This window comes from Pan troglodytes, chromosome 7, assembly GCF_028858775.2.
Source record: "Pan troglodytes isolate AG18354 chromosome 7, NHGRI_mPanTro3-v2.0_pri, whole genome shotgun sequence".
Classification (NCBI taxonomy): domain Eukaryota; kingdom Metazoa; phylum Chordata; class Mammalia; order Primates; family Hominidae; genus Pan; species Pan troglodytes.
In genome coordinates, this window is record NC_072405.2 from 103,353,398 (window position 1) to 103,425,486 (window position 72,089).

At 37.1% G+C, this 72,089-nt stretch overlaps 1 long non-coding RNA gene across 1 annotated transcript; it reads right to left on the reverse strand.

Moving 5' to 3' along the window:
* Window positions 1-1,908: 1,908 nt before the first annotated feature.
* On the reverse strand, window positions 1,909-35,391 carry LINC02906 (long intergenic non-protein coding RNA 2906). The gene is made up of 3 exons (XR_010159382.1): window positions 35,272-35,391; window positions 2,618-2,688; window positions 1,909-2,368 (listed from the first exon to the last, which is right to left on the reverse strand). It is a non-coding gene; the product is annotated as a long intergenic non-protein coding RNA 2906 (long non-coding RNA).
* Window positions 35,392-72,089: the final 36,698 nt, after the last annotated feature.

The following is a 72,089-nucleotide window of genomic DNA, read 5'->3' on the forward strand; positions in this document are numbered from 1 at the left end:
CATCATTTACAAATCAGTGAGTGAGCCCTCACCACACAATAAATCTGCAGGAGCCTTGATCTTAGGCTTTTTAGCCTCCAGAACTGTGAGCAAGGAATTTCTATTGTTTTTAATTACCCAGCCTAAGGCATTTTGTTACAGAGGCTCAAATAGTCTAAGAGAGTCTGTCTATATTCGTATACACATATGTATAATATACAGGCACATTCATAATGACCTTAAGAATCATAAAGATCAATCTTACATACATGCTGTCACCATAGGTCTCAGATCCTTCAATGTAGTCTCGATTCCAGGTATTCTCTCTGATTTTAAGACTGTGCCAGAAAATGTGTCCATATTTGGAGTTTTAATATGTATGTATTACTTTGTTTTAGAAAATATTATTGATTTTTAAATTATTGTTACTAAAGTAATAGGCATTCCAAGAGAGCAAGCTTCAGTTCATGGTCATTAGTTGTGCAGTAGGATTATGTGGAACAAGATGGAAATTATATATAGCATTGGTAACATGTGTTCCTAGAAATTCATTAACACATGGATTTTTGAAATATGAAAACAGCAATCTGCTTGAAGGTTTTCATAGTAGTCAAAGATCAGTATGGACATTTGCAAGCCTTCCCGAAGATGACTGGACAAAATAATGGGAGTGAACATTATTATTTTCTTTTACTGGAAGATTTCTTTTGTCTGATTAGTAATATGGATACTGTGAGCTTCTGAAAGAAAAAAATCTTTCCAAACAGATGGAATTCATTTAAATAAGAAAAGTAAGAGGAGTGCAGACAGAAGCGCAATGGCTCTTGCTATTATCATATGAAAGTACTGTCTAGATCATATGACTAACAGCCAAGCAAGCCAGCCATGATGTCCCATGTTATAATAGTCCACCGCTGAATATTTCACATGGGCCATGTGTGGAGTTTTTAAATCTTTCTGACTTTTATGAAATACTGCATTACTATTATTGTTGTTATTATAGTTATCACCTTACTTCATATTATGTTGCTTTTGACAAACTTTAAATTATCATACAGATGTTAATATCCACAGTTCAACAAAGCAGATGCACCACATACTTGTAAAATAAGCTCCATGTGTTTAAGGTTGCAATGAACCTCTTTTCTTTAACCAGCACCATCACTCAGTAACAGAGCTAGCCATCTCCATGTAAGTATGTGTGTACGTGTGTATGCATCTAAAATAGTAATGGATTAGGACTCTTTCCTTGCAAAAGAAGAGAAATCAAGTTTGTTTAACTTTAGAAAGAAAGGGACATTGCTAATTAAGACACAAAGATATCCTATGTCTGAATCTGAGATCTTCTCTGAAAATCTGCTTACTCATTCTCTCTCTTTTAACTGTCTTTCTTTGCCTTCCAGCAACATGTGGATTTATGATGACATCCTATAGCTTCTGGGTTTAGGCTTTGTCATTCAACAAACCAACTTAGACTGGACTACTCTTTTCATCCTAATTTGAAAATGCCTGGAAAAAGAGTTTGATTGTATGAGCTTAGGTCAAACAAAGTCATTGGACTTCTAATCCAATAACTTTGGTCAAGGGGGTAGGATCCAGAACAAATATGGCTCCTGAGGTTGCCAGGCATGTAAATAAGAGAAGCATTGAGGAGTCAAAAGGCATCTTTATAAGCTAGGCAGACTATTCCAAATGTTACAGTCATAAATAACTAATAATGTATGGCAATTTATATTTTACAAAGATGTCATATGTATTTTCAAATTTTATCTCATTTGATCCTCACAACACCCTTCAGTAGACGTAGATATCATTATTCTTATATTTCAGATGAGGAAACAGAAAGTACAAAGACTTAGTGACACAGCTGGACTACGAAGGAGCTACTACTAAACCTCAGGTTTTCTGATTCGAAATTCAGCACTCTTCTTCCTATTCTATGGGAACAGTAGTTTCCGATTTTGTCAGAGTATGAATAAAACTTGAAAACAGGTTTCTGATCTTTATTTTTTTTCCTAAAACAGGACCTCTATTTTCTTTCCTGAGAAGGTTCCCCTCCCTACACTCTGACCAAATGTAACTGGGGTTCCTCCAGTGATTGTCCCACATGTGGTCACAGGCAATTTACCAACCAGATTTACCATGAAGGGTCTGCTTTATTCAACTTTTCCTGCCATTGCTTTCTTCATTAATTCCACTGCCACTGATGGGCTCTGAAGACACTCATTGTTGCCTCCATAGGCAGAGCCCATCCTCGGGTGGCAGATATTCTTTCCAAAGGAGCTGTGTCTGCTGTTCCCCGAACTGCCTTCTTTGAAGTTGCAGAGCCATGCTGAGATTCCTGTGAATGAGGTAATGGCCTTCCATGCCTCTCATCACACCGTTTCACCTGTGCCATAATGCAACTCTGCTTGAGCCACGTCTCACCAGGTATGTCAAATGTAAATTTCCTCTTTTAATTCTGACCTCTCTCTTAATAGCATCTCCAATAAAGTAAAAGAGAACATATAGACAGGAAACATGATCCTGGACATCCCTGGCACCTCTCCGTCTCTCCCATGTACTACTTTTCTTTCATTCATTCATCACCCTTTCATGTATTCATTCACCCAGAAAATGATTCTTGTTTAGTGCTTACCATATGCCGTGTGTCGAGAGACACAGTGGTCAACTGGAGAGTCAAGGTTTCTCCCCTCATTGGGCTCTCTTCTAGTTAAGAGACGGGAGGGAAAACAAACACATGAACAAATAAAGAGAATAATTTCTGATAGGAAGAAAATATATCAGGGTATTGGGGATGTTAATATCTAGTGAGGTAAAGGGGAAACTTGGATGGGCCTCTTTTGAAGAATTGACAATCTATAAATCCGATTTACGTGAAACATATCATTTTTGCAAAGAGAAGCAAGTGGAAAACTTCAGGCCAAGGAAAGAATGAGTATAAAGGCTTTGAAGAGGAAATAGCCTGGTGTCTTTGAGGAAAAAGAAGACTAGAGTCTTAGGAGAGTAGCAAGAGGTAAGGTCAGAAAGGTAGAAAGAAGCTAGGTCATGGGGAGTTTTGTAGTCTACAGGAAGAAAGTTAAATCTTATTCTAAGTGCAATGAAAAAACACCAAAAGTTTTTCAGCAGATAGCATAACAGTTTTCAATGATCATTCTGGCTATTGTAGGGAAAATAAAACATTGGCATTAAGAAAACCCTATTCCTTCCTTCCTTGTACCATAAATAAATGAGTACATTCTCATGAATATAAAAGTATTGCAAATACTTGCTTGGGAAGAAGAGGGAGGATTTGCTGTCTAAATTGAAGTACTGGATAAGATATGATTCTTCCACATGTATACATCAGCACAACTTTTTGAATCCACGATACATGTCAAATTGTACATTTAGCACTGGATAACCTAAGCAGCATACAAGGCCTCTCCTCCAGGAGCTTTCAGTCCAAAAGAAGGTGCAGACAAGAAAAGAAACAATTTCAATTCAGTGTTATATTCGTTATATCTTGCTGTGTTTCAAACCACCCCAAACTTAGTGGCTAAAAATAACATGCTTTTATCATCTCACAATTTCTGTGGGAAGAGAATTTGGGAGTAACTTAGCTAAGTGGTCTGGCTCAGGGTCTCTCATAAGATTGCAAGCAAGATGTTGGCCAGGGTTACTGTCATCTGAAAGTTTGACTGGAGCTTAAGAATCTGTTTCCAAGATGGCGCCCTCACACAGATCTTGGCTGGAAGCCTTGGATCCTTGCCATGAAAACTCTTCATGAAGGTGTTTGAATTTCTTCATGACAGGGCAGCTAGCTTTCCCCAGAGAGAGCAATCCAAGAGAGTGCAAGAATGAACACACAAGGTCTTTTTATGACCTAATCTTGAAAATGACACACAGTGACTTCTACTACACTCTATTCTTCAGAAGCAAGTCACTCAGTAGAACCCAAACTCAGGACAGGGGAATTAGGTTTCACCTAATGTGAAGGAAGGGGTGGCAAAGGGTTATGGGGCATCCCTTAAAATCACTATCCACAAATGTGATAAAGTAATGTTATGCAGGCAAATAGTGGCATCCTTAAATTAGACTTGGAGAATTCGAAAAGCCTTCCCACAGGAAAGTTAAGACTGGGAGTAGTAAGTGAAGAAGAGTTCAAAGAGCACCTTAGGCAGAAAGAAGAGTTAGGAAAATGTCTCTCCAAATAAGAAAGCATGATGCATCAGGGAAATGGCAGTGCGGCATCTCACTGAATCTCTGAAGTTATCAGCTGTAGCAGGGCCCTTCATTTTATACACCAACAAGAAACAAAAATCGCTGCCACTTAAATGTGACAAATTATTGATTGTAAAACACATCTTAACTTTAGAAGTGTGAAGATATGAAATGAAATCAAAGTGCAACTTGGAATCAATGAAATTGGTAGTTTGCTATTGAAAGGGCTTAGAATAAGGTAGGAGAGTGTGAAGTTTGAAGCTGGAAAGGTAACATGGGCCAGATGATGAGTGTATCAGGTCAGTCATGTGTTCATATAAAGAAATACCTGCAACTAGGTAATTTATTAAGAAAAGAGGTTTAATTGGCTCGTGGTCTGCAGGCTGTACAGGAAGCATGGTGCCAGCATCTGCTCAGCTTCTGGAGAGGTCTCGGGGAGCTTTTACTCATGGTGGAAGGTGAAGTAGGAACAAGCACATTACATGGTCAGAGTAGGAGCAAGAGCAGAGAGGAGGTGCCACACACTTTTAAATGACCAGATCTCATGAGAACTCAGTATCACAAGGACAGCACCAAGGGCATGGTGTTAAACCATTCATGAGAAATCCACTGCCATGATCCAATCACCTCCTACCAGACCCCACCTCCAACACTGGGGATTACAATTTGACATGAAAGTTAGAGGGGACACATATGCAAACTACATCAATGCGGGATCCTAGAAGCCTCTAAGTTTAGTCTTTAGCCTATTGTCATTGGGAAGTCTTGGAGGTTTTAAAACAATGATGAGTACTCAGATTTGTATTTTAGAAAGATCACTGTGGCTGCAGTGCATAAAATAACTTGAAGGAAGGCAAGGATACCAGTTAGGTGTTGGTTGTATTAAAGATCCAGAACAGATAAGATGGTGACTTGAACAAAAATTAGTGACAGTAGATGGATTGCAGAGATATTAAAGAAAAAAAATCAACCAGAGCTAGTGATTAATTGGATGTGGGGGTGGGAGAAAAGAGAGTGGGCTCTATAATATTAAAACACCGCACCTCCATAAATTTTACACGATGACAATATGTAGAGTTTTAATACCATTCTGATTGTTATTAATTACCATTATTGGCATCATTATTCTTATCACTTCATATTTTATTATCTTGCTGGGACTAGATGAATTCATGTTATTTAGAGAGACAGCATGATATAGTGAAAAGTGCAGGGTCTGGGGAGACAAAAGAAAGGTTGTTATGCAATGCCGCCTTGATCCTGTAGTAGCAAGTGAATTTGGGCAAGATGTATGACTTCTCCAAGACTGTTTTCTCACCTTTTAAATGAAGATCGCAATTTCTCCTCTGCTGGTGAAACAGGGGAAGTTTATGCTAAGTGTCTGACTTAGTGCTTCATTGCTTGACATACAGTGGGTGCCCAATTAATGGTCGCTATTATTATTACATTCATATAGCACTTAATTTGACAAGCCAAATGACCATTTAGTTGGTTATTTTTCAGAGTAATTTTTTGAAATAATGGAGAAGATAATGAAAATGGATGACGCTATTAAAGCAGGTGAGTGATAGAGGGATTCATATTGTAGCTTCTACCCTAGTCTACCATGGGTATTACAGAGAAATAATCATATATGTTTAAGTTCAACAGTCTATGTGCAGGGTATTCTGCCTATGCATAGCAGATCATTTTGCAAAGGATGTAAGACTCTAATTTTCCCACAATTAGGCAGGTTGTTAATGGGTATTTTATAAATTTTTAAAGACAAGTTTCATTGTCAAGGACAAGTTTCATTGTCAAGGAAGTTTAAGAAATGCTGGGATTTGTTAAACTAGTTCCTTTTCTGCAGAATTTACCAAAGCTTTAAATATTCTGAAGTGTGCTATAAATCTCCAAGAAGGGAGATAAGATGCAGCATCTTCCAAACTTATTTGATGATGGAACTCTTTTGAGACTAGTTTTCCACAGAACACGCATTTGGGAAATTTTGCAGCAGACTGTATTTTCTTGAATATCTGCATCTTGTATGCATCCTGTCTCTACCCTACTTTAGAAATAGCCACCATATCTGAGCAACACAGTAAAAAGATCTTTTTTCATGACTCAGGAAAAGAGAATCTTAAAAGCACCCAAATCCTGTTTTTAAAAATTACTTGACATTGATTGTCAGAAGAAAAAAAAGAAACAATAAAATTCATGGAAAGTATTGAAAAGTTAAACATTCCCATTTCATTTTTATGAGTATATAAAATAAGATAAATAATGCCTATGGGTAACAAGATTGTATATCAATTTAAGGTACAAAAAAGCTTTTTCACATATGTATTTAGACCAAATGGAAGCTATGAAGATGCCAAAACAATAAATACTCATCTTTAAAAGTGTGCATCTATATATCTTTCTTAATTATTTATTTGGAATGTATCAGATAGATAAGGATATAGTCTTATATATATCTGCTAATTACAGTAGTGTACATAGAATTCTGGAATATCACAGAAATCAGAGTAAACTAAGCAATAGTACCCAGAAAAAAAGAAAAGGAAAGCAATCAATAGTTGCCTATTAAATATTATTTTCAAGTAATACTGGTTTCAGCATCAGATTTAATATCTGTAGTTCACAAAGGATTAAAGAGGCCAGTCTAGTTAAACACTCTAACTCATGCCCCATCCCAGAATACCTCTGAATGTAGCCTCACTTTCCTTGGCCAACCTCACTGACAAGGCTGAATGGCCTTATGCTTGATCCTGGGCACTTTAAGGTATGGTTTTCTACGTTGGTCTGTGCCTTTATTAGCCTCTTGGTTATCTTAGTTTTGATTTGGGGATTTCAATGTCTGACCAGCATATTTTCAATTGATTCCTTTACATGCTTTATGGAATTAATTTTTCTTCCCAGGAACAGAATTATAATGAACCCTTCATTGCTCCAAAATCATGTTGTTGGTGTACAACAGGCTATCTACATATTTCTAGAAAGATAATGGCTCCATGTAGCCCACTTACTTGTTTTTGTTGTTTTTCTTTTTTACTCTTGTAGCAAGTCTTTGTGTCAATTTTCAGAAGTATATGTACTGTACATCAGATTCTGTCCAACAAACTCTCCCTGTGCAGTGATCCCTCGTATCATTGCTACAAATTGTCAGTGCCCCAGTGAAATGAAGATATTGATTTCTCCATAACTCCCTTCACCACCTCCATAGGAGGCTCTTTCTGTGGATTCAGAAAACGCATTAAAACCCCATGCTGTCATGAGGTAGATTAATGCCCTTGTGTCACAGCTCTCCTTGGAAACTGCATCAAACACCAAGCATTAGAACTGAATTAGGAGCCACGGAGACTTTTGAGCGTCTCAAGATTGCCACTCTCTTCTGTCCCACGTGAACAATAGATCCATTTGCAAATAGAGTCATGAAAATGAAAATGCCTGGGGACAGGAATGCACAGATGCCCTTGGGTCAGGTCCTCACACACTAAGCAGAGTGGACTGTCGTGTGGATAGTGAATTAGGCAGCATAATCAAACTGGGTAAGAAAGGCAGAGAACTGGAGATGTCAGATACCTGAAAATGCTTTTGAAATGTAACACAATAAATGATGTATACGAAAAGAACTGACTTACCTGAGTGACTTCTTGTCGCATCAGAGGTTCCTTTGTCCTGAAACTTTATCTAATACCTGCTTCCTGATGTCAGCTTTCTGGGATAACAGCTTTTGCTACTTCCTGGCTAAAACTTCATTACTTGCTTGTTATTCCTTGGAACTGATCTTCACTCAGGGCTGCCTGATAAACCTCTCAGTTGAGCTTATTACCTGCCTTTGTATTTTTATTAGTAATTTATCGTGTCCCTAATTTTAGACCAGAATCCTTTAAGCAGACTTGGCATTTCTGCCACCATATAAACCATTTCTCTCTGCTTTCCTTATAATAAAAAGAGCTTCACCTTCTAGACTGAGAGAGAGTGTCCATTCTTTCCTTTAAGAACCGGTGCAGTGGCTAATGGCTATAATCCCGACACATTGGGTGGTCAATGTGGGAGGACTGCTTGAGCCCAGGAGTTCAAGGTCAGCCTGGGAAACATAGGGAGACCCTGTCTCTACAAAATAATAATAGTAATAATAATAATAAATTAGCTGGGTGTGGTGGTATGCTCCTGTGGTCCCAGCTACTTGGTAGGAAGATCACTTAAACTGGGGAGGTTGAGACTGTAGTTATAGCACAACTATACTCCAGCCTAGGTGACAGATGAGACCCTATCTCAAAAGCAAACAAACAAAGAATAAAAATAACATATTTTTAAGGACTATATTTGAGTAGCACAGACCATAGATGATGATAATGACTATGAAAATCCCAATTACCTATTCATTAAAATAAAAACGTTAAAATAATTTAAATTATGTGGACATCAAGTACTTTAAAGCAATTGATTATTTTGTTCTTATTTATTCTGGTATTTTATTAAAGTAATATAGGCATGTGGTGAAACATCAAATAAGGCAAAAAGATTTGGAATGAAAAGCAAGTTTCTCCCTTTTACTATTGCCCCACCTCATCCTGGCCCATTCCCTCATCCATGTCCCCAAGCCAATCACATATGATTTTGGGGAGCTTTAGTTCCTTTGGTGTTATTGCCAACCCCTTTAAATGATGAATTCCATCTGCAGTTTCCTTATTATTGACCTCAGGATTCAACTATTGGCCATGTGTTATGATAACCAGGGGAAGCCTACTTAAGCCACACAGATCCATTACTTCTTTATTTTTAATCCAAAAAATTACAGCTCTATTCCCAGTTCCTTTGAGGTTACCTCTGATTCCATCAATGTTTTCCAATTTTGAATCGCACAATTGTTATTTTAAATCTTCAAATGTGACAGAGGATATTTTTTCTTATTTGTATATATTTGTCTTAGAATGAAATTTTATTTTTGGCAATTGCAACACTTCAGGACAACTTTTGAAGCATACCTATAATTGCATTACAACATGGAATGTGAATAAATAAAATTGAAGCTTGATTAAAATGAGGGCTGGAATGCAAAAGTTAAATAAAGAGCTTAAATGGTGAAAAAAACAAATTGGATTTCTAAACTTACTTTCACTTTGATCATCGAAGGTGTTATATATTATATTTTGATAGCTCAGAGAGTGACTCAAGTGGTAAATTTATAGAGTATCATTCCATTTAAATGAACAGCAGGATGTATTTGCAGAAACAGATTAATGTTTCTTGGAAATTTATTAACACCTGCTTGTTTTTCTACACTCCCGTTGCTATGCGGTTTTTCTATCTATCATATGTAAATTCCATTCTTATTTTTTTAAAATAAAAGGTAATTAAACTGAAAGATCTGTTTCACACATTACAGCTAGTGAGGAGCGCAGTAAAACGTAGCCTGTGCCCCATTGTTAAGAAGGATGATGAGGCATTTTGGAAAGCCTGAGTGTAGAACCCAAGAAGGCAGCAGAAAACGATTGTTTCTTCTTTCTCACTCACTATTAAGTAGGTACATTGGCTACATCTACCCAAATTGAAAAGGAGAAGAATTCTCCCATGGAGTTTGCTGCCTCCACAGCGGCTGATAAGGAAGGTTTTGGAGATATTCAAAAATCAGTATGATGAGGTGGGAATGAATGAGAAGGGGTTTCTCTCCCAAGCACCTAAATGACCCAGCATTCCCCTGGGAGTACGGAACAGACCCTGCTGGACCTGGGTACCCATCTCTCTGCCACCTTGTTTACTATCATGTTCTTGGTGCCAGATATGCAATCAGGCACAGCCTCACTCCAGTTAACAGATTAATGCCTGGTCTTTGTTCACTCTCACAATCCTTAGGACAGTGGAGGTGGGGGTTGTCTCACTATGAACTTTTGGAAATTCTTAATTCTCAAATCAAGAGCAGAATATAGTTCAACTTTTTTTTGTGATGCTTTCCTGAATCTTTAACATTGGAAGTGGAATATACAATTTCATCCCTCTACATCTTATGTTACCCCTAAATTTACCTGGGATCTTTTCTTTTTCTCTTAAAATGAAATTAAATAAATAATTTAAGGTCAGAGACCCCCCTTTAAAATTTTGGTCTAAGGAGGCTACTTGTGTAATTGAAAGTGTATATTGTCTGCACCAATTTTTTTTTGAAAGGACACTGTTTGACCTAAACCTAAACACACCATACAATATGGTACATGGTATGATGCCAACCTATGACATATAGCTAAGTCAAGAAGGCTGAACTTTTTAAAGCTTCCACAATCCTATTTTATAATTAGTTACTCTCCTTTTAGGTTTGGTTACAAAAGATGAGTTTGTAACCAGAACAGTCAATACTTTGAAGTGGATGAAAAATCTAGAGTCTGAGAAACCCAGCATGTTGTTCAGAAGAGGCACCACAGATGGAAGCCAAATGAATTAAACTAGACCAGGTACCAGATAAACCGAGAGTCAGGAGCCAGGTATTAAAGGCAGATCAGGCAGAAATTTAGCATCATGATTAAATGATAATCCCCACCCTGTCTAGCCTAGATCTTCATGACTCCAAAGCCCACACTATGCCTCTCCTTAACCTTGCAGTTAAACACTCGCAAGAGATTAACTACAAATGTTTTTCCTTCTGCTGATTTTGCTGGGTGTTCTATTCACAACAACAACAAAATGCAATTGTAAATGCTGCATTATTATATTCGGTGGATAAACTATGGACCCAAATGAATGAGAAATACTTTAGTTAATGTAATAAGCTGGGTGGTTTGCAGCCTTGACCTTTCTCAGCATTGCTAGAAGCGCTTGCTTTGGAACTCATGGAATCTGAAAGGGCCACCCACAAAACAGCTCTTCTATGAGGATCACACAACAGTGGTCAGGACCCTCCTGACGTTCTCATAGCTTTGTAACCTGACAGCTGCCCTCATTTCCTGCAACTGCTGAATACTGAATACATACTGAGCACCTCCTATCCAGCATGCTCCCTCCACACCTTCCACCCCTCCTTCCTCTTTCTTTCTCTCTTTCTTTTTTTTTTTTTCCTGAGACAGAGTCTTGCTCTGTCACCCAGGCTGCCTTGCTCACCCTAGTTCTATACTCATTCTTGCAAATATAAATTATAATATTCATTTTGGGGTGGCAAGGATCCTCACTCTCTGACAGTATGTTTCTAAAGGTGTGTTCTGACATCTCATGCACAGGGTCTATCTCCACTTTGCACATGTCTTCTCTTCACTGCTGTCCACACTGACATGGGTTCCTTCCCTTCTAGTTGCTTTTGGAAGCCCTTATTTGCATATTGGTGTCTGAGGATTAGATCTGCTTCTAGATTCATTGAAATGGGTTCCTTTCCTTAAAAAATTCCAGTTATTGTTTCTGCATGATTTCTAGGAGTTTAAAGAAGAAATGATGAATTTTGCAGCCAAATTCACAAAAGAAATTCTACAAAAGTTATTTCAAAGGGAAAATGTTCAGGACTTGTGAATGAATGGGGGAAAGGAACAAAAAAGTAAGCAAGAAAAAAAAAGAGGCATGTTGAATTAGTGTTAACTATGAGCAATAATTATTTTCTTCATATTTTATTAACTAATTCATTTACAATTGGCATGAAATGATAAGTAGGAATTTTTCCTCACTTATTCTTTTGCATGAAAAATCTGTTTTAATATTATTGGTATTTTACCTAAAAAGAAACTGAAGATGACAAGGGGCTAATACCCAGAATACACAAGGAACTCAAATAATTCAACAGCAAAAAAAAAACATATAATCCAACACAAACAAACAAATAAAAAGTGGGGACATGAATAGAGATTTCTCAAAAAAAGACAGACAAATGGCCGGCAGGTATTTGAAAAAATGATCAACATCACTAATCATCAGGGAAATGCAAATCAAAACCACAACGAGATATCATCTCACCCCAGTTAGAATGGCTATTATCAAAAAGACAAGAAATAACAACTGCTGGCAAGGATGCAGAGAAAAGGGAATGATTTTGGGTTGGGAATGTAAATTAGTACGGGCATTATAAAAAATAATATGGTGGTTTCTCAAAAAACTAAAAAGGGAACTATCATAAAATCTGGCAATCCCACTACTGGGTATTTACCCAAAGGAAAGGAAATCAATATATCAAAGGAATACCTGCACCTCCATGTTTACTGCAGCACCATTCACAATAGCCAAGATATGGAATCAACCTAAAGATCCACCACTGGATGCATGGATAAAGAAAATGAGATAGATATATACAAGGGAATACTATTTAGCCATAAAAAAATCCTACCATTTACAGCAACATAGATGAAATTAGAGGTCATTATGGTAAGTGAAATAAGCCAGGTATAGAAAGACAAATGTCACATGTTCTCATTCATATGTGGAAGCTTAAAGTAGATCTCTTCGAGGTAGAGAGTAGAGGCTTGGGGATGGTGGGGAGGGGGATGAAGAAAGGTTGGTAAATGGGCACAAACACAGAGTTAGATAGAAGGAGCAAGTTCTGGTGTTCAATAGCACAGTAGCATGACTATAGTTAGCAAACATTTATTGTGTATCTCAAAATAACTAGAAGAAAAGATTTGAAGTATCTCAACACAAACAAATAATAAATAATTGAAATGGTGGATATCCTAAATATCCTGATTTGATCACTATATAGTATATGCATGTATCAAAATATCTCATCTGCCATAAACATGCACAATTATTGTGCATCAATAAAAATATCTTAATAAATTAACTTAATTTTTTAAAAAAAGAAGCTGAAGACATAAGTTAACAGAGATGATAGTGCCTGTGCTCACCATACTCCACTAACTTTCAAACTCTTTCATGTATAAAAATGTCATATAAAATGGAAATATTTTCTTCAAAGAAATATTTACTATCTATAGTTTACCAAAAACTGTTCAAGCTTCCCAGAATAGCCAACTGAATGGCCATAGTTTACTGGTCCATCTGTATTTCACACTATTTCCATTAATTAATTGAAACACTTCCTGATATCCTGCCAGATATCATTCTCCCTGCCATGTGCCCAAGCTGGTAGCAAACTGAGTATTCACTGTGGTCAATGTACTTGTCCTGCCCCTGGGCAGATGTTGATGCCAGCCTTGCATCTTTCTATGGCCTCCCAACATTTTCCACACTGCCTGATAAAATAGTGCCCATTCTTCAAGGCCCATTTCAAAGTCCATTTTCTGCAAAAGTCTCTGCTGAGCCTGCCTTTACTGTCAATTCAAAGGATCACCTTTGCAAAATATTAGTTGCATGGGAAATATTTCAATAATTTATTGAATAATCTGAATACAAATAAGCATTTGAAGACACATGACTTGCGATTAGATCCAAGAAAGCTTGGAGAGATTTGTAAATCTTTTGTATGGTTGTGGCAGCTGATACCAGAATAGAAAATAACTCTTTGAGGAATGCAGTATAGGAGTAAAAAGCACAGGGGCTATAGCCTGAGGAAACACGGTGATCTACCCCAAGACTCAGGTAGGCATACATATAATGACATCAGATATTCAGGAATGAAAGAGTCAAGAGCACTGCAGGTATTCTTTTCCTGGTCTGATCATAGTGAGGAAAATATTTCTCTTTGTGGGTGGCTATTTGGAATGCTCTTTCTCATTATAATAATATGTTCTATTAAAAATCACAGCATCAATACAACTCATAATGGCACTTTTTCTTCAAGATTGCTTCTAAGTTCGTGCATGAAGTCTGGAGGAGCCACTTAAAACCTGAAGATTTTGCCATGATAATCACCAAGGAGACCAGTGCCTGGGTATCATTTGAGGAAGGAAATAAGAAAGGTTTATTTAGTTTGGAATATCATGATATGTTAGAAAAAATAACATTTAGGTGATTGTTCACATTCTCTTTCTCCTCCTTTAAGCTCCAAGAAGAACTCCATCTCTGCCTGATTAATTTCTAAGTTTTTATTGTGTAGAATTGGGGTAATGGATGACAGGCACAATATAAAAACTTGATCTGATTGATCCACACTGGAAAGGACAGAGTTATTTATAGATAAGACCATGAGATGGGGATAGGGCGGTAATAAGAAAAGCAGTATCTAGTATGTGCTGTGTTTGAGGGAGAGTTTGGGAGAGTTTTGAGACAGAAGGAGGGATATTTGGTTAGCCACCATGACATGATTTCCAAAGATTCAGGTAATACATGGATGAAGGAATTTTTAAATTTTTTTTAAATTTTGAATTCAGGAGGTACATGTGCAGATTTGTTAAAAGTGTAGTTTCCGTGATGCTAAGGTTTGGGCCGCTATTAAAACTCTTGTCCAAATAGTGAACATAGTATCCAGTAGAAGTTTTTCAGCCCTTGCCCTCTTTCTTTTGGAGTCCCCAGTGTCCATTGTTCCCATTTTTATGTCCCTGTGGACCCAATGTTTAGCTCCCACTTATAAGTGGGAACACCTTTGAAACAAGTAATAAAAAACCTACTAACCAAAAAAGTCCTGGGCCAGATGGATTCACAGCTGAATTCTACCAGACATACAAACAAGAGCTGGTACCAGTCCTACTGAAATTATTCCAAATAATTGAGGAGAGGGGAATCCTCCTTAACTCGTTCTATGAAACCAGTAACATCCTGATACCAAAACCTGGCAAAGACACAACAAAAAAAGAAAAAAGCAAGTCAATAGCCCTGATAAACATAGACGCAAAAATCCTCAACAAAATACTAGCAAATAGAGTCAAGCAGCACATCAAAAAAGGTTAATTCATCATGATCAAGTAGGCTTTATTCCTGGGATGCAAGGTTGGTACAACATACACAAATCAATACATGTGATTCACCACATAAGTAGAATTAAAAACAAAAACCATATGATCATCTCAGTAGACACTGAAAAAACATTTGATAATATCTAACATCCCTTCATGATAAAAACACTCAACAAACCAGGTATTGAAGGAACATACCTCAAAATAATAAGAGCCATCTATGATGAATCCACAGCCAACATCATACTAAATGGGCAAAAGCTGGAAGTATTCCCCTTGAGAAGTGAAGGGAATTTTAAGAGAATTTTTGCTGTTTGTTATTAAGGAAACTTTTCTTTTGTCTGTTTTGTAGTGACTGTGCTATTTGGATTACTTTTAAAATCCTTTGGGATGTCAAAACTATTTTTTTCTTTCCTGAGTGTGACAGTAGATGTGCCAGTTTCATAGCAGTTCCATTTAGGTTGTTGTGTTTGGGTTAACAGAGATATATAAATGCGGAAATGTCTTATAGACATTTAGAGATATATGACCTGAGTTTAGATCAGAGAAGGCTTGGAGAGATTTATAAATCTTTTGTATGGTTGTGGCAGCTGACACTAGGGGAAGAAAGAGCTCTTTGAGGAATATAGTGCAGGAGCAAAAAGCACAGGGGCTAAAGCCTAAAGAAATGCAGTGATCTACACCAAGACTTGGTTAGACATAGAGATACTGACATTAGATATTTAGGAATGAAAAGGTAAGGTGCACTGTGGTTAGCTGAATAGGAATTTCAACAAAATAGGCTTCATAAGAGTGACTTAGAAATGCAATCTTACCAAAATAGACTGAATATTTGGAGTATGACATCAAAGCAACAGGATGTGAGCAAGGAAACAGAAAACCCATAGGCAAGAACTGTGATAGTCTTTAAAGAGGAGAGTGGTGCCAATAGAAAGTGGCTACCAGCTACTTACCTGAATAGAGCAACTCTGTTTACCTGAATAAAGTAACAACTGGCATAGCTGTGTCAAGTTTTGTGAGGAAGATCTTTAAGGGGCAAGTTATTGAAATGAGGGTAGAGAAAATGGAGGCTATGTCAGGACCTGGGGACACAAGATATTCATCGGCTGAAATGGCAGATTAAGGGCCTCTGAAACTCCACTTCCCTATAAAAACAATGAGAACACTGGCAAAAATGGGCAGAATCAACTTTTTCAGAAACCTGGAAAGTAATCAAAGACTTGCAAAAATCTGAGGCGTATTTATTCAAGGATCTAGGAAGACCTGCTGTCCCTTACTCAACTCAGGATTTCTCTGAGTTTCTCTCTGGAAGCACTAACACTATCAGGGTACAATAGGGGCTCTGCTCTGTGTTTCATAACAACCAAATCCACTGAGTCCCCAGCTACATCTCTGAATCTTTCCCTGAAAGGGGTTTTACTTGTGTCCAAATAAAAGAGCTCAGGAGAGTACAAAATTCTATGAACTATGATAATGTAATCCAGAATAAAGAATGGGTGGGGGTGAGATGGGGATTTGTTTGTACAGAATAAATAAATTTGAAGAAATATACTTTATAACAAAAAAATGTAATTTAATGTTTCCTATGAAGTTAATTCTATCCTAAGAGTTTTCTAATCTTTGAAGACGCGCTCAAACCCAAGATTTTTATGACTATTAAAATTCCTGAGTTGCATTAGATATTAATATACTATTTTCCCCAAAATGTATAAGTTACTTTATATTTTTATAAAGTGTGTTCCCATGCAGGATTTTTTAATCCTCATGACATTTCTTTGAGGAAGGTGATATGATTTCCATTTTAAAGATGAGCAAAATAACATTCAAGGAGATCATGGAATTTGCCTAAGGTCTCCAAGCCAGAGAATGCTAACCAGACCATTCTCAACATCTGCTCCTCAAGTTTTTTGTCTCCTTTTCTTCCTCCTCCCTTTCCTTCTTTTTAAATATTTTAAATATTTTTTATTTTAAATATTTTTTATTTTAAATATTTTAAATATTTAAATATTAAGGTTTAAGAGGCATGCATTCATAATCATCATTCGGGTCAAGAAATAAAACATTACCAGAGCCTCAGAGGCCCCTTGCTGTCAATCTGTCAATCATTACCCTCTCACTCTCCCCAAAGATAGCTACTATCTATGTATATTGCAATACCCCCTTTACCTCTTTACCACCTAAGCATTCATTCCTAAAGACTGTGTGTTTGTACTTGATATACATAGAATCACTATATATGTCTGTATATGTACCTTTACACACACACACACACACACACATACAGGTTGAGTACATCTTAGCCTAAATGCTTGAGACCAGAGGTATTTCAGATTTTTTGCAAGTTTTGGAATATTTTCATTATAGCATCCCAAATTTGAAAGTCTGAAATCTAATATGCTTCAATGAGCATTTCATTTAAGCATGATATTGGAACTCAAAAAGTTTTGGATTTTGGAGCATTTTGATTTCAGATTTTGGGATTTGGGATGCTTAAACTCTATATGTGTGGTGTGTGTGTGTGTGTATGCTTGCATGTGTGTATGTACACATACATATATAGTTTGAGTCTGACATTTTTCACTCAAACTATGCTTTATCCATAGTTTAGCTGTAGCCAAATTTTGTATTTTTCTTGCTGTATACCAGCCGGTGGTATATGTGATACATAAATATATCACAATTGACATATCATTACTGATAGATATTTGGACTGTTTTCAGTTTTTAGCTATTTCCAATAGCTACTATGAACATATTTCTATGTGTCTCATGGTACACCTGTGCACACATTTCTATTGAGTGTATGCCTAGATATAGAACACTGCGTCACTAAGTACACATGGCTTGAACTTTGGTAGAAAATGCCAACCACTTTGTATACCCACTTTTGTTAAGTGCCTGTAACAGCTGCTTCCCCATTTTTCTACTTGGTTGTATTTTTCTTATTAGTTTATAGTCTTAATTGGCTTGGACCACTATAACAAAACACCATAGACTGGGTGGCTTAAATAACAGACATTTATTTCCAACAGTTCTAGAGGCAGGGAAGAAAGACCAAGGTTCCAGCTGGTTCAGTGAGGGCTCTCTTCCTCACAAGACAGAGAGAGAGAACCTCTGGGCTCTCTTCTTCTTATAAGGACACTGATTCAAGCATCTCACCCCGCTACTCATGACCTCATCCAAACCTAATTACGAACCAAAGATGTCACCTCCAAATCTATCACACTGGGGACTAAAATTTCAACATACAAATTTGGGAAGGACACAAACATTCAGTGACTAAAAAGGAGGTGTTTTTGAAAAAAAAAAATTCTGGTTTTCAGCTCTTTATTCATTATGTGTGACAAATAGCTTATCCTACACTCTTCTTCCTTTTTTTCTTAATGGTGATAAACACAAATTCTTAGTTGTATTAATTTTCAAATAAGTATGTTCTATGTATTACTTAAGAAATAGTTCTTTGTCTTGGGACAATCAAGATATATTCCTAAATTAACTCATAGAAGGTTTGCGATTTAGTCTTTCATATTTAAATCTAAAATTCATCTAGAATTTTTATTTTGTTGTCTACCATGTGAGATGTGGGTTCCAAATAGATATCCAATTGTCTCAGGACATATTTAAAAGACTCTGCAATGCCATCGTTTACAAAAGGCAGAGTGTCTTCATATATGTAGGTATGTTTCTAGACTCTATTCTGATATATTGGTTTATTTATTTTTCTGTACCAATATCTCACTGTCGTAATTATTGTAGCTTTGTAACAAGTCTCAATATCTGATTATGTAGATCTTCTAACTCTGTTCTTCTGCAATATTGCTTTCGCTATTTTTGGCCCTTAGCATATCCATATGCAAATAGAGGATTAATTTCTCAATTTTCACAAACTACATATACACACACAAGAAACTTAATGAGATTTTGTTTGTGATAGTATTAAATCTACAGGTCAATTTGGAAAAAATTGGTATCTATACAACATGAGTCTTCTAATGCATGAATATGGTATTTTCCTCCACTTACGTAGGTACTCATTTGCTTGATAATTTTTGCCAGTTTTGTACATTTGGATCTTACACATTTTTAAAAGTGTTTTGTGTTTAACTCTAGAAATTTAATAATTTGATACTATTGTAAAGTGTCACAGAAATTAAGAATTTAAAATTTTATTTTTCCAAATGTTTGGTACTGGTATGTAGAAGTACAATTCATTTTTTTACGTAGATATATAACCAGCAAACTTACTAAGCTTATTAATTCTAATATTGAATGTAGATTTATTTCTATGTACACAACTATGTAATCTGTGATAATGAAGATTTTAATTATTTTTAATCAAGCTTGGTATTAGTTTTGTAAATGCTTTGGTCATTATCCCTTCAAATATTTCAACTGTTCCATTTTCTTTATCTTTCTCTTCTTGGACTATAGTTACTTATATTAGACTTTCTCTCTATATTCTCTTATGTCTCATATCCTTTCTTTTCTAATTTCCATCTTCTGTTTCTCCATTTTTCAGTTTGAATATTTTCTTCTGATTTATCTGGTAGTTCACCAATCCTCACTTCTGTGGCATCAAATATGTTGTTAAATCCATCAACTGAGTTCTTTATTTAGGTAATTTTAAATTTTCTAAAATTCTCTAGTTCTTTTTTAAAACTTACATAACCTTTTATTATAGTTTCTAGTTCTCAATTTTTCACTTTAACTTCTCTGAGTTTCAGATTTTCTATCTTTGCTTAAATTTTAGACTAGTTATTAAACCAAACTAGAACAGTTGGTTTGAATTAACCATAACCCCTCATTATTAGAATCAGAAGTCAGCCATCCTTAAACTTCTTATCTTTTCACATCTGCCATCTTTTAGACACATTCCTGCCATTCTGGACCTTAAATATGGCTAGGAAAATATGGTGCATGGCCATTAAGCATTAAGACCGGGCGTGGTGGCTCATGCCTGTAATTCCAGCACTTCGGGAGGCCAAGGTGGGCAGATCACCTGAGGTCAGGAGTTCGAGACCAGCCTGGCCACCAAGGTGAAACCTCGTCTCTACTAAAAATACAAAAAAATTAGCCGGGCATGGTGGTGGACGCCTGTAACCCCAGCTAGTCAGCAGGCTGAGGCAGGAGAATCGCTTGAACCCAGGAGGCAGAGGTTGCAGTGAGCCGAGACCGTGCCATTGTACTCCAGCCTGGGCCACAAGAGTGAAACTCCGTCTCAAAAAAAAAAAAAAAAAGAGAGAAAAAAAAGCAATTACAGGGCAATGTAAGACAAACAGTCATTAAACGAAAGATACAGACTTTTAAGTGCTTTGGAAGTCAAGAAAAGGTGATAGATGTATACAGCTGAGAGGACATATGGGGCTTAGGAAAGCATACAAGAGAGAAGGAGGCCAGAGGCCGTCTGAGTTGAGAAGCCTGGATGAGGGTAAATACAAAGCCCAGGCCAAAAAGTGCAGTGAGCATAGATGGTTGCTGGACTGGTAGAGAAGGGAAATATGATTTGGAGTTGAAGACATCATTTTAAGGAAAACCTTAAAAGTTAAATGGAGGTGTTTTGGGTTTTATTTTGAAAACAATGCCAGGCTGTGAGATCTTTTTAACTTGATTAAGCAAGTCTGGGTGACATGCTTGCCCCTAAAGCTGAATGGGGAGGTCAATCGCACTTTAACCAATTGTCCTGAGAGTGGAAAAGGGCCAGAATTGCCGGATTCACCAAATGAAGATACGAGTTGCCCAGTTAAACTTTAATTCAGATAAACAATTAATAATACGTTAGTATAAGTATGTCCTCTGCAATATTTGGGACATATTTACATTAACGTATTATCTATTAATTTTGTGAACTCAGATTTAACTAGGAGTCCTATATTTGATCTGCAATTCTAAAGTGGGTGCTTCTGTTAAGGAAAATTGGGATGCTATCATGCAAAGGGGAATAGATGCTCAGCAAACTCAAATGCAAAAATGCAAATATCTGCCAAGAATAGGCTAGGGAAGAAGCTAATAAATCTCTGTCCTTTTGAAACTCTACCATCTGAGGTATTGAAGACCCTCTTCAGTATAAACAAGTAACATGCTGACAACATGCCAATTTGCAATCCTAATTTTTAAAACATTTGGAGAGAACATGAATTATTCCAAAATTTGTCAAGACAATTTGTTCACTTACAAAGTTACTTTCTTCTTCCCCAATTATTAAACAACTTTATTTCCATAAACCTGAATGCTCCAGGAGGTTTTAATGAAAATAAGTGGAACAATCTTCAAAATGTCCATCTAAGGAAAGAAATAATTCACTGAAGTATTAAAGAATCAGAAGTGTGTCACCACTCAAAGATTCCTCAGGCAGAAGTTAGAAGAAAATCTGATTATTATGATCTCTTTTATCCAGATCTGATTCCTGATCTACAAAACAAAATTTCGTTTGGGCCATTCACATAGTTCAACTTGCAAAATTAAATTTCAAGTCCACATAATGATTGGAAAAATAGAAGTTTTACACGTTGTGTGACTATAGCACACTTGAAAAATGTTCCATAACAAAGATATTTTGCAGAGGGACAAAATATGTCAAGTGAAATAAACTAAGTAATAAATATGTGCCCAATGTGGACATGTATATAAATTCATATAGGAAATGTTTATTCCTACTTATGCCCTGTAGGAATATAAACATGATTTTAAAGAGAGGTAATTTTACAAATTATAAATCATCTATTGCCGGCCCTAGCCAAAAAAAAAAAAAAAAAATGCATTTTAACCAGACCCCACCCCAAGTCACCCCTGGCCCTGTTTCCAACGTACACCTACACCTGTCCAAGCTGCAGTGTGCCCCTCAGGCATCGATAGAAATAACTAAAAGGAATGAAGCAGATGCCCCTCACGATATCAAGGCATCTATTTTTACCCTTAAAGGGTAGCCATGCTATTTGTGGTTGCTAGTTTTCCATATATCATCCTCCCCCTCTTTGCCTTCTCTTTCTCTTTCTTGCTTCTCACACCTGTGTTTGTGAAACAACCTTAAGATCTTTTTACAAAAGCAAAGCATAGCAGCTGGGGGTTGTTTGTTTCACATACCTTCTGGCGACTGCTGCTCCACAAATGTCCAATTCGCACTTCCGTCCTGCCTGTCTACAGGGAATATTCTGCTGTTCCTTGCCTTATTTGTGGACATTTCTTTGCTGCGTGTGGGTGTATGTATGGAGGTGGAAGGGCAGATGGTGTGCTCTTTGCATTCTGGGTTTAGCTATATCATCTGTGATAGACAACTTTTAGTGGTTCCGTGAACCCCCACCAGCCTTTCTAGCAAGAGAATAGATAGGTGCAGATTAGAAACAGTCATTTGCTGCAAGGAAACAACCAACATCTTATTTGCATCTGTACATGTCAACAATGCAATTAGGACAAACTTTTGAGAGAATTAGATTGAAGTGGTAATTAAAGAATTGTGTTGTGAATTTTAATGTGATTGTCGAGAGGTAAATTATTTGATATTGTATTCATCCACTTTAGAAAAAATGCCGTGGAACCTTTCAAAGAAAAGTCTCTGAAAATATCACTAGTGCTAGGGATCCGATGAAGGCATAAATTGCTTATTTAAGATTCAAATAGCTCAGAGGCTCATTATATTAAACTCCACCACAATGGAGTCTTCTTACAGTGTTGGGGTACAGGATGCATGACGGAATTTTTTCCAGTGTGTTGAAATTGTAGTTTAGGCCCCCAAAGCTGAGGTCATTAGGAAAAAGTACTTCTACATTCTAAACAGCAGTACTAGGTAGCCCATGCTCATTTACTAAAAGTTAACAGAACTTGTATTAAATGATCAGTGTTCCTCTTATCACCCATCTCCATTTAAAGAGAGTCAGAAGAGCCATTGAATTTGAGCATTATGGACATAACAGCTGTGTCATTTCCCTCTTATTCTAGCCAAACTAGAAAGGGTTAAGAGAACTCCCTTGAGACTGGGAGGATCTACATGAGAGGAGACAGGAAACCCCTTGCCTGGCTGGACCCTGCAGTTGTCACCATGAGCCAGGAAATAGATTTGGTGAGTGATTTGTGCCCCCAAGTGCAGAGGCTGGTGCTTGTTTTTGACCTGGTGAGCTCAGAAGGCCTGAGATTGGCTGAAGCTACCCATGCATGAAAGCAAGGGCTGCCACGAGGAGAATCTTGCACTTGTGCCAGCTGGCTTGGTGGAGTGTGCCTGTCATGTGGGCTCAGGTGCTTGTGATTGGACCCTGTACAAAAGGGAAGCCAGTAGGGATTAACAGATATCAACAAGAGGTTAAAAAATTAGGGATGCCAAAACTCAGCCAGAGAACACATCACCCATATCAGGGCATAATGTGGTAAGGAGATTCCTATGTATTTTAAGAGTATCTGAGATTTGTTTTAATCAGACATGGTAAGACAAAAAGACATGTAAATTGCTCTTATGAAGAAAAAAGTTGATTACACTCACAGCTCCCTAGGAACAGGAAGCATAACCACTACATGGTGGGGAGGGTTGGTGGGGTGCACATGGAGAAGCACCAGGGTTGGTTAGGAGGCAGAGGGAGCTGGAGGAAATTCAAGCAAAAGCCTTTATTGTAATTTCTGTGGAAAGGAACACAACGCAGGGTAAGTAGGACTGGCTAATTTAAATAATTTCAGAGGCTCCGGAGTGTAGGGTCTGTCCCTAGTTGTCTGGTACCTTGCCTTGGTGTGAGTAGGGCAAATGGGTAGTGGCCTGGGTTGTGAGAGCCCCATGAAGGAAGTGATTGGGTGTGGGCTCTGGATTAAGCAGTTTGCGTGTTCCTAAACCAGGGAGTTGCTTATCATCTCTAGGAATTGGCTAACCATGTAAGGGAAGGTCCCACCAGGTTCAGGAAGTCCCCAGATGTCAATCAGAATACAGAAAATGAAAGACATGGGTAATACATTGTGGATGCCCTCCAAAGAACCCATGTCTGAGCTCAAAAAAAAAAAACCTGGTATTTTGATGCCTTCTACAATGGGAGTAACAATAGTGAACCAATGTTAACCAAGAGATAACTAAAGCAGCACCAGGGACTAAACCTGGGAGGGACACACTCTTCCTCAAGTCATTCTCCTGATGGAGGAAAGATAACCAGAATGGCAGATATATGGCCAACCACTGTAAGGGAAAGTGGGGACTCTGCTTGAGAAACTGCATTTGAACAGTAATTTTCAAAATTACTTAGGCTGTTTATATAAAATCCTATGTACACCTTTCCAACCCTTACTCTACATGTTTAGTTTATTTAAAGGCTCATTGAGAATTAGCTATAATTCCAATTTTCCCAGTTTTCTACTTTTTAATTCTCTTTATATAGCATTGGATGTATCTTGCAAAAACGTTTTTCTTTGGTAATGATATGAAAATGGTGCTTTTTTTCCTGAGCCTTTGCCTATCTAGATATCCTTCTATTGTCTTCACAAGCAAAAATTTCCCTGAGTTTTTAATTTAAATCAGAGCTGTTAATATGACTATGGACATGGCTACATTTTTTCTGGAATTTGATTTTGCAGAGACAAAGGACTGGAGACTATTTCTAATGCTTATTATGTTTTAGATGATCTGCTTTTCTAACTTGATTCATGTAGAGTTTTTTCTCTTTTTTTTTAGTTAAAAAAAAGTCCCATCTATATCTTAAAGTGAATCAATGTTTATTAATTTGGTCTGATACACGATGGCATATTTTGATCAGCTAGCTCATATTTTCTTTGTCAGTCAAATTTTCTTCTATCATAATTTTGATTGTTTCTTCTGTTTCCTCTGGTTTTTAATTAGAAAATTCTGTACTCTTAACCCTCTGTCTTCCATGTCTGCTTTCCTATCTTGCAACTTTTTAGTCTTTATCAGTCAGGAATGTGTTCAGACATTAATAACAGAATATATAGCAAAAGAGTGGATTAAACAAATAGGGCTGTTTATTTCACACAACAAGAAGTCCAGAGACTGGCCGGTTATGCCCAGTGCAGCTGATAGATGCAGGAGGCAGAGAAGCGAGGGTCCCTGGAGAGTCTTCAACCCTCCCCACAAGTGTTTACATCAGATGTTTTTGTGCAAATGAGGGAACCTTCCCAGGGCCTTCTCTGGGCATGTGCGCAATGGACTGGGGATTCACCTGCACACTGGGAGAATAGGGTGGAGCCACTGAGAATTCACACCTTATGCAGTGGGGAGGAGTCTGGCCTCTTGGTATTCAAACTGTGAGGTAGGAGCCTGTTGGCAGGACCCCTTCTTTTTTGCTGAGAGCTTTCTTTTAATAAATTCCACTCTCCTCACCTTTCAATATGTCCGCGTGCCTAATTTTTCCTGGTTGTTAGACAAGAACCCAGATTTTAGCTGAACTAAAGAGCAAAAAATCCTGCATCACAATGACTACAAAATAACATCACAATGTTAGGCTTATTCTATCTCTTTGCTCTGCCAGCCTTAGCATGCTGGCTTGTTGCCTCTTGGTTTTAAAATGGTTGCTGTAACTACAGGTATCATAACTATGTTCCAAATAGGAAATGGGCTGGGGAGAGCAAAAAGGTGAAGGAGGCCTTCTCCCAGTGAGGTTCTGCCTTTTTATTTGGCAAGGAGGTAGTTCACGAACCAATTTTGTGCCTCACTGGCCAGAACTGGTCACATGCCACCCCCCAGCTGGTCAGTGGCTGGGAAAAGGGGTGAAGGATGGGGTTGGTCAGCCAGCCAAGAGTGCCTGCTTGCAATGTCTTCCTGTTCCTCATCATCATCCTGGAAGAGGCTCTCAAGTTGATTCATTACATAAATGAACCAGTTTTCTAAAATCAATTCTGTTCATTTGCATTACCAATATGAATTTTAATTCTGTGATTTTTCTTTTTGGTTTCCATGGTTTTTAATTTTTATTTTATTATTATAATTACTTTGTTATTTCAAGTATCTGCCTTTTAAAGTTTCATTCTGCATGTTAGCCTAACTTTTACCACCTAATTCTGATCTCTCCTTATGGTTTTTTATTGTTATTTTTCTATAGAGACTGTGAGTTTGTCTGTCTTGTTGAAAACAAGAAGTCTATTTTTTATTTCCTGTAACAAACCATTTATAATGATGTAATTTCCTCTGAGACTTTGATATAATAATACTTCATTTTACTCAAGCCAAAATCTTTTTTCCCCAAAGGTCCCATGTTATTGATTTGTATTTATTTTTAATTCCTCCTTGACTTAGGATGACTCTACACATATAAACCCATGTATACTTTGTATTTGCCTTTGCCTGTGTTCCTAACATCCACTTTTAGATTCTCAGTCCCATTCTCATGTCTTACGTTGTGAATGAATTGATGATTTATTTTTCCATCCCCCAATCCAATTTCCACTGTTGATTAGCATTTCCCTGTTGGTCTGAGGTAGGAACATCTATACCTTTGCTTCTCAGTTTTCAGGTGTGAGAAGAGTTTATGTTCAGTACAAGCAAGCAGAGCAATGCCTGAAGCATGGTTAGGTCTCAATATATATTATATCACCATCATCATTATTATCATTATTATTAGAGGAAAGATAAATTTTAACCCAATAATCACATACATTAATATAAAATCTCACAGCGAGATAAAAGAGATGACCACCATTTCATGAGAGCACAGAACAGAGGAACTTGATTTAGCCAGGGCCAACACAGGGGAAAGAGGCTATGGCTGTGTCACAGAAGACTCCACTGAGGAAGTGATACTTGAGCTGAGATGAGAAAGATAACGTGTCAATTGTGAATATTTTGTTTGCCAGTGGGTTTCTAATAGACTTAAATGAAAGGGCACTGCTTGATTCAAGGAATTGAGAAGCAAGATGTGTCTTCAAGCATGGCTAGATCCAGGTAAGTTGTCTCTCCATCTCCTGACTCTGCTATCCTCTGTTGGCTTAATTCTCTGAAAATACTCTTCACAATTCTCAGAAAGGCCAAAATCAGCTCCAGTCTCGCTTCCTACCAGGTTTGCTACCCTAAGAAGAAGGCTTCTCATTCCCAACAATTCCAACCTAAGTCCTAGAAATAAGTCCTACCTACCTAGATGGGTAACATGACCCTCTCTAAGTGAATTGCTGACACCAGAGGAATGGAATGCCTTGAATCACCAGGTCTAGGCCCTGTGTCTTTACCTGGAAAGAGAACTGATTGAGGAGGAGAAAAGGCAGAGAAGGTATTACCAAAAAGGTGACTGGATTCTGGACAGGCAAAACAATAGCCTATACTGTATACAGAATAGCAAATAACAGGGTCCAGTCTTCATTTTCTTCCTGACTCTCTGTATCTCTCGCTGCCTTCAGTACCTTAAGCATATTGTCTACTGAGGAATGTGATCTTTGAGTAGCTATATAAAAAGAAGCACCATATCTGGTCACTGAAAGCCCTGGAGCAAATACAGTGTTTATAATTTGTAGATACCCTGTATCTCTAAGACAGTCAAACAGTAGGGTGAAGCCCTTCCTTTCATTGTACCTGCTCAGCTACCTGGTTCTATTTGAGAAATTAAAGTATCCAAAGGACACCGATTAGGTTCAGAAAGTCAGCTCAAACAGACTTGAAAAGTGAAAGAGAAACTAATTAATTCTGTAACTAAAAAAATTCCTCCCAGACTCCAATAAATCGCTGACTATAAGCTTCAGTTTCTAATACTATGAGATTTCATTCTTTTTCTGCTACCATGAATTTTTAAATTGAGAGTTACGGGAGGCATTTTTCAGGAACTGGATATAATAGCCTGAAACCATTTTATCCCTGATGGTCGCACAAGATTTAATAGCTAATTAGTCAACTCTTGGTGACCAAGTGAGTGTAAGGGGTCACTGAAGTGATGTTTCTTCTAAACTAGCACGATGCTAGCAGGACTGCTGCTTCACCTGGACTGGGTGGAGGGAGAGTTAATCATTGGATCAACAGCTAGGGTAAATCAAGACTTTTAATGCCTCCCTCACTCTAAAATTCTGTATCTCCATTATTCTATATTTAAGAGTATTTATAAAACACTACCAAGTAATTCAGCTTGTGGATAAATTATTTGATTTTCATTGTGACATTCTTTCTCCAGTTTGCCACTTCACTGGTAAGAAGAAAGAATAATTCACGAGACAAAATAGTATTTGACACGGCAAATTATTATGCAAACTGTTAGAAAAAAAAACTCAAGACAAATTAAAATTAACAGAGTTTAACTGAGCAAAAAACTATTAACGAATCAGGCAGCCCACAGAACCAAAATAGGTTCAGAGCAGCTCTGGGACTACCACATGGTCCAATGACAGTTATAGACAGAAGAAGGAAAGTGAAGTACAGAAAACAAAAGGGAGGTATACAGATTAGTGCTTGCCTTATGTGAACACAGTTGGAACAGTTGGCTGCCTGTGATTGGCTGAGACTCTACTACTTGTTACAAGATCAGGTAATAGTCTGTTTACACATCCAGTTAGGTCACAGTTCACTATGTGTGGAGAAACATTTAGGCCAAATTTAAAATATGTAAGGAGACAGCTTTAAGCTAAACTTAACAAGACAACGAAAAATAGACTCTAAAATTTCTGTGAGTCACTGCAATTGCCAATTCTTCCAGAAGGAATTCCACCCAAGCTGATTCATTTAAAACACAGATAACTTGTCAGAAGATAGGTGTTACAAAGACTTTCAAGCCCAAGGAACTGCTGAAGAGACTGCATCGAAGATCCAGCATCCATAGTGTACTTCATGGAATCCAGACTGTGCCAACTGACAGCAATAGAGAGGCTTCAGGGTAGGTATTAATGGTGAATGAGCATGTAGATATTAGATCCAAATGTCAGATCTCCATGAGGAGCAATGTGGAAGTACCTTGCAAAAGGCAAATCTCTCTAGACCATCTGATTATTGTAAATACCTGCTGCATCTAGTGAGTGGAGGAACCTGTCCTCTTTTCATTTGCTCTTGTTGGAAGCAGCAGTAATAGCCTATGGTATCTTTTCTGTCCATTATGAGTTATAAAAGTACATTTGTAATACAAACAAAGGAAGCACACTAACACTTACCTACCAGGAATAGGTATGAATACCTGCTGTCTGCCAGGTCCTGGCCAAAAGAGTATATACATGATTATGCATTAAACAGTCACCAAAAATATTTTTGACAAATACCATGACACCTACTTCATAAAATAAAAAAAACCTAAAAGCTCAGAGTATATTGTTAATTTGCCCTAAATAACATAGTAAACAAGTAGCAAGTATGAAAGGAAGGGGTATTGTTCATCTGAGAAGAACAGTGGAAAAATAAAAGTGTTATTAAAAAAAACAGAACCAAGGAAACCGAGATCAAACATAGCTTAAAGTATGACTATGACACAGATTTAATGAGAAACTCACAGTGAACTAGAAGGTTTTAAAAATAATTTTTAATCAATTTATTTATTTGTACTTTTGATATTGACTCTACATCATTTAACCCTGAACATGGATGAGGAAATCAACAGGAATGTCACAAGGCCCAGGGGTCATTGTTGCTGAGTGTGGATATCACAGCTCCCGTACATGGCTACAGAGACATGGCATGTTCTCGTATGTAACCCTTTCAGACTGCTTTTTGTTTATCAGTAGCAATATTCAACATTCATGCTTCTAAAACATCACTCTGCCCAAGAAGCAAATATCTGATCCACAACTTAATGCAATAATTACTGAATCAGATATCCCTGGGAAGCAATTATTTTTAAATAGCCATAGCTATTTTGATTACATGGACATTTAAGTTCTTTTTTTGCCACATTTGTCTTCAAAAGAGAGATGGTAGGATCAAAAGCAAAATGTAATATTGGTGTCATGAAAGTGTAAGAGATATTTAACATTTCAGGAAATAGAGTGAGACTAGAATTATTTTAGCATCTTAGTCTTACATGGAAGATGTATAAAGATGCCACCATCGTTGTGCTAATAATTGAACAGAGGCCCCTTTTTCCCCATTTATCTTTTTCTTTGTCATGAGAAAGTGGTTTTACAAATTGCAAATATTATCAACATTGCTGGGACTTGTACTAGTCAGAAAACCTCACAGTGTCCCAGTTTTGGTGTTTTGCTTTTTTCTTTTTCTTTTTTCCTACCTATAATATGAGTTTAATAGTGCTTTGTGATCTACAATCCCAGAGAATAACTTTTTGCATTATTCTAAACAGTAAGCTATGATGAAAAAATAGTTGAAAAGCTAACAAATTAGGTTTCCCATCTAATTTTTATTACAAAACTCTGTAACAGGTTTGTAATTCCTGAAACCCACTCTGGGAATCCCCACAGGATCCCCCACATGATTATGCCCGCCTTTCTCTACACGGTCATGTGCCCCATAACAACATTTTGGTCAAGGATGGACCACATATATGGCAGTAGTTTCATAAGATTATAATGGAGCTGAAAAATTCCTCTTGCCTAGTGACATCATAGTTGTCATCACATAGCAGCACAATACATTATTACAAAAACCTATGATAAAAAAAAAGAAACAGATCAAGCAAATCACCATGGACATATTTTTGAAAAGAGTGACACCTCCTCAAGAAGAGCCTCAGGCAGGTCCTTCAGGAGTTTTTCCAGAAGAAGGCATTGTTATCATAGGAGATGACAGCTCCATGCATGTTATTGCCCCTGAAGACCTTCCAGTGGGACAAGATATGGAGGTGGAGGACAGTGATATTGGTGATCCTGATTCTAATGTGTGTGTCTCTGTTAACTTTTAACAAAAAAAAGTTTAAAAATTTAAGAAAAAATTAAAAATAGAAAAAAGTTTACAGAATAAGTATATGAAGAATGGAAGTATTTGTCTGCAGCTGTACAATGTGTGTTTTAAGCTGTGTTATTACAAAAGAGTCAAAAAGTTTTTTAAAATTTAAGTTTATCAAGTTAAAAAGTTAAGCTAAGGTTAATTTATTATTGAAGAGATAAATTTTTTAAATGTTTGTGTTTTTTTTTGAGATGGAGTCTTCGCTCTGTCTCCAGGCTGGAGTGCAGTGGTGCCCTCTCGGCTCACTGCAACCTCCGCCTCCCGGGTTCAAGAAATTCTTTTGCCTCAGCCTCCCGAGTAGCTGGGACTACAGGCGTGCCACCATGCCCAGCTAATTTTTGTATTTTTAGTAGAGATGGGGTTTCACCTATTGGCCAGGATAGTCTCAATCTCTTGACCTCGTGATCTGCCCACCTCGGCCTCCCAAAGTGCTGGGATTACAGGCATGAGCCACTGCACCCAGTCTTTAAAAATAAATTTAGTGTCGCCTAAGTGTACAGTGTTTACCAAGTCTACAGTGATGTATAGTTATGTCCTAGGCCTTCACAGTCACTCACCAACAGCAACTCTCAGTCCTGCAAGCTCCATTCGTAGTAAGTGCTCTGTACAGGTATATCATATTTTTATCTTAATATCTTAATTTTACTGTACCTTTTCTATGTTTAGGTATGCTTAGATACACATTTGCTTCCCATTGTGTTACAATTGCCTACAGTATTCAGCACAGTAACATGCTAAACCAGTTTGTAACCTAGGAGCCATAGGCCATACCATATAGCCTAGGAGTGTAGTAGCCTATACCATGTAGGTTTGTGAAGTATACTCCATGATGTCCGCACAACTACAAAATCGCCTAATGATGCATTTCTCAGAATGTGTCCCCATAATTAAGCAATATATGACTGTATGTCTTATTTCCTCTTCTTCCTTCTTTTCAATTACACTTTATTTCTCATCACTTCCTTTGCCCCTCAATATATCTTTCATATTTCTATCTCTACTTTCATACTATTTTCCCTCCCTTTTATTCTTCCACCATTCACCCTTCACTGCTACTCTAGAGAACAAGCCATTACATGTAATTTACACGTAATTTATCAATATTTAAAATACTGGCTTTATTTATGAATAAGCATCTGGTTCTTATTTTTCTTTAATATTAAATGAGTTGTAAATCTTGTATTCTCTACAAAACAAAATGAAAAAACCCAATACCAACTACAATTTTCTCTCCATTTGAAATTTCCCACTTTTACTTTTGATTCTTTGTGCTTAGATATTAAGAGTATTTCAATTTACACCATAATTTATACTGTAAGTCACCATGTAATGAAACTCTTGGTAACATAAATTAACAGAGTGTTTATTTAATATATGTATTGAGATTTTATAATACTTTATGCATTAAGGTTAATTTTTCAAAATATGTTAAATTTTAAACTCATGTTTTAATGAAAAAATTCTATTAATGCATTTTGTATGCTATTAAATAATTATCAGTCTGGTTTTTGCTTTTGAAGTAATATATATTGCTATAATATATATTTTATATCTAGAAACTGATATATATCTACACACACATATATGTGTGTATGATATACATATGTATTTCTAGATATCTATAAATCTAGAAAGTCATATATATGTATAGATTTAAAACATCATGTGGTATTTCACATTAAGTAAAAACTAATCTCTAATATTTTACAATAGTAATTTTGGTATATATAGAGTTCACATACTCATGACTAATATAATTTTTTATTACAAACAAGTCATTAAAATTATATATCTTATACATTTTGACATTTATCGTAATCCTATTTTATGCAAAACACAGTTTGCAAAGTACTGTTGAAAGAATTATTACTTTTTACTTCCAGTATTTCATGCTAACTCATTAATTAAATCAAATCGTTAGTTAATTCAGGTATATAAAATTTGATAAGAGTGAGTCCGACTTTGGGCAGTAAATTCCCACATGTGACGTACCCTTTGGAAATCTTGGCTTACAGCCTCCTCACTTCGTGCAGATTGTGTGGTCTGGATTTTTAGTATTCCAGCCTTCAGTGGATCCAAGGGCGTGCTTCCTTCTCTGCTGTTCTCCATCCAGCAGGGAAGGAAGGAATCCTGCAGAAAAGACAGCGTCTGCCCTCCTGCAACTGGTTCCTGACTGCCTACCTGCCTGGGGGAGCTGTTTATGCAGCCAACTTTGTCACTTTCTTCCTTATTCTGCTCCCTTCCACATGTCTTCCATCGTGTCCCTTTTCTGTTACCAACAACCGTGTTACCTTAGATAGGTCCATAACCTGCTCCAGCTTCATTCATCCCCCACCTAACTGTCTATAGTAACTGTAGGAGTTAACACAAATAGGAAGCGAAGGACATGCCAGTTACTGAGTGAGGTGCTGCATAAATCTATGAGGCAGGCACTTTTAGTATCATTTTATAAATAATAACACTAATCTTTAGGATGAATCATATGGACTAAAGTCATATTGATTCAGCCCCAGAAACAAGATTTCTAAATTAGTTTCTTAACTGAATCCTTCACTGTAATCAACTAAGTACATTGCTTCTTACCAAAAAAAGTTTGTCATAATAATAATGAGTAAAAAATGGTTGTGAAAGGTTTTTGAATACTATAAAATATTCTATCAATGTAGAGTAGAAGAAAATGCTAATTTATAGTTTTCGAGCCTTTTTATATCAGCTTATTTAACTTACTGTCAGGAAAATATGCTGATTGTTCTAATAATTGGTTAATTGAGAACATTCTGTATAAACCACACATGGGCTATCAATTTCAAAGAGTTACCAAAAAAAGTTTACTCCATCTCAGGGCTACTTTAATATGGTTTTCTCTGTCTTCGGTGGGCAGAGAAGACCTTACAAGAATATCACGAGCTTGGAATCTGCCTAACTATATTATTGTACAATAAGCACACATTAATTAAGCAGTACCAATAATCAACATGAAAAAATAAAAACAAGCTTTTACTATTAAAGCATTACTATTGATTTTTATAAACACCAAAATAATATCCCTCCTAGGCCCATTACACAGGTAATAATAACCATTCATTTAATTAATACTGACAGAGTAAAAAATTTAGAGTACTTATAACACCCACATTAATATCAAGAAGGTTCATTAGAGCTAATACTACAATAAATATAAAATGAATTAGTAATGATTACACCATTATTTTAAAACATTCTTATTTGTACTTTTGTATTTACTTTAATCACCATCACTCTAAATGGCAGTGAACAAAAGCCAGGCTGGGCATATTTATGTAGAAATAATGAGGCATATAAATGCAACTCAGTGAAAGCCATGCACATCTTATCTGCATTTGTTCATCAACACACCCATTTGTGTGGAAGGTTACTATAAAAGACATACTCTTTATAACATTTGTGAGGAAAATTAAAATCATCCTGCAATTGGTCCTCCTCTTTGGTTTGAAATTGTTCCTTCTGAATATCTCCATTCTGATTCAAGATGCTAGCAGAGTGCCTGGCACATAGTAGGAAGACCATAAATATTTGTTAAATAATGTCCATGCCTCCATGTTACATTCGCGTCTGGAAGGACTACTGGCTACACTTGAGTATGTTTAATTTTAACTTTGATTTCAAAGAATCTGTTGATGATTGTCTACATTTACAATCGATGTTGGACAGATTTTATTTACTAGGGGGCAAAAGGGAAAAGGAGAGAAACCTCTCTATTTCTGCCAGCTAACCAAAGTGGGGCAAAGAATATAATAGATAACTCCTTCTTTCAGAATGGGTCAGTAGAGAGGAAAATCAAAAGAAAAAGCTATAAAGGTGTATTTTACATTCTCTTTTCCCATTCCTTCTTTCTTTTTTTTTTTTTTTTTTTTTTTGGAGATGGAGTCTTGCCCTGTCACCCAGGCTGGAGTGCGGTGGTGCAATCTCGGCTCACTGCAAGCTCCGTCTCCCAGGTTCACACCATTCTCCTGCCTCAGCGTCCCGAGTAGCTGGGACTACAGGCGCCCGCCACCACGCCCAGCTAATTTTTTGTATTTTTAGTAGAGACAGGGTTTCACCGTGTTAGCCAGGATGGTCTCGATCTCCTGACCTCATGATCCGCCCGCCTCAGCCTCCCAAAGTGCTAGGATTACAGGCGTGACCTACTGCACCCCGCCCTCTCTTCCCATTCTTTATGGCTGAATCATTGTCTTTTAGGATGTCAGGAAGCTGATTGTTTCAATTACTCTGATAAAAGAAGGCAAAGAGGAAAAGAAACAACAAAACTCTCCTCTCTTCCTTTTATACCCTTGCTAATGACAAACATTTCCACATGGGCTCTTACAAAATCTTAAGTCCTGATTACATCTGAACTAGAGCTGAATGGATAACATAGTTAAGTTGCTATTATTTTTAAAAGTTACTTGTATTTGCTCTTAAGTACTGGGTGGTCAGAAACCTGCCATTTTATGAATATTGACAATGTGATAAAGGGACAATTCCTCCAAAATAAGTCACAGAGTCCTGAGCATCTTGGAGGGGAAAATGTGGGTGTTTTTGGTGGGTAGAAAATGGATACTTGTCTTTGGAGATCTGGTTCTCTTTGGAGTTCGCATGCTGCTGGATGAATGCTGTCAAAGTCCTGGCCCATGCTTGCTTGCCCTCTAAATCCCCTGCCCTAGCTTCTTGTTGCTTTGATTTTATGTTCTCTACTCACATGACTATTTGTCCAGCAGAGAAGCTAAGGATTTGCTAACTGTGAAGAAAAAGATTATGTGTTTCACAACACTGCAAGCCTTGAAACCACAGAAGCAGTGAGCAAGCTAACATTTATTCTAAAGATAAACATGAAATCCAGGTAAAGAAACAAAGCACAATTTATTATCCTATTGATCACGAAGAGACTAATGTCTTTTCCTTTCCTAAAGACATTTATCCAATAAGCTTTGTATACACCACAGCAACAATCTGTAATCCATTACAGAAGTGTCACTAACACAGCGTTAATTACCACAGTATGTGACTTGGAAATGGTATCTTGAGTAAAGTGGGATATTTGGTCCACAGCCCAACATCAGGGTCTTTTTCGTCTCCAGCTTGAGGCCATTCTCCACCTCTGGGTCAGGAAATAGGATATTCTAAGGAGTTAAGAAGTAGGTTCCTGATGTTTCTTCCTTTCCTTTCTCAGTTTATACCTCCAGGTCAACAGTCTCATCTGATCTCAGAAGAATTCATCATTTTTTGAGGACCTACTTTGTGCTAGGAAATTTATGTAAATGTGTTCTTTTAGTCTTTATCACTCTGTAATATGTTAGTATACTCATTTATTGGTGTAATTCTATGTATATAACTCAACAAACTGATAATACAAAAAGAACTTTTAAATTGGTATGCCCACCTCACCAAAGCTCTTTTTATTTAGTCATGAAATTTCATAACTAAAGGAAGTTCACAAATTGAAGACTAAAGATTAAATAACACAGGTAATAAATGACACACAGCATTACCATTAATTGCACAGAGCCACCTTTGCAGCCACTCCTGTGGGAGGTTATTTGTAATTACATTGTATGCTAGACCTGTATGTGAAGTGAACAGACTTTTTCTCACCATCCTGGTCAAAAATATTTTATTTAACACCAGATCTAAATACAGACTATTTTGCTAGATACTAGAGACGTTTTAAGGCTTTTGTCTAATATGTGAGAACACAAGTCTTTCTCATTTTAGATCAAGCTATTACCTCTCTTCAATTTGCATGTTAGCTTTTAAGAGCACTCTTGGAAATCATAAACGTACCCAGGCACTCTGCCACCATCTACTTTGGTCTGTAGCATGATGGAAAGGAGGATGAGAATAAGGAAAGTGGATAGATGAGAATCGAAATAGATGATGCTCTATTCTAAATAAATTAGGAAGAAAGAGAATGTAAGAAGAAATTTTAAAAAGTGAAAGGTTAATACTGATAATAATAATAATATCTAATCTGTCAGAGTTTACTATGCAGACACAGTGCTAAATGAGTTATACACATTATTCATTTAAATCCTCAGGATAATCCCTTCATTTAGGTGCTGTGATGATCCCCAAATTGCTAATGAGACAGCTGAGGTTTAAAAAGTTAGTATCTAATCCAAACTAGCTAGTAGATGACATCTGGATTCCAACCCAGAATGCTTGCACCAGTGCTTGCACCTCTAATCATCATGTGTCGGGAAGCAGAAGGAGATAAAGAGAACCGGCAATTACTTCATGGAAAGAGCAAATATAAGCCTGTGCTCCTAATGCCACTGGCATACTACAGAGTTAGGAGCCAGTATTCAGGAGGGGGCTGATCCAGGCAACTGTCCCATTTGTTGTTTTTGCAGTCATGTTGATTGTCTCTCCCTCTCTCTCTCAGGTTAAATATTCATATTAGTGGAGAAAGAATGGGCTAGACAATAAACAGTTTTGGAGCAAAAGAAAAATTTAGCCAACTTCTTATCGAAGTATAGCATGCATACAGAAAAGCAACGATTAGATGTTTAGTTCAATGAGTTTTCACAAAGTGAACATACCCCTGCGTAACAATTCCCGTGTAATACCAGAGACACCAAGAAACAAAACTTAGCTAGTCCTCCAGCAGTCACTCTCATCACAATCACGAATGCCCCTAAGGTGTAACCACTACTCTGATTTTAAAACTGTGAATTAGTTTTGCTATTTTTAGATTTTATATAAATAGAATTGCATGTTGTAAATATTTTATGTCGGCCGGGTGTGATGGCTCACGCCTGTAATCCCAGCACTTTGGGAGGCCAAGGTGGGAGGATCATATGAGGTTGGGAGTTCGAGACCAGCCTGGCCAACATGGAGAAACCCCGTCTCTACTAAAAATACAAAATTAGCCGGGCGTGGTGGAGCATGCCTGTAATCCCAGCTACTCCAGAGGCTGAGGCAGGAGAATCACTTGAACCCGGGAGGCGGGGGTTGCAGTGAGCTGAGATTGTGCCATGCACTTCAGCCTGGGCAACAAAAGTGAAACTCCATCTCAAAAAAAAAAAAAAAAGTATGTTTTATTCCTTTTATTTAACATTTTGTCTGAAAGCATGAATATATGCTGTAGCAACTAGCAATAGTTTATTCTCTTTGATGTGTAGGGCATGTCGCATAGATAAATTGTAATTGATTTATCCAATACACTGTTGATGAATATTGGGATTCTTTACAATGTTCAGTGTAGACTAGAGAGAAATCCTAGAGTTTAGAAATCCAAGGTAAGCGGTTTGATAGGAAATGAAGCCAGAATTCTAAAAAACATAAGCTAATTGCACAGAAGAAACAGTAGAAATTTGCCTGTCTAGGCCTTGACACTGGGTGATGAAAAATATAAATATAGTCCCTGAGTATTTGTAAACACAAGTTGGATGTATCTTTACAATCAAAATTCACAATACCTGAGTAGTCCTTTTCTAGGGGAACACAACTTCAATCCAGAATGAAAGTGTTTCCACAGATGATAAGTTCTAAGGAACATGAGCTTATAGTTAAGAGTGATGAAACCACCCAAGGAAATGAAGTCCCATGAGAGAGTGTCTTCAGACAGCTACTCTTTCCTATCCTTAATATTTAAAAATATGAAAGAGAAATCACAAATAGGAACATATGAGAACAATATTTTTCAAAAGACCACACAAGTTTGAAAAAGTATCCAAATAGAATGTTATAAATTGAACACACAAAAGCAAGGATTTAAAATTCAATGAACAGTTTGAAAAGAAGACTGGACAGAAGAGATTATTTGTAAAGTGGAATATTAACCCAGCCATTACCCGGGCTATAACCTAGCAAAAGAAAGAAATGGGAAATATTAAAGCAAGATTAAAAGACATAGAGAATAAAAGGAGAAGTTTTAACATATCTAGTTGGTGTTTTAGGAGAGGATATTTGTGGAAATTGCTAAAAGGAAATATTCAAAATACAAATTTTTATGAACTGTTGAGAGAGAACAATTTTACAATTCAGAAGCCCAGCATATTCTGATAGGAAAAATAAAGCAATCAAGCCCTAGACCCATTATAGTGACAAAGCAAAGACAAAGTTGGAGAAAAATAATTTTCTATAAAGGATGGCAATTAGACTGACAGCTGACATCCTGACCTCAATAATAGAAGTCAGAACACAGTGGGATAATATTTTCAATGTACTGAGAGATAGTGGTATATTTGAGTTTTTGTACTCTGAAAATCTTTTAGAACATAGGTTAAATAAAAATATTTTCTGAAAAATAACTGAGTTTACCACTAACAGACTCTCATTAAAGCAAATTTTAAATAATGTATTTTGGGCTCAGGGAATTTATCCCAAATATAAAATATAATATACAAAAAGGTATGGGAAGAAAGGATGTGTATAAATTAAAATTTGAGTAAATCTAAATAAATACTGATTGCACACAGCATTTATAATCATGTAATGGATGCTCACAATTAAGGAATTGTAAAATTATTGCACTGTTTAGGTAAAGGTAAAAGCTTCAATTTATTTAAATGTATTTATGTTAAAATACGTAGATTTGTAATCAAAGAAGTAGTATAGAAAAATTCACTTTTAAACTAAAAAAATAAACTTTATATATAGTATATTTAGATTTAGATTATGTATTTATATTATGGTCAGATACATACCTGAAAAATAATGCTGATCAATTGATATCAATGATCTTCATATATAAAATTATAAAAATTATATTGAAAGACATTAACAAATTTTAAATCAATACTATATTTATGGATAGAATTTTAAATTTGATTTATAGATTTAAAGCAATTGCAGTAAAAACTATAAGAATTTTGGCTAAAATTTGTTAAAACAATTATAAAATAGTGCAGGTAAGAAAGTCAGGAATGGACAAGTCACTATTGTAGAAAAATCAGACAAAGAATCTATCCTATCAGTTGTTAAGACTTTTTATGAGGCTATAGTAATTAAGACAGTGTGGCATTTATTCAGATTGATAAATATAGCAAATAAATGAAATACTGAGCTCAGTAACAGACCCACTTAAATATGAAAATCTTAAGTGTGGAATTTGAATTGCAAATCAATGAAGAAAGGAGTATTCAAAAAAGTGGTAAATAAAAATATAAATTAAATCTGTAACTAATATATAACTAAAACTCAGCATTAGATATATTAAGGATATGAATAGTTCAGAAAGAAACAAGTGTTTTATGATATTGGGGTAGGAGAGCAGATCATTGTAAATTAGAAAAGAGAATATCAAAACTTTAGATTGCATGAAAAAATAACTTCTGCTAACCATAAAAAGAATGAAAGGGTATGCCACAAATGACTGGAAGATATTTCTGGCAATTTTAACCTATAAAGGATTAATAGCTAGAGAATACAAAGAACTACTATAAATTAATAGTATATATTTTTAAAAGGGAAACAAGCTCAACCAAATAAACAAGAAAAATTATGAACAAGCATTTTATAAGAGAAGAAAAAAAATGGTCCGTTTACATTTTAAAAGATTCCAACCTTGTTAGGTATCATGACAATGTAAATTATAACCACAAAGAGATTCAATTTCCCACAAATCAGATTGGCAGGATTAAGGCAGGCAGTACCACATGTTACCAAAAATGCAGATTAATGGTACATCTGAAACACAGCTGGAGGAAATGCATATTGGTAAAAGCCACATTAAAGCATTTGACATTTTCAGTAAATATTATCATGCACATCTCCTAAAGCCCAGCAATTCACTCAGGCAGAATTAACTTCCAGAGAAATTCTTACAAATGCACATTGAAACATGTTCAAGAATGTTCATAACAGCATTATTTATTCATTGCTAAAAGTTGAGAACCAGCTCAGTTGTCCATTAAGCATGTATAAATAAATTGAAATATTCTTACAATACAGCATTATATAGTGATGAGCATATAGTATATAGTATGATCCATAAATAAATAAATAAAATGAATGTATCTCAAAAAATAGTGTTACAGAAGAATGACTATATATATAAGATCTTGTTTTTATAAGACTAAATAATAGACAAATTTAAGTAGTATTTTATTTTTGATACATAAATACATGAAGATTTCATAAAGCAAAGCAAGGGAGAAAGAGGTCAAAGAATGAACAACGAGGTAGCAAGGCAGAAAAAAAATTAGGGAGTGGGACTTCAAAATCTCTGGGAGCATTCCATTTTATAAGCTATGTGTCAAGGACCTAGATGTTAGCTTTGTTTTTCTTTAAATTGTGTATATGAATTGTACACACTTTTTTTCTACTTTAGGATTTAAGAAAATGATTTTGTGCCAGTACAGCAACAGAAGAGAAATGAAAATAAGAATTATGAGTGAATCAACTCTATGTACATGTAAGAAACATCACGAAATTACCAATGATTAACCTAATCATTGGCAAATGATTAGGTTAGTCATTGGCAAAGAAGAATTTCAACAGACTTCTTTATCCACAGATAATTATCCACAGATAATTAATTTATGAGAGATTTTAACTTCCTTTTTTATTATTTTTAGATGACTTTATTGTACTTTAAAAATAATGCATGCTTATTATTTAAAATTCAAACAATACTATGATCTACAAATTGTTAACTAAAAAAGTAGTTATGCAAAATGTTATCATCCCAAAATAACAACTGTTAACATGGGATGGTCTTATGTACCCAGGGAATAATGAGAAATTAGAAGGACATAAAATTACTTATACTGCTTTTAAGTTAAAAAGCATTTAAAGTTAATTTTAAGTAAGTTTGATCAAAAAATGAAGCTAAAGTGAAAAAGGAATGCTGAAATGCCTCTTCAATATTATCATCTCATTCTATAGTTTTATCACTTGATCTTTAAACTCCCCCTGTATTTTCATAGGATGAAGCATATTATGTTTCTTTTACTTTTCTTCATAACAAATATTCTAACATTTCAGAGGGTTATGCCATTAATTATGTTCTTTTCATGTTCAACATGAGAAAACATAATGACTTTAAAAGTAATTGATATAGTTTGGCTTTGTGTCCCCACCAAAATCTCATGTTGAATTGTAATTCTCAATGTTGAAAGAGGGCCTTGGTGGGATGTGATTGGATTATGGGAGTGGACATCCACCTTGCTGTTCTCCTGCTAGTGAGTGAGTTCTCACGAGATCTGGTTGTTTAAAAGTGTGAAGCACTTTCCCCTTCTGTCTCTCAGGCAGGCCATGTGAAGATGTAGTTGCTTCCCCTCTGCCTTCTGCCATGATTGTAAGTTTCCCGAGGCCTCCACAGCCATGCTTCCTGTACAGCCCCTGGAACTGTGAATCAATTAAACCTCTTTTCTTCATACATTACTCAGTCACAGGTAGTTCTTTATAGCAGTGTGAGAACAGACTAATACAGTAATGGACTCTCTGTAGGTCTTTGATAGGGTGTTTTAAAAGTCCATAAAATACAAATTAAGTTTTCTCAATAAAATTTTTTCTGTTTCCAGACATTTTTGACAGCCTCTATTCGCCATGACAAAGTGTGATAGAATCGCCATGATTTCTACCTATCGACCTTACCTAGCTAATGATCTTCTCCCCTGAAGATACAACTTGCTGACTGGGCATTGATGTCACAGAAGATGAGATTATGTTTGCCTGCCTCTGTGTGTGTGTGTGTTTGTGTGTGTGTGTGTGTGTGTGTGCATGTGCTATAAGGTAGAAAAGGAGGATGATAGAAAACTTATAGGGACTCTCTCTCTCTCTCTCTCCATCCCTCCCTCCCTTTCTCTCTCTCTTTCTTGTCTGATGGCCTATATCAAAGTCAACTCCACATTTTTGGGTATAAGCTACTAAGGAGGCATAAGTTAGATATTGTCATCACTAACCTATTTAAAGCAAATTTTGTGTCAATTGAGGGCTTTTTTAAATTTTATTTTTTAATTTTTTGCTGAAAACAACATTGGTTAACTATTTTATACTTAATTATGTTTAAACTTATCCATTATCCTTCAGGCAGAAAGGAAAGCTTTTTTAAAAGGAAAAAGATCCTTGAAACCTTAAGAAATGGAACCAGAATTTTAGACATGCATGTGAAATCACTAATGTAAAGAATCCTTCCCTGGAGAGGGAGACTAATTCTTTGTTACAGCCCTCAATAGCTTTTATTTTGGAAATGCCTAGGATGGTCCATAAGTCCCATGCCAAATCTCCTATTCCTTCAGCATACTGAGATGATGCTTAAAATTCTGAAGTGTTCATAACTGAAGTTAGAATTCTTACCATGTACATAACTAATAATTTTCGGAAAGTAAGTTTTGTTCAGGGTGGGGATACATCTCGAGCATTTGGCACTTGAATTGGAGGAATCCTCTGAGGATACAAGGCGATCTGAGGACTCATGTGACAATTGACAGTTGTTTTACAAATTGGCTTAAGCTTGGTCTTGCTTCCCTGAAAAATGCTTTTTCCAACGGCAACTATGCCTGTGTAGGACATATCCAATCAATGAATTTCAGCTGTCATGATGATCGACATGGATCACTGAACAATTGACTAGACTGTGATGATCAGTATTGATTGTGAATGTGTCTGAAATTAAAATATTGGATATACTATGGCCTATTCATTTCATGAATGTGGAATAGTCATTGAACCATGAGTTTGAATTCCCATGCTGGTCACCTCATCCTATGCAGACCAGAACATTCACTTTCCTCTATTTTTCTTCTAAAAGAAGAAATGTAAATGGCTATGTAGCGTATGTAGGTAAGCATTGAAGATACCTTTAATTTGATATTTTTAAAAGACAAAACAAAACATGCTCTAAAACAACTCACAAACATGGTGACTATTCTTGTCTAAGTGTACTTTATATATACCTTAAGTCTCCTACATAAACTCTGTGAGAGTAAGCACAGTATTAATTGGCTTACTCAACAGCTGTTAAGAAGGTACTACAATGTGTCAGGCAATTTCCAGGTGCAAAGATAAAATAGTGCTATGCCTTCTGCTGCTCCCATAGTCTAGTCAGAGAGAGACAAACTTGATGAAATAATCACATCAATAAATGTAAACTTTAGCAGAGTGTAAGTGAGTGTCAGTGAGGCATCAGGTGCAGGGGGTGCAGAATGGGAGAACTGGTTAAATTAGGCAGCGAGGGTGAAGTTTGCTGGAGAAACGATCATGAGTTGAGGCATGATATTAGAGTAAGATTTACTTAAGAAAAGTAATTAACTATGCCAAGAGAAGGATGGGGCTGAGGTGGATGCAAGAACAATCCAGACAGAGGAAAAAGTGCTTCTGTAGTTAAAATGGCAGAGCACATTTGAGAATTAAGAGAAGGCCAGTGTGGCAAAGGGTAGAAAGCAAGATCGAGTGACGCGAGGCAGGAGGCTGGAAAGAGAGTCAGGGACACTCAAATGCAGAGGCTTGGAGTAAGATGACATCTGCCCCAGTGTGTCTGACACCCCACTTGGTGTCTGCTGTCTCAGTATAATTAACAATAGCACACCCTTTCATTCTCAAATGCAGTTTGAGTTTTCAGTTTACTAAGAAAATTATATGATCACTCTACTTAAAGGTCATATTAAAGATTTTGGTCTTTACCCTAACAATGGGAAATCTTTAAAATGCTTAAGCAAGAGAGTGACATGATCACACATAACATTTGAAAAGATCATCCAGGCTATACAGTGTACAAAAGGTTAATTGGGGCAATGGCAGATGCAGGGACACCAGTTAGGAGGCTGATGCCGGAGTCAGAGAAAGGATGACAGTAATATGAACCAGATGATACTAGAGGAGATAGAGTGAAAGAATTTGAGGCAAGTGTTCTGTACCAGTCTAATCATGTCTGCCTCAGCCTGGACAAGTAATCATACAGGCTTTAAAGCATGTATGATTTAAACTGCTTGCTACTCAAAACTAGAGAAACTGATGAGGAACCTTTTGCTAGAGATGAGAGAAGACTCAGAATGGTAGTTAGATCACACAACAGAAAGTCTGGTGGGGCGATTGGAGGCTAGGAATTGATGAAGGCTAGTGTCTTCATGTTCAATCATAATTATTCTGAAGCTGGAGGCCACCAAGGAGCTGGTCCCATAGTGGATTGTCAGGCATCTCCAGAAGAGTCTACAGCAGGGTTTCCCAACCTTGGAGCCATGGACAGGTACCGGTCCATGGCCTGTTAGGAAGCGGGCGGCACAGCAGGAGGTGAGCATGGGCAAGTGAGCATTACTGCCTGAGCTCCGCCTCCTGTCAGATCAGCGGAGGCATTAGATTCTTATAGGAGCACAAACCCTATTGTAAACTGTGCATGCAGGGGATCTAGGTTGTGTGTTTCTTACGAGAATCTAACTAATGCCTGATGATCTCAGGTGGAAGCATTTTATCCTGAAACCCTACTCCCCCACCCCATCCATGGAAAAATTGTCTTCCATGAAACTGGTGCCTGGTGCCAAAAAGGTTGAGAATTGCTGGTCTACAGTGTTGTGGGGAGTTTCTAGGATTCATGTGTGAAACTTATAACTGCACATGGCCACAGAGGAGACAAATGTTTTCCGTTGATATTCACACTGAACTGACTTCTTCAATCTGCCCTCTGGCAAGGTATAGTGGAGCACAGCTTAAAGAATCAGAAACACAAGTCAGGCTTTGAACAATTTACGGCAAAACACTGCTGAACAAATTTAGGTTTCACCTCAAACTGAAGGGGTCATTGAAATACATGTTATTACTGAACCTTGTTTAAGAGGAGAAAGAGAAAGGGAACAACATGGCTGCCCTCAGGGATCAAGCCTAAAGAAGAAGGTTTCAGTCAGATATGCCACAATAACAAAGATGTGGAATCAACCTAAGTGTCCATCCATGGTGAGCGGATAAAGAAAATGTGTTATATGCACACAATGAAATACCATTCAACCGTAAAAAGGAATAAAATTGTGTAATTGGCATCAACATGGATGGAACTGGAGATCATTATCTTAAATGAAATAAACCAGACACAAAAAGACAAATATTGCATGTCCTCTCTTATATGTAGGAGCTAAAAAGTTTGATCGTGTGGAGAAAGAGAGTGAGATGATAGATAACGAGACTGGAAAGGTGAGTGGGGGGAAGGGGTGAGGATGAAGAGAACTGGGTTAAAGGATGCAAATATACAGTAAGATGGCATAAATTCAATGCTTAATAGCAGAGTACGGTGGCAATGCTTAACCAAAATATATTGTAGTCAGTTGGTGGGCACCCTAAATACCCTGACTTGATCACTACATATTATAGACATGTAAGAAAATGGTTCACATACCCCATAAACTTGTACAAATAAAAAATAAATAAATAAATTGAAGGTGCCAAGGATGGCTGGATCAGCAAGAATTAATGCGAGAATGATCACAATTTAACAAAGCTGGGAACTCCTAGGAAACCCGTAAGGGACAGTTAAAGATGTGGACAAACTAGACTGTGATGACTCTTTTGCTTCTGATGTGCCAGATTTGATCTTAAACAGAGTGTCTGTGCAAGTCTTGACATTAAATTCTGGGTGCCTTACGGACCTCGGGATGATTATGCAATTTGCTGACACATGAAAGATCGTCTCATACTTGAGGGTTGGTGATACCTGTGTGAGTATTTCACTGTGGCAAGAGGTACAAACAAGGGAGTGAACTGCATGGACACCCATCTCCCTTCTCTTGCTAGGTAGATAATGGAGAATGCTGGCGAAATCAAGTCTGAAACTGCTGGATTTGCTCTCAAGAACATTTTCTAATTCTTTGGCTTCAAGATACAATAGAAGAAACTGTGCTAAACAATGCAGTTAAGAGAAGTAATGCCGGCCGGGAGCGGTGGCTCATGCCTGTAATCCCAGCACGTTGGGAGGCCAAGGTGGGCGGATAGACTGAGGTCAGGAGTTCGAGACCAGCCTCTCCAATATGGAGAAACCCCGTCTCTACTAAAAATACAAAAATTAGCCGGGTGTGGTGGCGCATGCCTGTAATCCCAGCTACTGGGGAGGCTGTAGCAGGAGAATCACTTGAACCCAGGAGGCGGAGGTTGTGGTGAGACGAGATCGCACCATTGCACTCCAGCCTAGGCAACAAGAGCAAAACTCTGTCTCAAAAAAAAAAAAAAAAGGAACGGCATTTGAATTCTCTCTCTTAACCTAGCAGGACATAGGAAAGGAAGATTGCCTAGAAGAAAGCCTGAGTGTCCTCAGTGGGCACAATGTTTCACTAGGAAAACAGTGTGACAGTGATTTTTAAAAAATGTAAAGGTCTTTCCTCCATTCAGCAGTCATTCTGCTATTAATTGTTGAGTATCTATTGTACCATTCAGTGTTCTAGGCTGTGTAATTATAACTGTAGACATGAAAAATATGGTTCCTGTCTCCCTGGCATTTACCCTCAAATAAGACATATGCCAGACAGACAGAAGACAGAAAATGAACAAATGTATACACAAATAAACAGAATTCTTACTCAGAGTTATGACTGATGTTAAGAAAACAAAATGGACTGACTGGAAGGAAGATCTGTCAGATAATGTTGGTAAGGGAAGGCTTCTCATTGCAGGTAATAACTGAGCTGCTACATGAATGAAAAAAGAAGACAATCATTTGGAGCTGGGAAGAAGATTCTGGTCATAGGACATGCAAGTGAAAAGGCCCTGCTTGAAATAGGAGACAAAAGGGAAGGCTAGAATGTGTGAGACATCCTGAGAGATGAGGGTGTGTTATAAAATGAGGTTGGGGGTTAGAAAGCAGGAACTAGGTATTGTAAGAATTTCCAGTTTGCCCCAAATACAGTGGAAGCCATTGGAGAGATTCAAGCGGAAGAATTTCATGATATAAATTACAAATTTTTTTTAAAAATTATAGTTTCAGTTTTAAAAGCCCACTGTCAAGTATCAATAATTATGTGTCCAGTTTGAGGTTTGAGAAATGATTATTTCTGAATCTAGGATGATGGAAGTGGATGGATTTGTGACCTGTTTTGAGTCAGAAAGGAAAGGCTTTGCTGATAGATTCAATGTAAGGATTAAGGAAAAGGACAAATTAGCTCTTCCCTTTAAGAAAGTTAGTGGATGATGGTGCCATTTGCTGATATAGGGCAGAATAGAAGAGGGAATCAAAGGTTCCACTTTGGGCATGTTGCTTGGAGTTAACATTTAAGTTGATAGTTGTCTATAAGAGTCTGTAGTGGTTATCAAACTCTATAGACACTGAATATGAAAATTTGGTGGGCATTAGCATATATATGTTATATAAAGCCACGGGATTGGAGGATCACTAGGGAAAATGTATTCAGTTGGAACACAGTTGGAAGGAACCAAGACCAGATTGTTGTACAGAACAAGGAGCAGGCCACAGTAGGTGAGTGGAAGAGGAAGAGAAGAAACAAGGTGAAGGAAGGAAAGAGTAGTTTTAAGAAGAGTGTAGAGGAGAATTAGGAATGATTGAAGCAGCTGCCCTGTGGGGTTAGACCTAAGGAATACAAATGGGTAAAGATTTGGTTTTCTGTGTGGCATACTGTCTAAGCTCCTCCCTAGTGCTCCCAAAAGATATATAGAGAAAACATTCATGATTTTTCAGGTATTTTGTGTGGACTCACATTTACTTTCCTCATGAATGCGTGGCAAAGTAGAGACTGGTTACAAGGTTATAGCTCAGTTGCTCGAACATTATTTCACTTAATTCACCAGATAGCCTTGTAAAACAAGTACTACTAGCACTCCCATTTTATGCTTGCCTATAAGATAGCATCACTTTTGGATCTGAATTTATAATACCTAAAGGTTTTTAAAAATTATTTTCTTTTACCTTAGGGCTGCCCAGGAACTAAAACTAAAATCACAGATTTAATTTTTAAAGATTATTTGTCCCATCTTTATTTACCCAGAGAAAACAAAAAAAGAAATGGAGGGAGGAAGCACCTGTTTTTTTCGTTTGATTCTTGGCTCAAAAAACAGAGACCCTCATAGACTATACATCCAATCAAACAACCTGAATAGCTCTCCAAGAGCATAGGTCAAAGCTTTTATCTTTTTAGGTGGCTGTTCAAGGTTTTTTTTTTTTTTTTTGCTAAAATGAGTGTAATATAATCCTTGATGCTTCTATCAGAGGGATCCTGGGCTGAATAGCCAGGCAGTGTGTCATCTCTCTGTGGGGTTTCCATATCCCTGACCCAGTGTTCCAGATGTCTTACCTTGAAAGTTGGTTCTTACTTAGCATTTCAGATAGTTTTTTCCTTCTAGGTGCTATTTTAGTTCACAATGTAATATCATCATATTAACTAATGACCTTGGCTGTTACCAACTTAGATCATTTATAAAGGTAAGCTTAATATATACTCTGATAATTACATATAACTTTCTACTTGAAATTTTATAGTAATCCAGATTCATAAGCAATATTTTATAGCACACTTGCACCAGAAATAGAATAAAGTTTTTAAGCAGCTATGTTTCACCTTCAAAGAGTTGAGACTTACCTCATAAACTTCTCTCTGCCACCTAAAGATCATGTAAGTTGCCCAAGGTCACAGCTAAGAAATAGCAGTTAGGACTAACATTCAGACATTTCTGATTCCAGAGCCTTTGCTTTCAAACTTTCTGGCATGCTAAGTGCTCAACTCATGTTAGTCCCTTCCTAGTATGCAATAAATGAATACGGTAGCCTCCCCTTATCCACAGTTTTGCATTCTGAGGATTCAGTTACCCATGATCAACCCCAGCCTGAAAATATTGAAGGTAAAATTCCAGAAACAATTTGTAAGTTTCAAATTGCGTGCCATTCTGAGTAGCATGCTGAAATCTCATGCTCTTGCTATCTCTCAGCTACTAAGAAACTGATGGGCAGGTGACCACATTCACAGAGTTTTTATTATAGCATATTATTATAATTATTATATTTTATTATTAGATACTGTTATTATTCTCACTGTGCCTAATTTATAAATTAAACGTTGTCATAGGCATGTATGTATAGGAAAACACATAGCACAATATGCATAGGTCATAGGATTTAGTACTATCCACAGTTTCAGGCATCCATTGGGAATCAAGGGGGGATATACTGCATTTGTGAATGAAATAAATCAATAATTAGAGATTCTGAATTGTAGTTATAAGTCTGTAATATACTGATCTTTAAGAAAAAAGTATATGAATATTATTGGTTTTATCACCTATACCATGGAAATAAATATTCTCTATTTGCCAGAATATGCCATCAATAAATACATTTTTGAAAAAAGCTCATGTAACGCTAGAGAAATTTTTGGAGTGCTAAATCACATTACATTAACTTAAACACATGTTACTTTTGTGCAAATCTTGTTGTCAGGAGAAGCAGAAAAATCATTAGGACTTTGACAATCACATAGTCTAACAACCACTCCTCGCTAACACACACACAAACTTTTTGTCAGATAATTACGCTGAAAGTGACTTACCCACAGTCACTTAGTTAACTAGTGACAGAATTAGAACCAAAACTCAAATTTTCTAACTTGAGTTTTTGTACTCTTTCTATTATACGGCACTTTTCAATCATTACTATTGTCAATTCTACCTGCTATTTTGGATATGTGATATATTTGAAAACATAAATTAAGCATATGGACTATTTATTATTCATATTTCCCCACCACCCCCAGCCTCATTAGACAAAAGCCTTTTTCGATGAGTTAACAAACCTTTTTTTTTTCAAGAATATATGCAAATTGGATGTCTCAGAGTTTTACTTTAGAGACTGTTAGGCCCATTCTACAAATATGCTAAACACAAAGGAAAAATTGATAAAGTAATTTTCACCTGCAATACAGAAAATACTCTCAATATTATTGTTTATTCAACTGACAACCTAAGTCTAGCATTGTGCAAAGCATTACAATTCTCATAAACATTTTGTGGGAGGGAATAGCATCAAAATTTGTCCTGACTTCTTGTGCTTCCTGCAACCCACAGGATAATGCTCATTAGAAAGTTTCCTTTTGTCCTTTCATGCCGAATAGTAAATTTATTCATTCTGTGTTTCTATATACTATTGCTATGATTATGACAGATTTCTGAATAATTTTCATTATCAATTACTCTCAACCTCAGGTGAACTGAGAAAATCATGTTATCATAGGCTAAGACACTCCTTTTATGTAAAGGTAGAAAGGAATTACTTTATTATGAAGTGACACAGTAGAATGCAATAAAGCAATTTGTGATCAGTTTGAATGAGATGAGTAAGAAAGAAAACAAAATCTTTGGCACTGGGAGTGTCTGCCTCTTACTTTGATATCTTTTCTAATACTGCAGAAGCAAGTTGGGTCACTTCTCCTCCTCCCAGGCTGTTCATTTACCATCTGTCAGTGTTGAAAAATACAAAGAATACTGTGCAATTATTTTCTTTATGAAAAACATGAATGCACACTTTCTTAGAGCTAAAACTTTCTTAGAACAGCATAACCAGCTGCAAACTCTGCTTCTAGAAAGTCAATGTAATACTTTCTGGATCTCTTAGTACTTATTTCTTCCAAAAGCACCTTATCAAGAACAAGACAGCATATATCCATATAGTTAAACACTTTGCAGGTGTTGAAAAAATGCAAGATGTCCAATATATTTTGTTAAGTTAAAAAAAAAGGCATAGAAGAAAATGTTATGTTATTCAGTAAATAGAATACCATTTCTATAAACACACACACATACACACACACATACATATAATAAATCATTTTGGGAACAGGAATGAATTTGTTTCACAACAGTGGAGGCAATGAAACATTCTTTCTTTCTTTTTCTCTTCTGCCTGGTAGAAAGTTCAGTCTCAGTAATATTTTGAGATTTCCTCTTCTTTCCTTAGATTATTTTAGAGGTCTAGGGGCTTAAAAGTCATGAAACTTGGAAACAAATTCTGTCCCTGCTTCTATAATGACTACTAAGGAGATGAACCTTGCCCAAGTCTAGGTATTTTCGAGAGTAAGTAGCTTTGTTGTTCATAGAATTCTCTCCTTCCAAGTCCACTCAGCCACCAGGAAATTTGTTAGGCTCCAAACATCAGGGCCCTTACAACTGCTTTCCATTCCCCTCATGAGTCTCTCCTGTATGGCTTCTGCATGTCTTCAGGCACTGTGTGGCACTGGTCTAGCACTTTATCAGCTACTGAATCTAGCATCTTCCCTTTATCTGTTTCATTGAATCCAACCCCTTTCTTCAGAGGTCTGCCACTCATTTCTTACTCAATTCTATTGATTCTTTCTTTTTCCCTGGCTCCTAGGAGACTATGAAATCTGAGCCTTTAAGATAAGAATATCCCTTTTAAATACAAATGCACATACAGATATGAACAAAATTATTCATTGCAGAAGTATTTATTCTAGCAAAATATTATAAATAACTTAAATGCCTAGTAGAAGACTGATTAAATAAACTATGGAAAATCAGCACAATGGAATAATATACTGCTATGCAAAAGCATGAGTTGATCTCTATGAAGTGATAGGAAGTGATTTCAAGGATAGACTGTCAGGTGAACAAAGTAAGATGCACATGCACATATACAGAAAGATTAAAAAACATGAATATATAGTGTGAGTTGGTAGATGCTGCTAATTTCACCAAAAAAAATGAATGCCTAAACTAGATAGTTTAGACTATGCAACAACAATAACTATTACCTATAGGGGTAAAGAATGTGGTAGAAGGGATAGAAATAAGAATGAAATGTCTCTGATATATTTTTAAATATAGTTTAACATTTGAAACACATAAATATTTTTAAATTAAAAGAATCAAATCTGAAAAGATGTGAAAACCTAACCATATAATTGAATACAAACAGAAACAAATAAACCTAATTTTTAATCAAATTGATAGTATAATCACACAGAAAAAATATTAAGCTACTAACAAACACAGCTTCTATATTCTATACCCTTAATGAAATATAGTCTAAAGAAATAAAAACTGGGAAAGAAATTTTAAACTCTACATCGTGGGTTTTTTGCTTGTAGTGCCATTAGAGTACTAATCTGAAATGTTTTCCTACATGATAGAAAACATTAGTAAAAAGAATGATATTTGAGAATCAGGTTCCTCACTATGGGGAAAAAAGAGATATGAATATGGAATGGGGAGGAGATGAAGAAGAACTCTAACTGGAGCCACCCATATGAACTCATGATGTTTTCAAAGATAAATATTCTAACTGGTTGCTCAAAGAACCTAGAAGCCATAACATCCTAGTAGCAATGAGTACACCTATTGCCAAGATCTTGGTTTCTAAATACCACTCCTATCTAGAAGAAAACAAGACTGCTAGAAAAGATGCTTGATTTCAAGTGTAGGCAGGGAAAATTCAGAGTACACCTAGAAAATCCTGCACTAAAGCACTCCAAGAATGATGCAGTCATGTGCACAAGAAACAAAAGTCAGCCTATGGGCTTTCATTGGCCAAATTGCCTATAATTTCAGCATGAAAAGGAATAATGATAGTAATAGATTATAACACATTGAACAAAGAAAGAATCCATGAGATTGCCCCAAAAAGTGCGGGAGACAGAAGGTAAATCTTATTTAAATAAGAATGACAACTAATAAATGTGAAAGGAATGAAAAAATTAGGTGATCATCCTTTTGCTCGAACACCAAGATTGGGGCATTATGGAGGGACAAGAAGTTCACATGTTTCAAAATATACCACAGAGTATTTCCTGGTTGCAAAAGGAAAACAAGGAGATATGCTCTCACAGTTCCAAATAATCAAAGTAAATATTACTAATAATGAGACAAACAGACATTATGTGCCTTCTGATGTGATGCAATGCAGAATCCAAGAAGTGCCTCTGTAGTATTCTTGCCGAAAATGTTTAACTTGAATATAATAATGAGTCTATTGGGCTAATCCAGAATTGAAGGCATCCTATGCGTCAATTCATCTGGATTTCTGGATTCTTCAAAAATGTCAGCATCATGTAAAACAAACAAAAAGGCAAGGGGCTGTACTAGATTAAAGGAGACCAAAGTTAGATGGCAAATAGATGCCAAATGTGATTCTTAATTGGATTCTAATTCAGGCCTGTAGGCAGGAAAGGGACAGCTGAGAGATGTTTGGGGACTACTGTCTATCAGATAATAGTACTCTGTCATTGCCAGTTTGAGAGTGTGGCAATGCTGTGTTTATGCAAGAAAATGTCCTTGTTCTAAGGGGACATATGCTGAAATATAAAGGGGTCAAGTGTTGTCAAAATACTTGTATATCTGCAACTTACTTTCAAATAATTAGGCAAAGTAAATATATGTGAGAGAAATAAAGTAAATGTTGCAAGATGTCAATAACTGGTGGATTCAGGTTGATATTGTGTGGGTATTCACTGTGCCTCTCTGTAGGTTGGAAATTTTTGAAAATAAAAAGTTTAGTGTAACAAATTTTAAATAAAAAATAAAATTAAAATTAAAATGACTAAAGATAAAATTTTAAAATTTGAAAGTGAAAAGATAGGAAGACTCAGTTGTTTCGGGATGGTGGCAATGACAGATTGAAGTGCTCAGATGGAGAAAACCACTTCTCTTATTTTTATTCTTATCCAACAGCTGAATATTACATAGAGCTAATTTCCCTGTGAGATTATTCTGCTACATTAATACATACAGGAAAAAGAAAAAACTCTTAAAGCTTTTGCACAAAACCACAGATAAATAAAGGATATGAGAATGCGTGTGTGTTGTGGGAGGGGGCGTTCATGTGTGTTTGGGTGGCAGGTAGAATGAATATGGAATTCTTCCACCAACTAAGTCACAGGTTGGCCAACTACTGCCTGTAGGCCATCCAGCTCGCTGTTTTTATAAATAGAGTTTATTAGAATACACCCATGCTCATTCACTTATACCTTGTCTGTGGTTGCTTTCATGCTACAAAGGCAGATTTAAATAGCCATCACAGAGACCATATGACCTGCAAAGCCAAAAATATTTACTATCTGGCCCCTGATCTAAGTCATACCTGTGCATATTTGAAGTTTTGACAGATTGAATATGTTTTTGCTTCACAATCAAAAAAAAAAAATAGAAGTCAACTGTGGTGGCTCACACCTGTAATCCCAGCACTTTGGGGGACTGAAGTGGGAGTATGGCTTGAGCCCAGGAGTTTGAGCCCAGCCTGAGCAACATAGAGAGACTCTGTCTCTATCAAAAATAAAATTAGTCAGGGGTGGTAGCCTGCACCTGTGGTCCCAGCTACTTGGAGGCTAACATAGGAGGATCACTTGAGCCCAGGAGGTCGAGGCTGCAGTGAGCAACGATCATGCCACTGCACTCTAGTCTGGGCGACAGAGTGAGACCCTGTCTCAAAAACAAGAAAGAAAGAAGAAAGAAAGAAAGAAAGAAAGAAAGAAAGAAAGAAAGAAAGAAAGAAAGAAAGAAAGAAAGAAAGAAAGAAAGAGAAAGAGAGAGAGAGAGAAAGAAAGAAAGAAAGAAAGAAAGAAAGAAAGAAAGAAAGAAAGAAAGAAAGAAAGAAACCAGTACAGTATGATATGCACGCTATTCAAGGTTTGGCTTTTCCAGACTTCCTTTATGAAGGATATATAAGTTGGCTTTCTAGAAAGAGGAAAGGCATAAATGAAATAAGCACATAAATAACAGAAATACTGGAGTATTCTTTTAAAATAGTACATTAGGACAGATGGGCAAAGTGTTTGATAAGATTTATTTTACATTGCTCAGTGCTTATAAAAACTATGAGCTTACTTTTCCAGGAATCATAAAACAAATTTGCTGAATCATTTGCTAATTCCACTGGCGCCTTGGGAGAAATGTGTCAAGTATTTTGGAGTTTTTAAAATTCAGGTTCAGAAAGGTTAAGTAGCTTGCCAAGCAACACAGCACAGCTCAGCAAATTACTGGAAAGAAAAAAAAAAAAAAAAACAGGAAGCCGTATACTTGAATCTTGGTTTAACTTACCCATACAAAAGTCAAGAAATTCCTCTGGGACCTTTACATGAGCTAGAACTTTCTGTGTTTTAGAAAGGAGAAAGCACTGGCTATCACCTGGAAAATGTGTGTTACTAACTAGTTTTAGAGGATCAGCTCTGCCCGCTTTAAGAAGGTAACCAAGCCTAGTTGGAACCATGGATTTAAAAAGGTTTCTGGATTCCAAATAAAGGAAATCAAGATTGTTCTGATCCTCTAATGTAGCTGTCCCCAACCTTTTTGGCACCAGGGACCAGTTTCATGGAAGACAATTTTTCCAAGGACCGTGCCGGGGGATGAAGTGGTGGGGGGTCCTGGGGGGCTGGTTTTGGGATAAAACTGTGACACTTTACATCATCAAGAATTAGACTCTCATAAGGAGTGCATAACCTAAATTCCTTGCATGCACAGTTCACAATAGGGTTCGCACTCCTATGAGAATCTAATGCTCCCCCTGATCTGATAGGAGGCGGAGCTCAGGCAGTAATGCTCCTTGCGCGCAGCTCACCTCCTGCTATGCAGCCATGTTCCTAACAGACCAAAGACCAGTACCCATTTGCGGCCCAGGGGTTGGGTACCCTCGCTCTAATGCAGTGCATCATTGTTTTGATGAAAAGCAGACAACAGATTATCTCGTCACTCAGCAATTTCTTCCTTAAATAAACAAGGACTAAAGTGAGTAGAAAGCTCAAGTCTGTTTCACTACTTTTCTTAGGTGTGTGGAAATGGAAGAATTGGCGACACCCCTCACCTTATTGCCCTCCTCCACACAGCTTTCATCCCTGGCAGGCATGGGAAAAAGGAAAGGACAAGCACTTTGCTTTTATTCTCTTTTTTTAAAGTCTAGCCTCAACTTCATCCTGTAAGGAACTCTACAACATGAATTGTACAGCAGAGCTTGCTCTGCCCAGACACAAGGTAGCTGTACTGTTGCACCTCACATCAATCAGTCACTGGCTATGGGCTGTATCACCTTCTGGGTGATCCAAGCAAGTTGATTTATATAAGCTTATGTGGCTCCCATCAGCCCATGGCAATCCTCTAAGAAGAGGCAAATATAAGCTATTACCAGCAGCTGAGATAAAGTTACGCTATCCTGATTAAGGAGATCTGAAGAGGGCACCAACAGCATCTATATCAGTAGCAAAATAGCCACTAAACATATTAAAGTGTGCTTATGCTCATTGGTTACAAAAATGAAAATTAAAACTCAATAAGCATTTGAGGAGCTGGGCACCATGGCCCATGTCTATAATCCCAACAGTTTGGGAGGCCAAGGCAGGAGGATTGCTTGAGTCCAGGAGTTCCAAACCAGTCTGGGCAACATAGTGAGACCCTGTCTCTACAACAAATTTTAAAAAGTATCTAGGTGTGACAGCTCACACTTGTTGTCCCAGCTACTCTTGAAGCTGAAACAGGAGGATTGCTTCAGCCCAGGAGTTGGAGGCTGCAGTGAGCTATCATCAAGCCACTGACCTCCAGCCTGGGTGCCAGAGCCAAACCTTGTCTAAAACAAACAAACGAACAAAAAAACAGTGAGACGCCATATGCTCTATATGCACTAAAAAGAATGTATATTCTGCTGTTATTAAGTGTAGGGTTCTATAAATGTCAGTTAAGCCAAGTTGATCGTTGTTCATGTCTATATCTTTTCTCCCTCACTGTCTGTTTGTTCAATCAATTACTGAGGAAAGAGTATTAAAATGCTCAATTATGATTGGGTTCTTTTCTATTTGTCTTTCTATTTCTGACATTTTTGCTTCATATACTTTGAAATTTTTTATTAGATGCATACATATCAACGACGGATGCATTTTTAATGGATTAACCCTTTTGTCATTATGGCATGTTTTTCTTTATCTCTAGCTCTATTTCTTGTTTTGAAGTTTTCTTTGTGAGATATTGATTGATTAATTAATCATATTTCCAGATTAAAGAAAATTTTTTTAAAGAATAAATGAAAACAAAGAAAAGAAGGAAATGGAAGGAAGGAAGGAGAGAAGGAGGGAGAGAAGAATGGAAAGAGAGGGAGGAGGGAGGAAAGAAGGAAGGAAGGAGGGAAGGAGGGAGAGAAGGATGGAAAGAGAGAGAGGGGAGGAAGGAAGGAAGGAAAGGGAAGGAAGGGAAGGAGAAAGGGAGGGAGGGAAGGAAGGGAGGGAGGGAAGGAAGGGAGGGAGGGAGGGAGGGAGGGAAGGAAGGAAGGAAAGAAGGAAGGAAGGAAGGAAGGAAGGAAGGAAGGAAGGAAGGAAGGAAGGAAGATTGATTCCTTGGCTCCTTCCTCCATATGTGTTGGCTACCTACTGAGTAATACTTAGGCCTATGCTGACCCTGTGCAAAAACCAATCTCAGTATTATTCTTCAGGAAACTCACAGAGGCATTAAATAATAACCAATAAGTCCACCTTCTAGAAATCATGGTACATGGGCTCACTTAGAATTTGAGTCTATTCTAAGTTCCTTTTAAGTATACAGTATCCCAGACTTTATTTATTCTTTGTGACTGAGACTCCATCATGATACATCTTCATCTGAATACAGAGTCTCAAAATTCAGTTTTCAAAATAAGACAGTAATAGGATTAGCATTTCTTTCTTTTAGAAAACTGGAGCTTTGAAGGAAAAGAGGTCAGGGTGGGCAGGTGGGGAGGTTGTATCTTAGCCATGCTCCATGCATTATAAGCAAATGTATGTCTTGATGAACTATTTTTCACATCTTTTTGTAAAAAGCTTGATAATATCCAAATTAGTTAGACTGGCCAGGCACACATCCAGGTTTCCTAATATGTGTACTTTTTTAAAATAAAAAGTACTTTGTAGTTGTTCTAAAACTATATAAACAATAAAAGGATTGTGAAAAGCAAATTTGTGTGGTATAATAATCTGGGGTGTGTTGTTTTTTAAAGTAATATTGTGGCTTTGACAGCCTTTTAATGCTGTTTTTGCTCTGACAACTTTATTTACAATAGATTCAATTTTGCACACTGATATTTGTCAAAATCAAACCCTGAATCAGAACCTGGGTTTATCCAGGTTCCTCCAAAACTACACTAGACACATTCCTCATTAGGCATCTGTTTATTCCAAAACACATGCATACACAGGGGATAGAATTAGATAACACTTTTTTGGCTTACTAAATGGGTTAGACTTAGTAAATATGGTACTCGCTTTTCAACTGATTCTGCCATCTGTCAGCAAACTTATTGCTTTTAGCAGGGGTTTTTCTTGTGATAATTTACAAGTTGTTTTTCTTCCTTTGTTCTTTTCATGAAGATACATATCCTTAAAATTTAAGGGGGAAATAGCACATAAAATAAATTCATCCACAAAACAGAAAAGCAAAGACCAAATGGCTGCTGGAGAGTTAAATGGCTCATGAAATTTAACCACAGAAGATTTTTTTTTCTTCTTATGGGGATGGAAGGAGAGTGAGTCTCAACATTCTGCAGGTGACTTCTCAGTCCCAGCTCCAGCTGGGAGGCATCTGTACAAGAGAAAACAGCACACAGTGGAAGGAATTCATTTCTTAGCAAAAGATGCAAACAGGGAATCTAGTGGCAGGGGAGTCTCCAATAAAGCCACCTAGTTTTTGGTTCTGCCCTTCTGCCTTGATCATAATAGTTTACTTTTGCACAGTGCTTGCTCTATAACTTAAACTAGTAGTGGTTATTGTATTTTGTGTCTGCCACTTCCTAACTTGCCCTTGGGCAAGTTACTTAGCCTCTCTAAGCCTCAGTGTTCCTGAGAAACAAGTAGAATAACACAATGTGTTTGGTGTGGTGCCTGGCATTTATGATGTGTTTAAAAATTACCAGTAGCTAAAACTGACACATAGTCTTGTAAAAAGAATAAGCTCCTGGATAGAACTATGTCTTATTCACTTTTAAACGTTTCGTGCTTTCCCCAGCACCCAGAACATAACAAGCAGTAACTATATGTTGAATGAATGGATAGATGGATCAATGGGAGGAGGAATATGTAAGAAATCACATAATTTTCATTCTCAAAGCAAATCTATGAATCAAATATCATTTCCCACATCTTATAGATGAGAAAATTGAGGACAAAAAGTTTCCATGACTCGCCAGTCTCTCAATATTAGTAAGTGAATTGAGACTCAAACCCAAGTCAGTCATTATTCTTGTTTCTAAAGAGAAGCTCTTGCAATGTTACCAGAGTTCACATCTAATCAATTTTTCTGGTTTGCATACATACTTTTAACCAGATATTTTCCCCGTATAGTGACTACAAATTTAAAATGTAGTTAGAGAAGTTGAAATCTCCTTCCCGTTCTATTCTTTTAAGAAATCCACAAGCATAATTGTTACTATTTATTGACTGCCATGCAAAGTACATATTTTATTTCTGTTCCCTACAACAATTTTAAAGGTTAGTAGGTATTATTGCTCATATTTCATGGGTGAGCAAACAGAAATTCAAAGAGGTTAAGTAACTTACTCAAAGTCTGCCTAAGAAATGCTAGAGCTGAGCTTGATCTGAATTTTAAGGATTCTTTCCTCTATGCCAGTGCTTTCAAATTTTAATGTGAATACATCTGTTAAAAATGCAGATTCCAATTGTGTGGGTCTGATGCGGAACCAAAGATTCTGCATTTCTAACAAGCATCTAGGTGATGTCCATGCTGCTGGCCCATGGACCATGATTTGAATAGCAAAGCTCTTTCCCACGTTACCTTCCCAAATTCAGAGATCCAGACATTCACCTTTGTTTCTTAGTCATCTCATGGCCAGAATCCTGCATACAAAAATAATGTTTTGCTTTCTTCTAGTTTGTGTGGATGACTTACCATAACGGTCCATCATATATTAATTAATAACATTTCTTCTTTCTCTAAGATCCAACATAATGTAACAGAAATTTTGGAGTAGCTGCAATTGAAAACTTTTTTGTCCACTATTTTATTCACTTCCTTAAATTAGAAGATTGAATAAAGAATCAGAACTGTGTTCATTAGTGAGTGAAAGGAGGAAAGGAAATGAGAGAAGTGACAGTTAATATAAGCAGAAGGAGATGAAAAAGTACTAAGCAGTGAAATAGAAAGCCTACAGCCTAAGGAAAAAAAAATAGAGGCACATTTTAGAAAGTCACTCCAGGGAAATTTCGAAGAAAATTATATGCAGGAGCAAAGAAGCATGACAAAGGAAAAAGAGGAATGAGAAAGCTATAAAGGGTATTTGACATCATGGTCTTAACTAAACTGTTATGTGCAAGTGAAAATCAAGGGAGGCTAAATATTTAAGCATAATGACGCCTAAAAGTGATTAGAGGGAGTGAAAGAAGAAGTAGCCATAGATTTTATTGAAGCCGTTGGAGTAAATAAGACAGGAGATTTCAGAGCAATAACGAGTGCAGACAGAGACATCATGGAATGAAATCAGAGGGTATAAAGACAGAAGACACACGAATCAGATTTCGGCATAGACCACAAACTAATGATCATCAAACCCACAGCCAAAACATTAATAATAATTCCAAATGGTTGTTGGCAAAGTGCAGAGTGGGGTGGAGGGGGAATGAAGAGAAAAGAGACCAAAGACAGAAGCTAATAATAATAATAATAATAAGAGAGAACCACAGCTAATTCAAATATAGACAATAAGGAGCCTTATGTCTTTTTATTTTAGCAACAAGTGTGTGAGACTGAGTGGCCAAAAAGACCTTAAATACTTACTGTTAGCTCGACAGAGACACAAACTTTGTCATAGGTGAGATTAAAATTATCCAGAAAGTAAAGTAACCATGTCAGAGCAAGGTGCCTAAAGTACAGAGGAAATCAAACCTGTCTTCCTCACATTGTCCCATCTTCCCACTCCCTCTGCCAATTCCTCTTCCTTAGGGCTTAGTTTCCTTGGGAATCTATGAAGAAAAGCAATGTTTTGATTGCAGGTGAAAAGTGCTTATGGGTTGTTTGTTCACTGATATCAAAAGCCTTGGAAAGAGATATAGTTTAGTAGATACAGAGAGGAGGAGCAGAGATTAACATAAACAGGAACAAATTCAAATGTTACTAACCAAATTTAATTTCATTAGTTATAAGAATGTATGTTGGCTGGGCTTGGTGGCTCATACCTGGAATCCCAGCCTGAGCAACATAGTGAGACCCCATCCCTACAAAAAATTTAAAAATTGCTGAGCATGGTGGTATGTGTCTGTAGTCCCAGCTACTCAGGAGGCTGGGCGGGAAGATCTCTTGAGCCCAAAAGTTACAGGTTGCAGAAAGCTGTGACTGCACCACTGTACTCTAGCCTGGGTAAAAGGACGAGACCCTGTATCTAAAATGAATAAACAAACAAAGAACATATGTAACATTAGGGTTATATGTCTGATGCTTAATCTGAGTTGTTCAATATGTTTTTCAGATACAGTTTAATATGTAAAAATAATAAACTAATATTTTATTGAGCATTTGCTATATACTCAACACTGATTAAATCTTTCACAGGTTATCTCATTTAATCATCACATTAACCATGGAAGGTAAATACTATTATTATCTCCCTATTATAGATGACGAACAGAAAGTTTAAAGATGAGAAAATAAACTAGGTTGAGTACAGCGTTTTGTCTTTTAAAGGAGGGTGTGTAATGCTTTTATTCTTATAAACAAATAAACTAATGGGCAGGAAGAACTTGAGTACACAGGGCAAATAATGACTAATGACTACCCCCAGGCAGGGTTATCTTTGGAACTCCATCCAGTCCTCCTTCCTCTTTCAGTGGCATTTGCTCCAGCCCCTTTAAATACACAGTACCTGAACTTCTCCCCACACCCCATATATAAACAGGGACAGATTTGGTATCATCACAAATAGTCAGAGAAATTAATTAATTGTTCATAGACTCTCAGTTTAGCAGGGTAAAAATTCAGATGTCCTGATTCACAGACAAGTTTCCTAAGTTTCCTTTCTTTCATACTGCGTACAACTAAATACAGATAAGGCACCTTCACCCAAACTCAACCCAACTTTAATATTGTCAAATTTATGCAAGTCTGTGGATATTTTCCAAGTGCCTACTATGAGCTAGTCCATCAGCTAGCACATAGCTGGAATAAGAATAACTAAAGGAATAATAATAACTAAAGGAACACAAACTCCAGTACCAAAGAGAAATGTAGAACATTACAGCATTGAGACTTGGGTTTCATTTTGTATGTTTGTGTTTCCTGAAGAGCGAAGCGAGGATGACTAGTGGTGAAAAATATTATTTTAATGGGCACATGAATTTCATTTTGTACATTTAATTATATCAAGAAAACACTTACCTATCCCAGGGATCACATTAAGGAGAAAGTTTCAGTTAGGCTCCGAAACGCCTCTTTGAAATTTGTTAAACTCCTTCTGTAACAGAAAGAGTAGAGACTTCAGGTTCAAAGTTCTCAGCAGAAAACATTGTCTAACTAGAAATTAAGGATTGTTTTGTTCAAATCCTATTCATGGCCAGGCATGATGGCTTGGGCCTGTAATCTCAGCCCTTTGGGAGGCTGAAGTAGGAGAATCACTTGAAGCCAGGAGTTTGAGATCAGACTAGGTAACATAGCAAGACCCATCTCTACAAAAAATTTAAAAATTAGCCAGCCATGGTGCCATGAGCCTGTAGTCCCAGCTACTTGGGAGGCTGAGATGGGAGGATTGCTTGAGCCCAGGAGGCTTTAACTTCCCTGAGACTCAGTTTTACCTTGGTAATATTTAAGAAAAATATGGCCATCATCTACTTCTTCTGTTGAATAGAGTGCTTAAATATAAAAATGATTTGGACCAGGCACAGTGGCTCACACTTGTAATCCCAGCACTTTGGGAGGCTGAGGTGGGCAGATCACCTGAGGTCAGAAGATCGAGACCAGCCTGGCCAACATGTCGAAACCCCGTCTCTACTAAAAACACAAAAATTAGCCAGCCATGGTGGTAGGCGCCTGTAGTCCCAGCTACTCGGGAGGCTGAGGTAGGAGAATCACTCGAACCCGGGAGGTGGAGGTTGCAGTGAGCCAAGATCACGCCACTGCACTCCAGCTTGGGCAACAGAGTGAGTTTCGGTCTCAAAATAAATAAATAAGTAAATAATTTGAATTGATCTGATCATAACCTCTACCCAATCCTCTGTCTAAATATGCCATCGATAACTCACCAGCAAAATGGTTTGTGTTTGTGTACTAAGGAGTTGAGATGCTGAATCCTTGGAAATAACAGTAGGTGGCAACTGGAGAGAAGCTTTTCTCAATTTTCATCATAGCCTACAGGGATTTTGTTTATTTGTAAGAAAAAAGTTTGGATCATAAGTTGCAAGTTGTTATAATTGTTTTTTAAGGATAGGCATAGCTCAAGAACTTTTATATTAAAAGGTAATATTTATCTTTTTAGATACCCTATACTTATTGAAAATAATACTTTTAAAGAATCACCATCATTTATTAGTGTTAAATTACTTATATGCATTAACTCCATTTTACCTTCATAAAACATCTGTGAGGTAAATATTATTGTTATTATCATATTTTAAAAATGAGACTTAGGGAGGTTTATTTAAATTTCCCCGGATGACACAGAACCAGTACAGTCCATATTTCAAACCTCAAGCAATATGGTACTAGAGCCCCTACTCTTGACTTCAATGCATATTGCTTCCATAAAACCTAAAAACTAAATCAATGTATAAAATGGTTTGTCCAGGATGAAAAAATCAGTTCCAGAAATGTAGGGATAGATCACATTTTCAAAAATGTTATCTCATTATATGTTAGGACTTATCCAAACAGTAATATTTATTTTGTTTAGATATCCTATACTAAGTACTAGAATGTCTCTTTATCAAAATATTTTATGTATTCTTTTTGTGTTTGTTTTTGTTTTGTTTTTTTGAGACGGAGTTTTGCTCTTGTCGCCCAGGCTGGAGTGCAATGGTGCAATCTTGGCTCACTGCAACCTCTGCCTCCCGGGTTCAAGAGATTCTTCTGCCTCAGCCTCCTGAGTAGCTGGAATTACAGGCGGCCACCACCACTCCTGGTTAATTCTTTTTTATTTTTAGTAGAGACAGGGTTTCACCATGTCGGCCAGGCTGGTCTCAAACTCCTGATCTCAGATGATCTACCTGCCTCAGCCTCCCAAAGTGCTGGGATTACAGGTGTGAGCCACCGCGCCCGGCCTATTTTATGTATTCTTTCTTAAACTTCCTCCTAGTTCCAGCTCAAGAACCATTGTCTCTGTGACACTTCTCCTGACTCTTTTCCCTCTCTAAGTGCGTACAGCACACACAATCCTTGCTTCATCATAACCCGCCTGATTATATATTGCATTTTTGGGTATACTATGCCTCCTGAAATCCATGCACAATTTCCAAGGAAGGAAATATGCCTTCTACCACAATAGGCATTTAATAAATTATTGCATGGAACATACTAAAAACAACTCAACACTAAATTAAAAAGTCCACATCCAGAGCAAAACTCTTAAAGATCATTTCTCCAAGCCTCCAACTTACATTCTGCTTGCTACTCATACTTTTAGCTTAGCTAATGTTTTCAAATCTAAAGCCAGACTGCATTGAATTCTTTAAAGCTGAAGCAAGCTTATTCAGTCAGCTATAAATATAAATGTTTACTGGAACACAAACTAGAAGGAAGTATATGAGAAAAATAAAGGGAGTAAAGCAATACTTTTTCTTCTCCAAGGCTCATTTCTCAGAACCAAATATTTAAATGGGATTTTAACTGCCAGACAAGTTAGCCAGGTTTAACGAGTCTAAAGATAGATGAATATTAAACTAAGCCTGAATAAAAAGAGATTGGCATGTAATACAACTTAAAAGTCATCAGTGTGAATGTTCTATTATGTATGGTTATTTCTTTTAATGTTTATTGTGCCAATTATTACCCTGCAATGTATTGACCTATTTATATATCACCTCTACAAGACTGTAAGCCCTTCACAAACAAGGACTGGGTCTTTGCATGTTAAGAGGTGAGTCTTGAATTGTTGTGTCCAACGTTAACATCTGCTCCCAATCAGACCTTTCCTGTTAACAATGGTTAACATTCATTAGTGCTTATCATGAGTTGATCTCTAGTCTAAGCCTTTTAAATGTACTAATCCATTTGCCTTTTCAAAAACCCCAGAAAATACATGTTCTAATTATCATTCCCATTTTACAGATGAGGCTACTGGGACACAGAGAGGGAAAGAAAGTTAAGGAGGCAGAACCAGAACTAGAAACATGTAGTCCTGCCCCACTCTTCACCACTATACTGCAATCCCTTATTTGGAATGGTATTGGTGACTAGAAAAAGTAGGTGGAAATTTGGAAGTCTGAACTAAAACCTCTGTGCTTATGCTTCAGATGATTCTAACACAGATGGTATGAGAACCACATGTTGAAAAACAGATGTAGGTAGTAGTAGTAGCAATGTTAAGAACTGGTGTTTGTTTATCATTACACTTCACCGAACATTTCCATATACATGAGCTCATTTCACTCTTATAACAATGCTGCGAGGTAAGTATGATTGTCTTCCATGTTTCTGAATGAGAAAAGCAAGGCTCCTAAAGCTTGCCTAAAACCACATTCTCTGTCAAACACAAATTTTCCCATTCTAATCCCCATACCCATTCTGTGATTCCAATGTCCTGAATGGTCTTCCTGATTCTGCGTCTGGCTCTCTACAACTCATAGTCCACACACAAACAAGGGATCTTTTTTAAGCATACATCAGATTGTGTCGCTTCTATGAATTCTTAGTACATTTGGGTAGAATTCAATTTCCTTACTAGAGTGAGTGAGGTCCCTTCTGGTCTGGTCCCTGCCTGCTTCCTTCACCTAACCTCCCACTCTTCTCCCCTCTTTCTAGCTCCAGCTATACTTTCCTTTTACACCCCCTCATGCCAAGCTCTTTTCTCCAGCTGGGCCCTTGTCCCTTTTCTATTCCTTATTTATTTCATACCAGTATCTGAAATTAACCAATTGATTGATTGATTCTGAAGTTGATGACAGAATCCTTGTCTGGTTTAATAGACAACATTTACACAGTGCTAAGTACAAGTCCATATGCTTTATACATGCTGACTCTTGTGATGTTTATGACAGAGAGCATAGGACCTTGTCTGAGGTCACCAACTAAAAGGTGATGAAACTGAATTGTACCCAGACCATGTACCTTTCACCACCTTGCCTGAACTGCCCCTTGAAGGCAATCAAAGACTCCACCAGCTCACCTTTGGAAACACACCCTCATCTCTCTATTATCTCCCCGACACATAGCCTCGTGACCAAGCCACCAGTGCTCGTGGTTAAATTCATTCTGAACAGAGACACACTTTGATGGAGGCATGTGCTTTAATCTCCTTTTCCAGTCCCATCTCCAAAAAGACAAATTTAAATCAAGGCAATAAGACTAATTAGAAACTACAGAATGAGAATCCAACATTACTAAGAATGCCCTTAAGATCAAAGTAATATCAGAGAATGTAGAATTTACAATTACTCTTTATTTGGTGATGCTAGTAAGGCGGGTGGGGAGGAGAGGGAGGGAAGGTGAGGGGCTGTCAGAGTTGACTCCACATGATCGCAGCGGAAATACTAAATTATGAGGGTCCCAAACCAACTGAAGGAGAAGCCTATTAATCAAAATGGAGCAGCAAGTGGCCAAACAGTCATTTTTTCCCTTCCAAATGTCTCACTGGTTTGGAGGTCAAATATCTATTCTTCATCTAGTATAAAAAGCTGCCATTTGGAGGAGGTTGGGTATTTTGTTATTATTTTGCTTTGTTTTGCTTTAAGACATCTGTCATTCGTGAGAACAAAGATTTCTGTTCTGTGGTTCTTAATAAGCTTTGCAAGGTGGTTTTCCCGGCATATGAAGAAGTCATTTGAATAATAAAAGCTCATATTTATAATTACATTGAGTTAAATAGATTTGCTTAGCTTAGGGTTTGGGGTTATTCATAAACAGATGTGAGGGTCCAGAAAGCCTCTATAACTTTAACAATCTCACTGCTTTGGGGTTGCTAAAGAGCTTAGAAGCCCAAATCTGAGTTAAAGAAGCTTTCCCCATTTCCCTGAATAATCACCATGGTACCTCAGCCTGAGTCTACTTCTTAAAACCTATTTAAATACTATTCATGTTTACTAGTCATTTGCCAGTGTGATGGCAATGAATGAGCTTGACTCTAAGCTGGGAACATTCACCCCTTAAGCATTCGAGAGAAAGGACCCTTTTATAAAATGCTTTGCTCTGTTCTCAGAACATATTGATGACCCCTAGCAACAGTCCTATGTGAAGCTGCCGGTTTCAAAACACTGATGAAAGGAGGTCGTCCTTCCGAGCAGCACCTTAAGGTGTCTAGACCTTTCCTTACAGCCAACTCTCCTCTGCTTTCCCCTCCCCTCCCCTCTCCTCCCTTCTTTTTTTTTTTTTTTTTTTTTTTTTTGAGACTTGAGTCACACTCTGTTTCTCAGGCTGCAGTGCAGTGGCATTATCTCGGCTCACTGTAACCTCCACCTCCTGGGTTCAAGCGATTCTCCTGCCTTAGCCTCCCAAGTAGCTGGGACTACAGGCACGCACCACCATGTCCAGCTAATTTTTGTATTTCTTAGTAGAGACCGGGTTTCACCATGTTGCTCAGGATGGTCTTGATCTCTTATTTTTTAAATGTTTTTTAATTATACTTTAAGTTCTAGGGTACATGTGCACAACATGCAGGTTTGTTACATAGGTATACATGTGCCATGTTGGTTTGATGCACCCATTAACTCATCATTTACATTGGGTATTTCTCCTAATGCTATCCATCTGCCAGCCCCCCAGCCCATGATAGGCCCCAGTGTGTGATGTTCCCCTCCCTGTGTCCATGTTCTCATTGTTCAATTCCCACCTATGAGTGAGAACATGCAGTGTTTGGTTTTCTGTCCTTGTGACAGTTTGCTCAGAATAATGGTTTCCAGCTTCAACCATGTCCCTGCAAAGGACATGAACTCATCCTTTTTTATGGCTGCATAGTATTCCATGGTGTGTATGTGCCACATTTTCTTAATCCAGTCTATCATCAATGGACATTTGGGTTGCTTCCAAGTCTTTGTTATTGTGAGTAGTGCCACAATAAACATACATGTGCATGTGTCTTTATAGTAGCATGATATATAATGCTTTCGTTATATACCCAGTAACAGGATTGCTGGGTCAAATGGTATTTCTAGTTCTAGATCCTTGAGGAATCACCACACTGTCTTCCACAATGGTTAAACTAATGAACTAATTTATACTCCCACCAACAGTGTAAAAGCATTCCTATTTCTCCACATCCTCTCCAGCATCTGTTTTTTCCTGACATTTTAATGATCGCCATTCTAACTGGTGTGAGATGGTAACTCATCGTGGTTTTGATTTGCATTTCTCTGATGACCAGTGATGATGAGCATTTTTTCATGTGTCTGTTGGCTGCATAAATGTCTTCTTTTGAGAAGTGTCTGTTCATATCCTTTGCCCACTTTTTGATGGGGTTGTTTGTTTTTTTCTTGTAAATTTGTTTGGGTTCTTTGTAGATTCTGGATATTAGCCCTTTGTCAGATGAGTAGATTGCAAAAATGTTCTCCCATTCTGTAGGTTGCCTGTTCACTCTGATGGTAGTTTCTTTTGCTGTGCAGAAGCTCTTTAGTTTAATTAGATCCCATTTGTCAATTTTGGCTTTTGTTGCCATTGCTTTTGGTGTTTTAGTCATGAAGTCCTTGTCCATGCTTGTGTCCTGAATGGTATTGCCTAGGTTTTCTTCTAGGGTTTTTATGGGTTTAGGTCTAACATTTAAGTCTTTAATCCATCTTGAATTAACTTTTGTATAAGGTGTAAGGAAGGGATCCAGTTTCAGCTTTCTACATATGGCTAGCCAGTTTTCCCAGCACCATTTATTAAATAGGGAATCCTTTCCCCATTTCTTGTTTTTGTCAGAATTGTCAAAGATCAGATGGTTGTAGATGTGAGGTGTTATTTCCAAGGCCTCTGTTTTGTTCTATTGGTCTATGTATCTGTTTTGGTACCAGTACCATGCTGTTTTGGTTACTGTAGACTTGTAGTATAGTTTCAAGTCAGGTAGCATGATACCTCCAGCTTTGTTCTTTTGGCTTAGGATTGTCTTGGCAATGAGGCTCTTTTTTGGTTCCATATGAACTTTAAAGTAGTTTTTTTTCCAATTCTATGAAGAAAGTCATTGGTAGCTTGATGGGGATGGCATTGAATCTATTAATTACCTTGGGCAGTATGGCCATTTTCACGATATTGATTCTTCCTATCCATGAGCATGGAATGTTCTTCCATTGATTTATGTCCTTTTTTATTTTGTTGAGCAGTGGTTTGTAGTTCTCTTTGAAGAGGCCCTTCACATCCCTTGTAAGTTGGATTCCTAGGTATTTTATTCTCTTTGTAGCAATTGTGAATAGGAGTTCACTCATGATTTGACTCTCTGTTTGCCTGTTATTAGTGCATAGGAATGCTTGTGATTTTGGCACATTAATTTTTTATCCTGAGACTTTGCTGAAGTTGCTAATCAGATTAAACAGATTTGGGGCTGAGACAATGGGGTTTTCTAAATATACAATGATGTCATCTGCAAACAGGGACAATTTGACTTCCTCTTTTCCTAATTGAATATCCTTTATTTCTTTCTTCTGCCCGATTGCCCTGGCCAGAACTTCCAACACTATGTTGAATAGGAGTGGTGAGAGGGTATCCCTGTCTTTTGCCAGTTTTCAAAGGGAATGCTTCCAGTTTTTGCCCATTCAGTATGATATTGGCTGTGGGTTTGTCATAAATAGCTCTTATTATTTTGAGATACATTCCATTAATACCTAGTTTATTGAGAGTTTTTGGCATGAAGAGCTGTTGAATTTTGTCAAAGGCCTTTTTTGTGTCTATTGACATAATCATGTGGTTTTTGTCATTGGTTCTGTTCATGTGATGGATTATGTTTATTGATTTGCATATGTCGAACCAGCCTTGTATCCCAGGGATGAAGCCGACTTGATAGTGGTGGATAAGCTTTTTGATGTGCTGCTGGATTCGATTTGCCAGTATTTTATTGAGGATTTTAGCATCGATGTTCATCAGGGATATTAGCCTAAAATTCTCTTTTTTTGTTGTGTCTCTGCCAGGGTTTGGTATCAGGATGATGCTGGCCTCATAAAATGAGTTAGGGAGGATTCCCTCTTTTTCTATTGATTGGAATAGTTTCAGAAGGAATGGTATTAACTCCTCTTTGTACCTCTGGTAGAATTCGGCTGTGAATCCATCTGGCCCTGGACTTTTTTTGATTGGTAGGCTATTAATTATTGCCTTAATTTCAGAGCCTGTTATTGCTCTGTTCAGGGATTCCACTTCTTCCTGGTTTAGTCTTGGGAGGGTCTATGTGTCCAGGAATTTATCCATTTCTTCTAGATTTTCTAGTTTATTTGTGTAGAAGTGTTTAGAGTATTCTCTGATGGTAGCTTGTATTTCTGTGGGATCGGTGGTGATATCCCCTTTATCATTTTTTATTGCATCTATTTGATTCTTCTCTATTTTCTTCTTTATTAGTCTTGCTAGCAGTCTATAAATTTTGTTGATGTTTTCAAAAACCCAGCTCCTGGATTCATTGATTTTTCAAAGGGTTTTTTGTGTCTCTATCTCCTTCAGTTCTGCTCTGATCTTAGTTATTTCTTGCCTTCTGCTCACTTTTGAATGTGTTTGCTCTTGCTTCTCTAGTTCTTTTAATTGTGATGTTAGGGTGTCAATTTTCGATCTTTCCTGCTTTCTTTTGCGGGCATTTAGTGCTATAAATTTCCCTCTACACACTGCTTTAAATGTGTCCCAGAGATTCTGGTACATTGTGTCTTTGTTTTTATTGGTTTCAAAGAACATCTTTATTTCTGACTTCATTTCATTATTTACCCAGCAGTCATTCAGGAGCAGGTTGTTCAGTTTCCATGTAGTTGTGCGGTTTTCAGTGAATTTCTTAATCCTGAGTTCTAATTTGATTGCACTGTGGCCTGAGAGACAGTTTGTTGTTATTTCTATTCTTTTACATTTGCTGAGGAGTGCTTTACTTCCAAATATGTGGTCAATTTGGAATATGTGCGATGTGCTGCTGAGAAGAAGCTATATTCTGTTGATTTGGGGTGGAGAGTTCTGTAGATGTCTATTAGGTCTACTTGGTGCAGAGCTGAGTTCATGTCCTGAATATGCTTATTAACATTCTGTCTTGTTGATCTGCCTAATATTGACAGTGGGATGTTAAAGTCTCCCATGATAATTGACTGGGAGTCTAAGACTCTTCGTAGGTTTCTAAGGACTTGCTTTATGAATCTGGGTGCTCCTGTATTGGGTGCATGTATATTTAGGATAGTTAGCTCTTGTTGTTGAATTGATTCCTTTACCATTATGTAATGGCCTTCTTTGTCTCTTTTGATCTTTGTTGGTTTAAAGTCT